The 71,099-nt window shown below is 39.8% G+C and overlaps 3 protein-coding genes and 12 non-coding genes across 15 annotated transcripts; 3 read left to right on the top strand and 12 right to left on the bottom strand.

Annotated features, from left to right (window-relative positions):
* Window positions 1-390: 390 nt before the first annotated feature.
* On the bottom strand, window positions 391-552 carry LOC141604246 (U1 spliceosomal RNA). The gene has a single exon (XR_012525960.1). It is a non-coding gene; the product is annotated as a U1 spliceosomal RNA (small nuclear RNA).
* Window positions 553-31,828: 31,276 nt separating this feature from the next.
* Window positions 31,829-31,990, top strand: LOC141604260 (U1 spliceosomal RNA). The gene has a single exon (XR_012525973.1). It is a non-coding gene; the product is annotated as a U1 spliceosomal RNA (small nuclear RNA).
* A 2,613-nt stretch (window positions 31,991-34,603) lies between these two features.
* On the top strand, window positions 34,604-34,766 carry LOC141604270 (U1 spliceosomal RNA). The gene has a single exon (XR_012525982.1). It is a non-coding gene; the product is annotated as a U1 spliceosomal RNA (small nuclear RNA).
* Window positions 34,767-35,131: 365 nt separating this feature from the next.
* LOC141604289 (U5 spliceosomal RNA) lies at window positions 35,132-35,248 on the bottom strand. Its single transcript, XR_012525995.1, has one exon. It is a non-coding gene; the product is annotated as a U5 spliceosomal RNA (small nuclear RNA).
* A 1,286-nt stretch (window positions 35,249-36,534) lies between these two features.
* Window positions 36,535-36,695, bottom strand: LOC141604251 (U1 spliceosomal RNA). The gene has a single exon (XR_012525964.1). It is a non-coding gene; the product is annotated as a U1 spliceosomal RNA (small nuclear RNA).
* Window positions 36,696-39,498: 2,803 nt separating this feature from the next.
* Window positions 39,499-39,660, top strand: LOC141604255 (U1 spliceosomal RNA). Its single transcript, XR_012525968.1, has one exon. It is a non-coding gene; the product is annotated as a U1 spliceosomal RNA (small nuclear RNA).
* A 538-nt stretch (window positions 39,661-40,198) lies between these two features.
* LOC141604281 (U5 spliceosomal RNA) lies at window positions 40,199-40,316 on the bottom strand. The gene has a single exon (XR_012525987.1). It is a non-coding gene; the product is annotated as a U5 spliceosomal RNA (small nuclear RNA).
* Window positions 40,317-41,497: 1,181 nt separating this feature from the next.
* On the bottom strand, window positions 41,498-41,658 carry LOC141604256 (U1 spliceosomal RNA). The gene has a single exon (XR_012525969.1). It is a non-coding gene; the product is annotated as a U1 spliceosomal RNA (small nuclear RNA).
* A 3,103-nt stretch (window positions 41,659-44,761) lies between these two features.
* On the bottom strand, window positions 44,762-44,864 carry LOC141604290 (U6 spliceosomal RNA). The gene has a single exon (XR_012525996.1). It is a non-coding gene; the product is annotated as a U6 spliceosomal RNA (small nuclear RNA).
* LOC141599559 (uncharacterized) lies at window positions 44,762-49,572 on the bottom strand. The gene is made up of 9 exons (XM_074419601.1): window positions 49,434-49,572; window positions 49,164-49,269; window positions 49,006-49,049; window positions 48,818-48,903; window positions 47,604-47,755; window positions 46,495-47,518; window positions 46,026-46,105; window positions 45,884-45,939; window positions 44,762-45,734 (listed from the first exon to the last, which is right to left on the bottom strand). The coding sequence occupies exons 1-5, from the start codon at window positions 49,552-49,554 to the stop codon at window positions 47,720-47,722; spliced, it is 393 nt and encodes a 130-aa protein (XP_074275702.1). The 5' UTR covers window positions 49,555-49,572; the 3' UTR covers window positions 44,762-45,734; window positions 45,884-45,939; window positions 46,026-46,105; window positions 46,495-47,518; window positions 47,604-47,719.
* Window positions 46,713-46,815, bottom strand: LOC141604299 (U6 spliceosomal RNA). The gene has a single exon (XR_012526005.1). It is a non-coding gene; the product is annotated as a U6 spliceosomal RNA (small nuclear RNA).
* LOC141604297 (U6 spliceosomal RNA) lies at window positions 48,128-48,230 on the bottom strand. The gene has a single exon (XR_012526003.1). It is a non-coding gene; the product is annotated as a U6 spliceosomal RNA (small nuclear RNA).
* On the bottom strand, window positions 48,259-48,361 carry LOC141604295 (U6 spliceosomal RNA). Its single transcript, XR_012526001.1, has one exon. It is a non-coding gene; the product is annotated as a U6 spliceosomal RNA (small nuclear RNA).
* Window positions 49,573-49,847: 275 nt separating the features above from the next.
* LOC141600853 (uncharacterized) lies at window positions 49,848-52,566 on the bottom strand. The gene is made up of 3 exons (XM_074421110.1): window positions 52,540-52,566; window positions 52,118-52,363; window positions 49,848-51,626 (listed from the first exon to the last, which is right to left on the bottom strand). The coding sequence occupies exons 1-3, from the start codon at window positions 52,564-52,566 to the stop codon at window positions 49,848-49,850; spliced, it is 2,052 nt and encodes a 683-aa protein (XP_074277211.1).
* Window positions 52,567-52,980: 414 nt separating this feature from the next.
* LOC141602586 (uncharacterized) lies at window positions 52,981-56,435 on the bottom strand. Its single transcript, XM_074422792.1, has 2 exons — window positions 56,099-56,435; window positions 52,981-55,566 (listed from the first exon to the last, which is right to left on the bottom strand). Exons 1-2 carry the CDS (start codon window positions 56,120-56,122, stop codon window positions 53,050-53,052), a joined length of 2,541 nt encoding a protein of 846 aa, XP_074278893.1. The 5' UTR covers window positions 56,123-56,435; the 3' UTR covers window positions 52,981-53,049.
* Between the last annotated feature and the right edge of the window lie 14,664 nt (window positions 56,436-71,099).

Raw genomic sequence — 71,099 nt, 5'->3', positions numbered from 1 at the left:
AATCAATAGGGGCAAAAGTGGAAATTTTGTGTTAAATTTGGGCGATATGTAGTAAAACTTGGGTGATATAAAGCAGTACCCTTATTATAATGGCTTAAGTATAAGGAGTACGGTCTTCCGAGAGGACACAATAATTTTTCCCCAACAAATATTACCTTCTGAATGTCTTGATGATATGGTGACATTGACGTGCAAGATTATAAAACCTGTAAGTCCAATTCAATGTTAACGAAAACGATATGGTAATACGGTTTAACTACACGAATTTTCATGTATACGATACAATTTCTTTGAAGCCCTATTCGGTCTGGTTGGGTAAGAACAAAATCAAATATACAATTTCGATGCGGTTTAAAAAGAAAACACACAAAAAATATAACTTCTTATTGTGCGGGGGCTGCGCGAACGCATTCCCCCACTAGAACAAATTATGATGTAGACTCTCCCACATCGGGGAGATCTTAAGCATGCGCTTCTCCGTAGTGCAATGGATATCACAATCCTAGGTTATGAGTCTTCTTGATCACACATTAACCCCATCCAGGTAAGTAGTTTGTTAATTGTTGGTGGCTCATTACTTATACCTACATCTACTTCATACTAGTTTAATTTTGTGATGTGGGATTCTCTCATAACTTGTGTATTAGGAATGAATGTTGGTCAAGGAATGATGGCAAATATGCTTTGCTCTAGGAGTCTATGTCTCTGTTGTTAGAATAACCTACTGATACCATGAATAAAATTCCAAGTGCAAATTAATTCGTAAGATATGAAATCATTTGTGATTTAACCAATGGTTAAAATGTTAAATGGAACGCACTTATTGAAATATGTGTGTGGGAGCGCCTAATATGAGAATTTGTGTTAATATAAGAGCATCTTGATTCTTTACGTCCTGACATTTGCTCATTATTACAATGCAGATGTGCCAGAAGGAGCAGTTATCATTGGAGAGCACACTTCATTGAATAATTTATTTAGTTGCCTTGCCAACAGTTGTACGAACATCAAAAGCTGATTAATGAAATAATGGTCCTTGTTTTTATCTCCTGATTTCCTTTAGTAAATGCAGATTTTTTTGCCTTTAGACCCTGTTCTTTCTGACTTTTTAGAGTTGGAATGAACTAAGTCAATCAATAGAGCTAAGCTTTAATCGAATCGAAATGAGTGAGTTTAAATCGAATCAATGAAGTTTGAGCCAATCGAATCAATAAATAGAGTGAATTAAAGTAAGCTGATTGGAGCTGATAATAATAATAATAACAACAACAACAACAACAACAACAACAACAACAACAACAACAACAACAACAACAACAACAACAACAACAACAACAACAACAACAATAACAATAATAATAATTGTAATAATAATAATAATAATAATAATAATAATAATAATAATAATAATAATAATAATAATAATATTTGTAATGGTAATGGTAATGGTAATAACAATAATAATAATAATAATAATAATAATTGTAATAATAATAATAATAATAATAATAATAATAATATTTGTAATGGTAATGGTAATGGTAATAACAATAATAATAATAATAATAATAATAATTGTAATTGTAATAATAATAATAATAATAATAATAATAATAAAAAATTATTATTATTATTATTATTATTATTATTATTATTATTATTATTATTATTATTATTATTATTACTACTACTTAGTATTGTTATTATTATTGTTGTTGTTGTTGTTGTTATAATTGTTGTTATTATTATTCTTATAGTTTTTATTGTTGTTATTGTTGTTATTGTTATAATAATAATAATAATAATAATAATAATAATAATAATAATAATAATAATAATAATAATAATAATAATAATAATAATAATAATAATAATAATAATTTACAAGCAACTATATATGTAAATTCAGTGCTCTTTGGAATATATAATTTCTGGGGGGCTTGTGTCATATTGCCTAAAGGTGTTGCTAAGAGGATTGCCCAACTATGTAAGAATCTTATGCGGGGTATTGAAAATGATGGCAGGAAGCTCCTCGACCAAAAATGGTCTGCTTTATGTCGCTCTAAAGATGAAGGCGGCTTTGATATCAAGGAAATCTTAAGCTGGAACAAAGTCCAGGCTGTTAAATGGTTGTGGAAGATTGAAACGCAACCTCACTCATTATGGGTTCAATGGGTTCATCTAATACCTCATAATTTGATAAGTATTTATAATAATAATTTATGTAATTCGAATAATTAATTAAAAACATTTATATTAATAATTGAAAATAAGATGGTAAGTTGGTAACTAATAATAAAAAAAATGGACGAGTCGGGAAGACGAGTTGGGCCGAGTATTTATGTATAATAATAATAATAATAATAATAATAATAATAATAATAATAATAATAATAATAATAATAATAATAATAATAATAATAATAATAATAATAATAATAATAGTAATAACAATAACAATAACAATAACAATGATAATAACAATAACAATAACAATAACAATAACAATAACAATAACAATAACAATAACAATAACAATAATAATAATAATAATAATAATAATAATAATAATAATAATAATAATAATAATAATAATATATAATATAGTTTCCTGATACCTTTCTATGTGACCTACCCAACTACTATAAATAGGAGACATAAGCCTATTATATTGACCTTATTCTTCATAAAAATCTGAATAATTCATAAGGGAGGCGATATAGAAGAAAAAAGAAGGGGAATTAGATTTAATTATCGTCTCAAGTTAAGACCGTCTTATAAAATAATGTATTGATTTTGTAATCGTTATAACTCGTAAACTAGACCACCGTATGACTAACTAAGACCGTGACCATGACCGTGGACCAGCAGGGTGTGACCGGACCCACTATTGACCAGCGGGAAGGGGGCTGTTATTAGGGTTTTTCGTTGGTGGTTGGTTGTGTTTGTATCATGGGTTATATGGGTTTTTTACCCTTGTTTCGAGTGACCCAAACCTGACCGAGACTAGGGTTGGCATCTGGGTGAAGGGTCGACTGTCTTGGGTGGTTGTGGGTCATCAAGGGTGGCGGTTGGTATGGTAGTTGGCCGAAAAACGCGAAACAGGTGTAGATACCTCATTTTTGCACCTCTCGCAAACCACCCGGTGATGATTGGGCCGCATGTTTGGTACGCGGAACGATTTGTGACAATTCGTAAGATTATCGTCAAGTGATTGCTCAAATATTAATGTCTACCTCTTAGTTGTCATCTACGTGCCGATACGGTCGTTTTGACAGTAATTAGAGTACATTCGGAGTCCGGGCCTAAAATCGTCTTCATTTTCTGATAACCGTTAAATCCCGAGTCAGAATGTTCTGGAATGTTCTGGATATTTCTATTCCATATTTCATAAATTTTATCTTTTGGTAAACAATTTCCCGTAATATTCACATAAGATATTAAGGAAAACCGAATTATTTCCGTCCTACCATAACTCAAACACGGAAATCTTTCTTCCGCAGGAGGAAACCCCTTTGGAACAGACGCAAAAAGTGCTGCGCCTCTTCCAAGAGACGCGATTCTTCTGCGCGCCTCTTCCCAGTGCCCTTTTCTCGCGTATTTCTCGTATCTTTTTCATATCTTTCCGAGATTCACTTCCAAAGAGTCTCCGAAACCCTAATTCCTCCACGTGATTAGTATAAATAGGAGCCTTCGCTCCTCATATTTCTCACGCGAGTGTCCGCCCTTCTCTTCTCCCTTTGCATTCTAGACTTCGTTCTTACTTTTTGGCGTCTACGTGCTTGAACTTTCGACCACGTAAGCTCGGATCCTTCTGAGTACCAGCCTCGTTTGCATGACCGACCAATTTGACCAACTACACATCAATCAACTTAATTAACTTAATCGTTTTCCTCTTACGAGGGCACTTTCTTTGCATTCGCGTCGAGCATCACTAATCGATATCTTAGTCCTTCTCGTTTCGTCAACATGTAAGTCTGAGGGTGTAATCTCTCTTTTATTTATTGTATTTTAATTATTGTATCATCAAATGTAAGGTTTATGTCGAAAATACCATTAAAACCGATTTCTAAAACCATGCTTTAAAACCTCTTTTTACGGATTTTCAGTAGATAACCGTCGAGAAAGGACGCAGCAACTGCTGCGCCTCTTCGAAGGAGCGCAGTACCTGCTGCGCCTCTTCGTGAGGCTGCCGCAGTTCCTGCTTCCTTTCTTCTTCGTCCGTCCACTGTAATTCGTCGTGTCTATATGTTTTCGTTTGTTTGTTAATTCTTCATCATGATAGCATATAATTCACATGTATATTATAATCATCATCATTAATATGTTTTAATCATCACAAATCCGACTTAAATCCCAAATAATCCAATATTTGCGGATTTTCGCCATTAAATTCAATTCCGGGTTATAGAGATTCAATTCATCAATATTGAGTTTCTGGAATTCGTCTTTGATATAGTTCTCATCTGTCTTTCGTCGTATTCATCGCATATTCGTCATTAATCCGTCATATCTAACTTAATCAATTGATTTAATTTGTTTAGTTTGTTAATATTTTTCACTCCTGTAATTAATCCATCTTATATTAATTCGTTTAATTCCGTCTTATTCATGTTTTATCGTTTTTATGACCCAATCATATGTTAAATAACCTACTAATCACTTTCATCCGAGTAAATAATTTTAATCAATCTTTAAATTCACCAATGAATACTAACAACGCGCAATTCCGGCTTCACAGCCAGAATTCAGGTCAGGAACAGACGCAACATCTGTTGCGCCTATTCCAAAAGACGCATCTCTGCTGCGCCTGTTCCGGGTTGAATTCTGTCCCTGAACTCCGTTTTTGCCTTGACCTAGTTTATTTAGTCTACGTATAATTGATTATTATCCGTATTATCACCTTCTGTTTTGTTCGTCGATTTATTCTTTTATTCTTTTTCTCAAATTATCCATTTTAAAGGTATTTTCGACATAAATCGCCTATTCCTTTGTAATTAATGTAATTTTCATTATTGTAATTCATAATTATTGTATTTCTTTTATTGTTTGTATGTTCTCACATGTAATCAACATTAAATCCTACTTCGGCCCAATTGTTTGCTAATTACGTGTCAACCGACTTAGTTAATTCTTCACATGCTAGGATTAAAACTTGGATGTTGCATTGCATGCATACAACCGACGATATATCAAGTACGAATAACTTCCCTAATCATTAGTAGAGGCCGCTATCGAGGCGGGCGGGATTAGGTGTTCGATCAAAAAAGCTTCCTAATACGTACCCTCACCCCTTACTCCAGATATCTGTGAACACCCGTGTTCATTGGCATCCACGAGAGTCATTCTAGACATAGAATGCTAAGGGTAACGATTGCTTAGTGTTCATGTCTCTACTTTGTGTCTTGACATGACACGAGGTATTCGAACGGTTCCAATTTCCCATAAAAATTGGTGGCGACTCCATACAAAAATGCAAACGCTTGTTTCTCTTTTCCTCCCAAGCGCCCCCGTGGGCCCCCGCTATCCACAACAGGGGAAGTTGCTGGTGTTGGCATGTAATCGTCTGCAGTTGATGGTCGTGGCTCGTGTAGTTGGGTCGAGAGGTTGAGGTGACCACCCCTAGAACCACCGTGAGTCAGTGGTGATGAAGGTGGTGGCCAGATGTGGTGTGGTGTCGTAATGAGGTGGTGTCAGGTTGTTGTTTGTAAAGGGTTGAGGGGTTTTGTAACACCCCCTTATTTCCCGGACAAGGAAATTCAGAGATGTTACCATCTCGGTTTTCCGAGGCGGTAATTAAAGTTACAATCAAGAAACCTTTAATATAAATAAAGTATTTAGTGGATTACGTAACCATAATAGATTAAATGAAATAAAAGATAAAACTCCTGACTACTATACTCTTCTAATGAAATGACATTCGGCTCCAAGTCCAAGGCTCGTCCCGTCTTCCACGTGACATCAATACAACCTGTAATTAACCTGCTCCCCATATGATCGGAAATATCATATGGATCGAAACGGGCCACCCGATAAATAGGTGACAATTACACAAACACAAAACACGTTAGTTTCAATAATTACACATACGACACAACATGATAGGTAAATATGCAATATGTCAATAATATGAATGAGGTACTATCAACAACCACCACGGTACCGGGAGACATACCGACAACCACACTGGTACCGGGACACGCCCAGACATACCAACAACCACAAATAGGTACCGGGACACGCCCAGACGTACCGGGTCCGAAAACCAACCGGATCCCCAGCCAGACGTCGTGTCTCAACCACACGAGTCCCTCCTTAACTCAAGCCATTAATGTGCACATCCCTCTTGGAGTGGGAAGCTCCAAGAGGTGACTCAAGACCGTCTTACGTCTCCTCAATAACCAAGTAACACCACCAATGATCTCCTACACAACACAACAATGACCATACATGGAAAATACAACACAACACCAATTATATGACTCATCATGAACTCAATCCCAACATATCAGGGATAAAACTTCCTCAAATACCGCCATGTTATCCCAATTTACTCATACATAAAATTGATGATGCAAGACACACAAATATGCACATAAAGTATTGAAACCGAGTAGGATAAACCTACCTTTTAGCATTCTTCACAAGCAACTCGAATCCCACACGATTCCGTCTCGCAAGACCGTCTTAATCCTATACAAATCATGTAATACTATCATAAATACATCCTACACTATTATAAACTACAAAATCCCTTAGTACTACTACTCACTAATTACCCATATTACATATACTAATTACTAATTAATTACCCAACACAAAACCCCCAAAAGTTAATGGTTTAAACTAATTAAAGAAGGGTAGATCTTTTTTTTTTTGGTAACATGTGAGCTTTTATATATTAATGAAAACATCCAAACGATATTACAATCAGCACCTATTTCAATTCTCTGGTAAAGCTAAGTACACAAATTACATTGAATGGACAATAGACTAATCCAAGCACAATCAGTTGGCTGCATAACAGAAGGTACATTACGTACAATTCTATAATGCAGCTGCTTCTTAAGAGTTGTTACCAGATGCTCAGGCCTGCTAAGTTGTAATTCCAGCCTGCATTTGTTTCGCTCAGTCCACAGCATGTAGTACACAGCCATCCTTACCATTCTACAAGTCTTCCTCTGCAGCTTCGAATAATGAGTAAGAAGACCATTAAGACGAAGACAGAGCCACTGCTCAATACAAGCAATAACCTGAGTACTATAAACACAGTCACCAAAGAGATGCTCATGACTTTCCACCCCAACTTCACAAATAACACATCTATCAGACATGCATAATCCCAGCTGGTAAAGTTTAGCCCGAGTGTGTAAAGCCTTCTTCTGAATCAACCAGCCAATGAATGAGTGTTTTGGCAAAATCCAAGTATCCCAAACGTCTTTATACCAATGGACAGGGGGGTGTGATCCCTGCAACCATTGGTACCCAGCACCTACTGAATAACCACCAGGGGTAGCTATCCAGGAGCTGTTCTGATAACCACCTTCCAGTAAATCTTTCACACGACAAATATTCCTCCAGTTCCAATTGGAATCAGGAGGAGGTAAATAAGTGTCCTATTGTGCTCCCTTCAAATACACATGATCAATCAGAAGAAGGATAGATCTTAACTTACAAATGTTTAGGGAGGAAGAAAAAGGATGACAAATCCATGAAAGTAAGCTTGAATCCCATGTAAGAGTGTTTATGAGGGTTTTAGAGAGAAAGGAGAGCATTTAGAGTGAGAAGGAAGAATTTAGAATGAATGAGGATAAGGGGATAAGATTTCCTTATCCCGTGTTCTGATTCAGTGCCACTAGATCGAGTGACGAGTCCACTCGGTTGAGTGTCACTCACTCGGTCGAGTGTCGGTTGAGTGTTACTCACTCGATCGAGTGCAACGCAGTTCTTAGCAATGACCAGTTTTCGTAAAACAATCATATTTCACTCGTTTCTTGGTCATTTTGGGCATGTGACCTACCGTTGGAATCGTAAGAGAACAAGCTATCACCTTAAATTGGAATCACATCAATACCATGTCTATATCTCAAGTTATGAAAGTTTTAAGACGACCCTTCTATAGGTGGACATTATAACAACTCCACTAAGTCTAGTATAGGTTATACTCGGTCCACTTTATAGTTATAATTCACTCCCGTGTGGCCTCTCGTCTAGCACAAGGTCTTATCACGCATCTCAAAGTTCCTTTGCGGGTCCCAAAATATCCAGGTATTAAACGTTTTGACAAGTCTGTCCGTACATGGTGGGATTTAGGGCGAGGGTGTTTGTCGTGGTGGCTAGAGTTGATGGAGGGCGGGGTTGGTGTCTGGTGGGGCCTACATTGGTGTTGGGTGGCTGACCACGGTGGGGCGGGCTGTTGTGGGTCGTGGTAGTATGGTGTTTGTCGGGTTTTGGAGGGTTGGCTGGACACGGGTTCAACCCGTGTTTGGTAAGAGTGTTGTGGGTTTTGTGTTGACGGGTTTGGTGACGGGTTTAATGGGTTGTCTGGGTTTGGTTTTAGTTTGATACGGGTTTATAAATATTAATTTGCGTAATAATATAATTAACATAGTTAATGAATAGTTAGTTTAATTATTTTGTGATTAGTTCAAGTAGTAATTATAATTATAATTGCTAGGTGACGGTTTTATTGAATAGTGGTACTAGTTGATTAGCTCGGATTACATAATTGGATATTGCTTGCCAAGTAGGGATTAATGCTACTCAACTCTCGTATATGATCTGTGTATGTTATTGTATGATATGGAGGGTGATATATTGAGGTGAATTGTTTACATATTGATATTGTTGTAATTGTTGGAAGGGGAAAAATTATATTATGATATGCTAGCTGCTATTATTATTATTATTATTATTATTATTATTATTATTATTATTATTATTGTTATTATTATTATTATTATTATTGTTATTATTATTATTATTATTGTTATTGTTATTGTTATTGTTATTGTTATTGTTATTGTTATTGTTATTGTTATTGTTATTGTTATTGTTATTGTTATTGTTATTGTTATTGTTATTGTTATTGTTATTGTTATTGTTATTGTTATTGTTATTGTTATTGTTATTGTTATTGTTATTGTTATTGTTATCGTTATTGTTATTGTTATTGTTATTGTTATTGTTATTGTTATTGTTATTGTTATTGTTCTTGTTATTGTTATTGTTGTTGTTCTTATTATTGTTGTTGTTCTTATTATTGTTGTTGTTATTGGTATTGTTATTGTTATTGGTATTGTTATTGTTATTGTTGTTGTTGTTGTTGTTGTTGTTGTTGTTGTTGTTGTTGTTGTTGTTGTTGTTGTTGTTGTTGTTGTTGTTGTTGTTGTTGTTGTTGTTGTTGTTGTTGTTGTTGTTGTTGTTGTTGTTGTTGTTGTTGTTGTTGTTGTTGTTGTTGTTGTTGTTGTTGTTGTTGTTGTTGTTGTTGTTGTTGTTGTTGTTGTTGTTGTTGTTGTTGTTGTTGTTGTTATTATTATTGTTATTATTGTTATTATTATTATTATTATTGATGGGGCATATTCTGCACCCGCTGACCGAGTCAACATATTGAGCAAGGTCAAAGCCAAAAGACAACAAGTTAAAGGAAAAGCGACCTAACCGACGAAGCCTGTCGGCCTGTCGCTTGGGTCTCGGCTCGGCAGCTAGCCGGCCGAGAAGCATATCCGCGTACTCACATCCAGTCCCCTCGGCATGGAGTCAACCAGGCCTGCCGGCCTGTCATGGGTCCCTTGGCCGAGGGTAAGACAGTCTTTCCACCTGCTATGCCACTTAGCCACTACGTGACAAAAGGTGAAAGTCTATAAATACTCCACATCTCTCATTGAGAAACTGACTGAAAATCTGGTATAAACTCCCTTATCTCTCTACAATATACTTTGCCAAGTTAACATACAACTTATCTCTCTAAATTTACTGACTTGAGCGTCGGAGTGAGTACGTTCGGCCCCAAGCCGAGCCCTCAGTTTGTTCATCTTGACAGGAAAGAGTGAAAGGAAGAGACAAGCAACGACATCATACCACAAGCTCAAGTGGTCACAATCCTGCTCCGGAATTACACCCGGAACAATTGGCGCCGTCTGTGGGGAGAGATACTAAAAGCTAGTCACCTACATCAAAAAAAAAAAAAAAACCATTCAGCGAGCTAAGAAGATGTCAAAGCAACAAGAAACTGTGATTGAAGGAACTGCATTCTTCCAGGATGACACGTTCCGTAATTCTGAGATCGAGCAGTCCCCCACCGGCCGAGTCACTGAGCCGGTGATGTTCAGGATGCCGAAAGAGCCAGAAACACCGCTGCCTACCGACCAAGTCACCGTCATGGGACATATGGTCGATGCGGCCAAATTAAAGCTATTCCTGGACCTGATGGGTAGTACGCCGATTACCCCTGTCACGACGACGGTAACGGCAGCGCATCCACAAGTGACCAGGGCCCATAAAGTGACTCCGAACAACTTGTCCGGAGCGATACAAGGAGCTGGGCATTCTAGGACGCCAGCAGAGCCCGTGGTGCCAGTGGCAGACCTGAGTCCTTCCCCCACTCGCGGGAGGACAGCGTCGCCGCGGCAACAACGAGGCCAGCCCCGAAGGAATGAAAGAAGTCCGACTCACCAAAGTCGGACAAGAAGCCCTTCCCGCCAGAGGGAGAGAAGCCGGACTAAGGTTGCGAGGAGCCGATCGCCGCGTGTCATTCAACACGTGGTCGACACCCCTCGCACCTATGTCCTAGAGATCCCCGTGCCGACTAAGTCAAGCCGCCGCCCTTATCATACAAAGGGGATAGCGACCCAACCGACCATGCCGAGGCTTTCGAGTCGTACATGTCGGTATGGGAGCAGCCTGATGAGGTGTGGTGCCGAGTCTTCCCAACGACCCTGCATAGGATGGCTCAGAGTTGGTACAAGGGGCTACCTAATGGCTCGGTATACTGTTATGCCGACCTGAGAGACAATTTCATAGCCCAGTATGCTTGCAACAAGAAAAGGGCCGTGGAAACATCAGATCTCCTAACTATCCGACAGGGGGAGGACGAGTCCCTCCGAAGCTACGTGAAAAGATTCGACGCTAAGGTTCAGCAGATCCGTGAGCTGAACACCGAACTGGCGGCCTTCGCGCTGATGAAAGGCCTCCCGAAAGGCGACTTCAAAAACGAGCTGATCAAGTGCGAAGACCTCAACCTAGACTCCGCCAGAAAGATGGCCGACCGAGCCGTAAAGGTGGAAGACTATCACAAAACCTGGCTAGGCCATAGTGAAGCTGGGCACCCAGAGAGGAAGAGCCGCTGGGACAACATAGGTGAAGGTCGCCGTGACGGGAATAGGTCACGGCCTGAGATATTTAATAGGAAACAGCACTCGGCGGGCGCCGGGGGGAGTTCGGGACCATACAACCAGAAGCGGTACAGCAGTCTCACCCCCCTGGTCGCCTCTCCAGCCGAGGTCTTTACCCCAAGCTAGAATGATGGACAGAAGTGGGCAAGGCCTCCAAGGCGAGAGGGGACGGTGACACAAGCCAGATTTGCGAGTACCACGGCCACACCGGCCATAAAACTGACAACTGTCGACGTCTAAGGAACGCCATCGAAGAGCTAATCCGAAAGGGGAGCCTCAGCAAGTATGTAGCTGGAGGCCCAGGAACGAGTGCCGACGGGGCGAATAAAAATCAGTATTCCAGCGGATGGGAGTGATCCAGGTTGTCATCGGGGGAAACGAGAACGGTGGGTCAGCTAATGGGCACAAACGGCACCTAAATGAGTTATACCAAGCCATCAACTTTGTGCCTAAAACAGCGATCCCCGCTTCCACCATCCCCGATATAACCATCGGAAAGAAGGACTACGAAGGAGTCGAGTCGCGCCCGCACAAATGACCCGCTCGTAGTCCACTTAGATATAGCCAACCACTTGGTCAAAAGGTGCCTGATTGACACAGCGCCTACACGAACATCATGTTCGGGAGTGCTTTCTTAATCTCGGTCCGAAGATTGAGACCCGAGCCCCGCACTAACCCGCTATACTGACTTCTCTCTGGGCTTACCGGTACCCATGGGGTCAATCGGGACGCTGTGATGTTCGCCAAGCGAATGCGGCCAAAAATGTTTTATCTGAGTTCGTGGTTATCGACGGTTCGTCCGCCTACAATGTTCTTATAGGCCGGGTCACTTTGAGCGAGGCCGATGCGATGATGTCCATCCGGCCCGACATTGATGTACGTCTCGACATCGGAAGCACAAAAGCTCGTCTCAAAGGACGAAAAAGATGAAATAGTCAATATCCAAGTATCTGCCAGGGGGTGCAACATGCAATCCCTCAAAGTGGCGAAGAAATCGGAGAAAGGAAAGAGCCCATCCTTGCAGCAGGAGGGCGCTCCGATGAATACTAATGTCGGCATGGTCGAAGGAGCCGAGACCGAGGAAGTGGAAATTGACCCAGAGCGCACCGTAATCGCTTCGGTGTCGACCGAGCCAAAATTCGAGCCGATCTCCTAGACCTGCGAGGAAGAACAAAGATGTCTTCGCTTACTCGCCGCCGAGATGCCAGGGCGTGAGCGGGAGGTGATCGTTCACAAGTGAACGTACTCTCCACCGCTCGGCCTGTCAAGCAGAAGATGAGGAACTCCTCGGCCGAGAAGGATGAGGCCATCAAAGCTGAAGTAGACAAATTATTAGCGGCGGGCTTTATCATGCCTTGTACTTACCCTGAGTGGCTAGCAAATGTTGTAATGGTGAGGAAGTCGTCAGGGGCGTGGAGGATGTGTTGATTTTACCAATCTTAATAAAGCGTGCCCTAAAGATTGCTATCCCTTGCCTCGAATAGATAGTTTAATTGACGCCACGGCAGGCTACACTATGCTAAGCCTGCTAGACGCCTTCTCAGGGTATCATCAGGTATTTATGGCCGAGGAAGATATGCCTAAATGCGCATTCATCACCATACACGGCACATTCATGTATAAAATGATGTCGTTCGGTTTAAAGAACACTGGCGCAACTTACACTAGGCTGGTGGACAAAGTGTTCCAAAATCAAAAAGGGCGAAACATCGAGGCTTACGTCGACGATGCTATTGTAAAAAGCAAGTCTGACAGCGAGCACTTAGCCGATTTGAGCGAGACATTTTGTTCACTAAGGAAATATAAAATGAAGCTTAACCCAAAGAAGTGTAACTTCGGTGTCCGGGCCGGCAAGTTCCTCGGCGTGCTTGTCAGCGCCAGGGGAATTGATGCCAATCCAGAGAAAGTCAAAGCAATACTAGACCTACCGGAGCCGCGAAATCGAAAAGAGGTTATGACGCTGACCGGAAGGATGGCGGCTCTCGCCCGCTTCATCTCTCGGTCGGCCGATAAGAGCACTCCGTTATTTAAAGTGCTGAAGGGGAATAAAGACTTTAGCTGGGGGGAGGAACAGAGCACGACTTTCAGGCAACTGAAAGCCCACCTTCTGACACTACCGACCCTGTCCAGCCGACGCCGGGGAGACGTTATATCTATACTTAGCGATTACCTCGGCCACGGTCAGTGCCGTAATCGTCAGGGAAGAAAATAAGCAGCAATACCCAATTTACTTTATCAGTGATACACTACTGGCCGCCGAAAGAAATTACCCACTAATCGAAAAGGCAGCCCTCGCCGTCGTCGTTGCCGTAAGGAAGCTAAAACCCTACTTCGACGCACATCCCGTGACGGTCTTAACCGACCAGCCATTGGAGAAAGCATTAGAAAAATTCGAAAAATCCGGCAGACTTATCAAATGGGCAGTGGAGCTCTCCGGCTTTGGCATTCAATACAAGCCGAGGCCTTCAATAAAGGGGCAAGCGCTTGCGGACTTCCTGGCCGAGTGCACATACCAAGAAGAATCACATCCCGGCGTGTGGGAAGTGTATACCGACGGGTCCTCCACGGCGAACAGCTCAGGAGCCGGCATCCTTATCATAAGCCCTAACGGAGACGAGTTTGAGTACGCCTTGAAGTTTACCTTCTCGGCCTCAAATAACGAATCCGAATATGAGGCGGTGATAACTGGAGTCGAGTTAGCTAGAGCTGCCGGGGCGGAGCATATTGTGTTGAAGACAGACTCACTCTTAGTGAATAATCAAATCCGAGGAGAGTATGAGACTCGAGACGATGGGATGGTAAGGTACCTGGAGAGGGTAAAAGCTGACACCTCAAAATTGAAATCTTTCCAAATACAAAGTGCATCCCAGTGTCGAGAACAACCGAGCCGAGGCTCTCTCAAAACTTGCCAGTTCAAGCATCAAAAATGTCGATCGAACTGCTTTCGTGGATATCGAAATGCTAAAAGCATCACCGAGACCGTCGGCATGGTGGGCGACATCGAAGCCGAGACGACGTGGATGACTCCGATAATGAAATACAAGGCGACAAAAGAGTTGTCGGAGGACCGCATCTGTCTCGAAGATAAGAAGGATCGCTGCAAGGTACTTAGTGTTCGAAGGAGAATTGTACAGAAGGTCCGTAATAAGACCACTCTTGAAATGTGTCGGCCCGGCCGACGCGAGCTTATACTTGACAGAGATTCACGAAGGCATCTGCGGACATCACATGGGGGCGAGAACGCTAGCCCACAAAGCTCTCCGAGCCGGCTACTTCGGCCTACCATGCTTTGAAAGATTCCGGGGCAAAAACCAAGAAGTGCAAGAATTGTCGATGCATGCTCCGGTAATACATGCACCTTCCCGAGACCTGCAACCAGTACTTAGTCCCCTACCATTTGCACAGTGGGGGATGGATTTATTAGGACCATTTCCGACGGCCTCCGGAGGAAGGAAGTACCTGATTGTCGCCGTTGACTACTTCACCAAATGGGTCGAGGCTGTCGCGGTACCTGCCAAGACCACGGCGGTCGTAAGAAAGGTGATTTGGGAGAACATCATAACTCGTTTTGGGTTGCCCCAAGTCATTGTATTTGACCACGGCCGAGAGTTTTGGAGCGACATGGTTATGAATTGGTTGGAAGAGCTTGGTATCAAATTTGCATACTCCTCCGTCTGCCACCCTCAGAGCAACGGGCAGGCGGAGGCAGCTAATAAAACAATACTGAACGGGTTGAAGAAGAAGGTTGAAGATCTAAAGGGAAGATGGGCTGATGAACTACCCGATATCCTGTGGTCACTTCGAACCACGGAGAAAGAAGCAACATGGTACAGTCAATTCCACCTAGTCTATGGGTCTGAGGCCGTCCTGCCAATTGAAGCAGCGGTGCCGACATTCAGAACGCAAACCTTTAACCCAGCCGAAAATGAAGAAGGTCTGAGAGCCTCCCTAGACCTGGTCGAATAAAGTCGAGATACGGCACGGCTCAACTTGGCAGTGTATCAAAACCGAATGAGAAGAGCATATAACCGTAGGGTCCACAAAAGGGACTTAAGAGTAGGAGATCTAGTCCTGAGAAAGTCGGCCGCAACAAACAAAGGAAACATCCATGGTAAGATGACGGCCAACTGGGAAGGACCCTACAGGGTGGTTGAAGTAATGAGGCCGGAGACATACCGGCTGACAGACATGGAGGGTGTGCCTCTAATGAGCCACTGGAACACAGACAACCTTAGGAAATATTTCATATAGCGGCGGAGGTGTCCGAGACCGTTGTGGACACCCCAACGCGTGATTATATCTAATGAAGAGTGATCCAATTTTTCCGTCGAAATGCTTGTCCCCTCCGTAGTCGTACCAAAGTAGACGCCACGGCCAAAGCCGGGCAGTCACTACAAATGCAGTTGATACTCGCGAAAGTGACCAACATGCTTAAGAACGTATAAGTACAGTTGAGAAACGCAAATTTGACTGCCTCGGCCAATCCGGGAGTGGCAGAGAAGCGATCAATATGTCTATAGATACGAATGCAATCGAGCCGTAACCTCGATTGCCTCGGCCAAAGCCAGGAGTGACGGGGAAACGACCGATATGCTAACATGTTTACAACGGCGCTTGGGAAGCGCAAATCGACCGCCTCGGCCAAAGCCGGGAGTGGAGGAGGAAGCGACCGACATGCCAACATGTTGCAGAGTAAATTGGGAAACGTGAATCTTGCTACCTCGGCCTGTTCAGGTGCAGCAAAGGACACGACCAATATGCTAAAAACGTTTAAGTACAGTTGAGATACGCAATCTAATTTCCTCGGCCAAGCCGAAGGTAAAAACGAAAAAGCGCTCAATATGTTTAAAAACGTAAAAAGACAACTAAATGGAGGATGAGATCAAAGCCTCGGCCAAGCCGAAGGCAGATAAACAAACTTCATTAAAAATGTTTACAAGTGAGGCAAAACAAAGTCGACGGCCGTCCCCATAGGGATAGCCTAAGCACAACCTACCAAAGTTTAACAAAAAAAGAAGGAACAACAAAATATTACAACATTAAGACATGAAGCGCCAAAAGGATGGCAGGGAGGAAATGCTCAATAGTTGGCCCCCGAACAGCTGAAGCTGTCCGAAGGGCCGGGTGAATCTGGTGACGACTGCCCGTCTCCCTATGCTTGTTGCTGCTCGCCACCGGCAGCGATAGCAGCATCATCACCAACGGGGGCGACCCAGAGGACGACTTGGCGGCTTCACTTGCCTTTGCCCTCTCGGCCTCCTCTCTAGCCTCCTTCACCTTAGCATCATGGGCCGCCTTGGCGCAGCTTCCCGAGCGGCCTTCGCCGCCTTCGCCTCGGTTGCGGCCTTGGCCTCCCGCAATGCCCGCCTTCTCATCCGTAAGCTTTGTCAAAATCTTGCCACGGAAAGGTGCCTTCAGGAAGGAGCTCCTTAATCGCATCCCTTGTATAATCTTCAGCTTGGTCCCGGTACCGGGCACACATTTCAGGGATGATAACGGTTTTCAGCATCTCAATATCCTTCTCCCTCTGAGCAAGGATAGCCTTTGTGCCCTTGTGCTCCTTCGCCTCAGCCAAATGCAGGGCCTTCCATCTTTCCCTCTGCTCAACCATGGCCTTGTAACCACCCTCAAGCTTGTTCCTCTCCTCCCGCAGCCTTAGCGGCATCGCCCAACGACTCAACCTTGGCTCTCTCGGCCAGACCACCTTCTCGGCGTCCTCCTTAAGCTTTCGCTCGAGAGAAGTCCTTCATGGTGGCCAGGAAGTCCTTCTTCGTCTTCTCGGCCTCCGCCTTAGAAGCGGCAAGCTCAAGCCTAAGCCGTTCGAGCGCAGGGCGATTGAGCCACGAGCTTTTCTTGCTCGAGAAGATGAGTGCCGAATCAACTTCACCCACTTCACCACCCTTTTAGCCAACCTTATGTCGTCCGCCCGAGCCGAACGAAGGAAACCTTCTCGGACGAGGAGTCGGCGGCGACATTTTTTTCGCCCGTCCTGCACAGTCGCTTCTCCAATTGCCGTTCGGTGAGAACAACAACATGGCGATGGTCGATCTATAAAAACCTGCATAAAGCGTCCATGTCAACATTCATCGACATATCGAAAGCCTGTCATCGAATGCATAAAGAACTCGCTAAATCCGAGCCATGGGTTAGATCCGTATCAGATCCTGGCCTTCTTGGATTGAGGGCCTGACCCCCTCCTCTTTCCCCGCCTCTCGTAACAGCAGCAGCAGTTGTTTCTTTCCTCTTATTTGAAGGAGGAGGACCCTCCAGAACGGTGACGTCCTCGTCAACATTGACGACCACCTTATCCTTTTGGACTGCGGGGATTGGAGATCGAGTTGGAGTTGACGTCGTAGCCGCCGCAGACGTTGTTTTTGGTCTCCGGCGCGGCACGTTACCGCCAATCGCCGCTTGGGTCGCCCCCACATCCATTGCCTTCAACGCCTGCTCCATGAGTTCGTGCGGGGCCTGCCTGCGATCACGCGACGCGGCTTTAGGGTGCAGTTCAACGACTCTCCTATCCTGGTCAAGTCCAAACTTGCGTAGGATGGAGACAGACAGATCCCGGCCAAATCGATCTGCAAGAAACAAAGCAGGAGTTAAGCAAAAGAAGTAAACCGAGGCTCAAATATAGAAGCATAAAAAGCAAAGGTGGGCCTCATACCGACCCCACTCACCCTGGCTGAGGGCCGGTACGAGGCCGACGTGACAAAGCGGCTCGTCTTGAAGGACGATCTGCGTCGGAGGCATTCATCCCTTCGGCGTGCCATCCCTCTCAGCCTCGAACATGCTCATTGCCCGCACTTCGTCGTCCTTAAGATAGACCTTCTTGGCGTCCATCTTAATCTTATTACGGGAGACATATCTTTCATGCTCCCCCGACTCTCACACCGCAAATTGACGCGCGCCGGAAGGACCGGGCGGTGGATAGTCCTCCGGAACCTCGACATATACCCACCGCCCCTTCCGGTCTTTGCGGGATGTCGGCTTGAGATGGTCACGTAACCCGGCTCGGTCGCACGCACGCTACCACCCCGTGCCGCCTTGGGTAGACAAAAGATGGTGGAGCCGGCAGAAAAGGTTCACCGTTGGGGCCTCCCCCTTAAAGAGACAAAACCATACGAAGCCAATAATCGTCCTAATGGCCAACGGATGCAGTTGTGCCACGGCGACATTCATGGCTTTGATTATGGCCGCGACGTGTTCATTAAGAGGAAATCGGAGCCCATACTCCAGATGTCTAATATACACGCCGATACAACCTTCGGGAGGGTAACAGACTGCCTGATCACCCACAGGGACAATAATTCTATACCCCTGCCGAAGTTGTAGTGATCTTCAAAAAGTTCAGGCCCGGAGACAGAAGCGAACTTGTTCGTCCAAACGCGATCAGGTTTGATCGAGCAGGCTTCGCCGTGCCACAAGTAATGCGGCCTCTCTGAGTCAGATTGGGTCTTTTCATCATCATCATCATCGAAATCCTCGAGAAATTTCTCGTCGATTTCAGGAGAAGGCGACTTGCGACCCCCGAACCCTATTGGGGTGACAACCAGTGGCTCTTGTTCATCGGGACGCGACGGTTCGCCCCCCGGAGTTGAGGTACTAGGCAGAGCATCAGCAGCAGACATGGTGGCAACAATTAATTAACAAATAAAAGTTGGGGAAGAATTTGTTTGTTTACCTTGAAAGAAAGTGTTACGCCGAGTAACGCTTCGAAAATTAGAGAGAGAAAACGCTTCGAAAACTAGAGAGAGGAATTTTTTTTAAGAAAAAGAAGTTTGCAGGTCAAAATGAGGGGCATACTGCTCTATTTATAGAGCAAAGCCCATTCAGTGGTCCAATCAGAGCAAAACCCATGAAGCGTCCACCAATCAGCACCAGGCCACGTGTCAAGCATGCAGCCACGGAATGTCAATCGACATACAGTGACCAATCTTCTTCGACACGCTCCTTGGTATCTACTTGCCAACGGCCAGCTGATCAACCAAGCTTGGCAAAGACGGCGGGGGCAATCAAAAGCACACGGCACTCTCAACCTTGGTCTCGGCCAGCGCCATTTTCTTTTCCACATTCGATGTCCATTACACAACCATGTGGAGGGGGGATATGGTACGGCCTGAATAGAACCAAGCCGAGGAAGAAGGTCGACATGCGCAGAATACGCTCAACACGCATCGAAGGTCCATACCACGGCATAGACTACGCTGGAGGCAAATTGATGGGGCATATTCTGCACCCGCTGACCGAGTCAACATATTGAGCAAGGTCAAAGCCAAAAGACAACAAGTCAAAGGAAAAGCGACCTAACCGACGAAGCCTGTCGGCCTGTCGCTTGGGTCTCGGCAGCTAGCCGGCCGAGAAGCATATCTGCGTACTCACATCCAGTCCCCTCGGCATGGAGTCAACCAGGCCTGCCGGCCTGTCATGGGTCCCTCGGCCGAGGGTAAGACAGTCTTTCCACCTGCTATGCCACTTGGCTACTTGGCCACTACGTGACAAAAGGTGAAAGTCTATAAATACTCCACATCTCTCATTGAGAAACTGACTGAAAATCTGGTATAAACTCCCTTATCTCTCTACAATATACTTTGCCAAGTTAACATACAACTTATCTCTCTAAGTTTACTGACTTGAGCGTCGGAGTGAGTACGTTTGGCCCCAAGCCGAGCCCTCAGTTTGTTCATCTTGACAGGAAAGAGTGAAAGGAAGAGACAAGCAACGACATCATACCACAAGCTCAAGTGGTCACAATCCTGCTCCGGAATTACACCCGGAACAATTATTATTATTATTATTATTATTATTATTATTATTATTATTATTATTATTGTTATTATTATTGTTATTGTGGATGTGAAATTATGACAAGCTGAGATTAATTATTATTGTTAATTATGAATGTGGAATTGCGATGGGAGGTGTTGTGGTCAGAGGTACGTTGTTAAAGGAGTTGTACTCTGAGATAAACTGTAATATGTACGTTGTTGGGGGAGGGGTACTATTGTAAAGGAAAGACGGTGCGTTGTTAAGGGAGATGTACCATGGTGGTATGAGCACGTTGTTAAAGAAGGTGTTCCATGTCATGAGACGGAGCACGTTGTTAAGGGAGTGGTGCCATGTGTATGGAATTTAATTATCTATTGTTAATTCATGTTGTTAGTATTTATTCCTACTCAACCTCGTGGTTGACAGTGTATTCGTGAACACCTGTGATCAACCGAACTGGGGAGCAGACTTGACAGAATGACAGGTATTTAAGATTAGCTGACTTCAGAGCTTATGGGGACACGTGAGGATTCGACCAGTCTACCTAGAAGTCTAGATAATATAGTTTTATTATTCACTTTATTTATTTTCGCTGCGAGTTGTAATTTATTTTATATTAAGTTGATTTAGTTTAGTTAATTTGTAATAAACATGTAATCGCTAAATTTTATCTAAAGTACTTTGGTTTGTTGTACTTTGTTATTCACTCCCTTCGGCGAGATGGTAACGCTCTCATCTACTTGGGAAACCTAGCTATAGGCTCCTGAATAAATTGGGGTGTTACAGTTCAGACTTACCTCTTGAAGGGTGTTAGTATTTGGGGTGCATTGAAAAATTCTGCCACTTCTTGGTACTGGAATAACATCCCGAGTGTTCGGAATGATCTCATTTCCATATTGGGTATAGGAGAGGCGACTAACCAGTTGGCTGCCATAACTTCCGCCTTTGATGTTGGGGTGTTTTATTCCGTTTTCAGAACTTCCCACCAGAAGGTTTTTTGGAGGTTTACTCTTTATAATCCTGTGGTTTATCCCAAGCATGGCTACATTGGACATCTTGCTGCTCAAATGAGGTTGCCCACTGTTGACAGGTATATTCAACGAGGTTCTTTATGGGTTAATCGATGTGTGCTTTGTGAAGCTGATGAAGAAACGCATCTCCATTTATTTTTTGGTTGTCCCTAGTCAACTCGTGTATGGACATTCAAGCCTATTTCAGTTTTGCTACTTATGTTCTTGAATTACCCTCTATTTTGGAATGATTTTATTCTCACAATAGAGGGAGAAGCTGTATTAAAAAAATGTAAGAGATGCGCTCTTCTTTGTACCCTCTACTATATTTGGCATGAGCGTAATAATCGTGTCTTTAAAGGCCTATCTCGGCAGAAAGATGCTATAATTTCACAAGTGGTTGCTCACGTGAATCTTAGACTAAGTTTAACGAGGGTTAGAAACAAGGTCTAGGTCCAAGGTCCAAAGTAAAACAACTATAAAAAAATCAACCCCAACCAAACTTTGTAGATATGTGGGTGTGCAGAAGACCTCTGCAAAGTGAAGTAAACCTTGCCACATGTCCATCATTAATTGGCTCAAAGGTTGGCAAAATCAGAAAAAACAATCCTCACGTACAAAAAAACTCATCTCCCTTCTTACGCTGACACTTGGCTTGTTCTTATTGGTCTTTATTTTATATCCGTTAGAAACTTTGCAACGGCTATATTTTAAAAAATACTTTATAAAAAAAAAAATTACCAACAGTCATATTTTTTCATGATCTATAAATAGAGACCAATTTTGATATATTTTACCCACTTTAATTTTCTACCTTCTCTTATTACTCCATTTTATCTCCAAAAAAGAAAAAAAAAACTTTTAGCACTCAAAAATTTATACATATATATAAAATAGTTCCTCACATAAAATATGGATAAAAGTTTTCAAAATTTGTTAGATTCGCAAGATAATCCCACTTCACAACGATATTCGCAAGATAATTATTACCAAAATAATCAAAATGTTTCAAATTTTCAACAATTACCATCCCAAAATTATTCAAATTTACCTAGTTATATTAACTTTTCAAATTCTCCGAGCTCCCAAATGCATTCCAATATGCATTATAATTCTCAAAACATTCCACGTTCTCATATTTTTCAAAATGTTAATAATACCGTAGATCTAAATTGGTCTCCGAACTCATCTAAAATTCGTGTAGAGCATACACAACCTTCTCCTTCTCAAGCTCCAAAAAAAAAACAAATACAAAAGGGTCAAGTAAAACATGGCGAGAGAAGGAAGATGAAGCTCTAATGTCGGCATGGGTTTTTAGTAGAACCAATGCCATTACCGGCAAAAACCAAAGTTCATTCACAAGATGGGGAAAAGTAGTGGAGATGTATGAGCAATCTCGTTCTGAAAATCCTAATGAAATTGGTGTTCGAACCGAAGATGCTTTGAAATGTCGTTTCAAAAAACTAAATGAAATGGCAAATAAGTGGATTTCTTGTTACAAGGCAATGCTCAGTAGGCCAAAAAGGAGTGGGACAAATGACGAAGACCTGGAGAACGATGCTCAAAAGCTTTTTGAAGCTGACAATGGGAATGTAAGGTATGCTGACTTAAAGGTTTTTAAAAATATTATGTGTAAACATTCGAAGTGGAGTATCGAAAATATTAACGAGCAACAAGTAGATATAACCTCCAATGGGGAATTAACTCCAATTAGCAGTGGTAGTTCGAAAAGGTCTAGGATGAATGAATCCGACACCCCTCCGAGTGTTAATGTTAGTGAAGCATTTGAACATCGTCCAGAGGGTAGAGATGCAGCAAAAAAGAAACGTAAAGGTAAAGCGGTAGCATCCAATTCCTTGTTTAATGAAGATTTTACCTCAAAACTTGATGACATGCAAATTTCAAGAGACAGAGGTAATGAAGTTATGCAGAAGAAAATTGAGATGGAGTTGGAAATGGAGAAAGTTCGACACGAGATCGTGAAGAAAAAAGAGGAAGGTCGCGACAAAAGGACTAACAAGATGTTGTTGAATACGTTACTAGGAAGAAATAACTTACGCCCGGACGAACAAGAGTTCAAACAGATTCTTATAAAAAGATTATATAATCTTTAAGTTTAAATACAAGTTGTAATGTGTTCGTTTTTAAGTGTTAATGTATTAGTTTTCATTTATATGGGTCATGTTAATCTAGTATTTTTATGGATCGTGTTAATCTAGTAGTTTTTATATGTAATATAGTTTTAATGTATTAGACTTTATTTTTAATTAATGAAGTTTAAATGGATTACTGTATTACTCGAAATGAATTGAGCACTTCAAAATTGAGTATTGTATTGTCAAATCTCATTGAACATCAACAATAATGCATTGTGTTTTCATATCACTCATGCACAACATTTAATTCTGTATATCAACAATTCCTTGTATTGTCAAATCTCTCTGCACAACATTGTTAGGTCTACTCATCTTTTTGCACTAGAAAGATTACAGTGACTCGTCTATATCAAATATCAGATGCATTTGTATCCACACAACTACTCTATAAATAAGTGTTCCTAACTTTGTCAAGAAGTTCACACCCACCCCATCTTCCTCTACCTCATATTACTTCAAATTATGTCTTCAGACGAAAGTTCAAATGATTCAAGTTCTAGCTCAGATAATTCACTTTTAATCCCAATGAGTGAAAGATTAAATGATTTTACTCAATGGCATGAACAAAATATGGAGCAAGATCGCTTGTTACATCAAGCTCTCGTTTCTCATCTAATTCAATCCTCACAATCTTCAAATCCAACTCCTAGAGCTCGCAGACAATATATAGAAAGAAATCGTGAGGAGGGTCATGCACGTGTATTCAGTGACTATTTTGCTGATGATCCGGTATATCCTCCTCACATGTTCTGTCGTAGGTTTCGCATGCATAAACATGTGTTTCTTCGTTTGGTTAACTCTCTTAATGAAAGAGTCCCGTTCTTTCAAGAAGGCAATGACGGAACCGGTAGAGGCAGTCATACAACATTGCAAAGGTGCACTGCTGCAATAAGAGTGTTAGCTTATGGAGCATCCGGTGACTCAATTGACGAATACTTGCGAATGAGTAATGCCTCTATACGAGAATCTTTGGTAGAATTTGTTGATGGGGTAATAAATATTTTTGGTAATGAGTACCTGCGAAGACCTAATCAACAAGACATGACAAGATTACTTTACGTAGGGGAGCAACGCGGTTTTCCAGGCATGATGGGTAGTATTGATTGCATGCATTGGGAGTGGAAGAACTGCCCAACAGCTTGGGCGGGACAATATGCTGGAAGAAATAAGAAGGCAACAATAATTTTGGAAGCTGTTGCATCGTACGATTTATGGATATGGCATGCTTTTTTTGGAACTCCGGGTTCTTCCAATGATATTAATGTGCTTCAACGATCCCCGGTTTTTGATGATATTCTAGAAGGTCGAGCACCGCAGGTAAATTTCAGTGTGAATGGTAATGAATATAACATGGGATATTATCTTACTGATGGTATATACCCTCAATGGGCTACATTTGTTAAATCGATTAATGCTCCGCAACTTCAAAAGCATAAGTTATTTGCTCAATGTCGAGAAGCCGTTAGAAAAGACGTGGAGCGTGCATTTGGAGTCTTACAAGCTCGATTTGCATATATAAAACGACCATGTCTTGTTTGGGATCCAACTTTGATGAGAAGAATTTTAATGGCTTGTATCATCATGCATAATATGATAGTGGAGGATGAACGAGACACTTATGCAAACTATTTTGACACCACCGAATTTGAAGAAGATCTTCAAGCAACAACAAATAGAACCACTAGAACGACCATTGGGCCTTCTCAATATTCGACCCGGCCATCAAGCCTAACTACCTATATGCAAAGGCGAGTATAAATCCGTGATAGAGAGACTCACAACGGTCTAAAAAATGATCTAGTTGAGCATATTTGGCAAAAATTTGGTAATCGTAACTAGTGAGATGAATTTGAATCGATTTTATCGTTTCTTTTATATGTAATTTGATATTTTAATGTTATTTTAAGTAATCGTGTTAATTAAGTTTAAATGTAATTTCGAGTTTTAGTGCTCTTTATGTAATCGTATTAATTAAGTTGAGTAAATTCGTTTTTTTTTAAGTAATCGTGTTAATTAAGTTTTAAATGTAATATCGTTTTTTTTTTCAATTTTTTATAAAAAAATTAAGGGTTTTAAAAAATAATTAAAAAAAAAAAAGTAAATTCGTAAACAGTACTATTTTTCATTGACGTAAATATAACCGACTTTGTAAAATAAAAATTGATTGCTAAATAAAATGATTTTTTATTTAGGGAGGAAAAATAATAAAGAATATGTTAAACCATGGTGAAAGAAAGGTGTTGATAAAGGTAGAAAAGTTAGAGTGGGTTTGATAAAGTAGGTTGTAAATAAAGAATAATATATGTATCGGTAAACCTTGGTGAAGTAGACCCATTGATAAATATGGCGCGCGGATCCTCTCCAGTATGTTAAAGGAACTGGATGGTCCAGTACCACTTTAGATGTGTGCCACGTATCAATGAAAAAAATAAGCGGTGCAGATTAGTTTCTAGAACAGTAAAGGCTATTATTAAAAATGATTAATAAATTAGAAGAGGTTGCCCCACAAACAATAACTAACACACTGTTGAATTAATCCCTTTCATTAACTCCGTCTTCTCCGCCAAAAACAAACACATTTTCTCTTATCAGTTCATGATCTTTACTTACAAAAACAAAAATCTGCATATCCCCTATGATCTCCATCAACAAAACTTCAATAAATTCATGCAACTAGAATCCGAGATCAATTGCCCAGGAGTAGTTGGAGGATGATCAATTGCCGAAATCCGAGAAGGTATGTCATCGCTCCATGTATTTTTATACCAAAATACTCCCATTAGTTCCATATAGATTGTCTTTATAGATCAAAAAATATTGAAGTTCTCTTGATTTGTATTCTCTTGGAACCTAAATTGCCTGAAAGGTTAGCACTAGAGTTATATAAGATCTAATTGACACTAGAAAAAAAAAATCAATGATTAATATATCATACTTGATTTTCTTGAGATCCCATGAGAGTATTGGATGAATAAATCTCTGAATTATTAGTAAATGAATCCTGCATGATTATAATTTTAGTTTGTATGGAATTAAATAACACTTATTTGTTGATAATAATATTGCTTACGGTTAACAATTATGTGAAGCTGAGATTTTCAATTGCTTGAAACACACAGTAGCCACTGGGTGATATAATTGGTTGTGATATTACTTCTTGCAATGTTGAGATACTTTCTGTTGGCTTAGTCTGGGTATTTTCCTTCAGTTGAGATAAGGAATGAAGTGTATTAGCTATTTATAAAATCAAGCTAAACACATTTTTTTGTTATAAAACAGGTAAATAAATTATACGGAGTATATATTTGTAAACAAATATAAGTAATACCGTGGTGGCTGAAGAATTTTTGCGCCTTTGTTTGAGTTTTGCGTTAGCCTTTCGATTGCTTTTCTCTAACCAAGTCTTTGGTCGACTTCTTTTTTTGTAAGGGCACTCCTTTTTCTTTATACCCTTTGCGCTACTATAATCAATCGTATCTAAAGCTTTTCCAGGGTCTTCATTCGTCATTGATATTGATACATGACATGTCTTTGTAACTTCTTCACCCACACACTGTCTTTTAGCTAGCATTTGTTCAACAATTTTCATAGACTCTTCACAAACCTTGGACATGAAAGTGTAGGTTTCATGGGATTCACATGCTCGGTTTACCAAACTTCCAATACGAGGGCATAGCTCTCTGTAACGGCTGGTAAAATGAGCTGTCATATCTACTTCTTTAGGTTTTTCATTCCCATCATGTCTGAGTCCACGTCTTGCGTCTCTTGTCCATCTCTTAAGTATATAATGATCCGGGATCAATTTGATATTCATGATGTCTAACACTTTTAAAGCATGACTACAAAGAATTCCATGAGTCTCGAACTTGCGACAATCACAATAAACAGTCTGCTTCAAAGCATTGCTTACCACTATTCGATCCTTAGTCTTGTTGATATTTGCAACTGTGTAGATATGCATTAATTGGTCTTCTTTGTGATCTTGTATGTAAGCACCTAAGAATTCTTCATAATCTTCTTGAAACTCTTCAAATATTTTTGGCGTGTAAAGATTACCCGCTTGTATTAACATTGGGGCTTTTTTTCATTTTCAATCTTGGAAGCTTATGAATGAAATCATGTTCTGCTTTTGATTCGTTATAACGCTTGGCATTGACAACCCTTTCAAAATGAGTGAAAAACTCAACCAAGTTTAAATCTGACTTTAGATGACTCTTCAAATGCGAATTCAGACTTTCGCTTAGTTGGGTTAATCGCATACCTGCTGTAAATGCTCTGATAACATAAGCCCATGCCCACTTTTCCTTCACTTCAAAAATAGTGTCTAGCCAAGATTTAGTGGGTACACCATATTGCACAAGTAAAGCATCCCAAGCACGTAAAAATTCATCCTCCTTCTCATAGACATCAATACATGCCTCAAAATCTTGAGAAAATTCTGGATTCTTATGGTACAGATGATTCACATGCCTTAATGCATTCTCTCGTATATGCCAAGTGCATAATCCATGAAAAGTTTGTGGCATAACCGAGGGAATAACACTCGCCATAGTCAGCAGACTTGATCCGTGAGAATGGTTTTTGGCATTTTTCCGCCCATTGCTTTTATAAATGTTTCAAACAACCATTCAAAAGATGGAATCGTTTCATCATACATAAGTGTTGCCCCAAAGATTACAGTTTCCCTGTGATTATTGTATCCAACAAACACTCCTAGTGGGCGATAGTCTTTATTAGTTCTGTGAGTCGTGTCAAACACAGTTACATCACCAAAATATCTGTAATCATTTATCATCTCCGAGTCACCCAAAACATATTAGTTATCCGTTCGTCCACGTCCATCTCGAAACTCATAAAAGAATGAGGGATCATTTACGGCTTGTCGTTTGAAGTACGACAACAAAGCAGATACTTCTCCGAACCGAAATGTGTGCTTTCTTTTTGTTCGAAGATAATTCTTTTGATCAATTTTGATGAAACCTAGATTATCTCGACCACCGGCTTTTCTAGCCATGAACTCATTAAAATCTCTAATTGTTATTCCACATTCATTTGCTGCCTCAATTTCAACTGCTTGTAATTCTGTTATTTGTCGCTGTGAGCGAATCATGTGAACGTAACTTGCCGGCTGGAGAGGATGGTTATGTTCAGCAACAAAATCAAACACTTTGTACTTGCCCACTTCCCGATCAAGAGAAATAGACATATGTGCTTGGCATCCTGTTCTTGTTTCAGCCCTACCATCTTTCGTTAAGTAGTCTCTTTTATCGACACCCCGTTCACCTTCTTTGTGACAAGAAAACCTTCTTGAAGTCAAAATTCCATCTTTTTTGCTTAAATTTCGATACTCTCTACGAATACCGAAGCCTATTTTCCTTGCACATTCATTGTAAAAGTCATATGCATTTTTTTCACTCTTGAACTGCATGGCTATTATTGGAGTATCGTCGGTATGAACTTCTTCGCCATAAGTCAGCGATTGATCATGGATTGTATTTATCCAATTCGATATATCTGGGACTGGTGTAGTGTCCATTTGGACCTAATAAACTAACAAAATATAAGTTGTCATAAGAAGTATGTGAGAGTATCTCTTCTAAGTAACAACATTGTACTTTTCATTTAGAAAAAATAAAATGATGAGATTTTGTTTTACGACAATATGCAGGTTCATGAAGCATGTAAAACTATCTGTATCTCAGATAAGACGCTCGCATACAAACAAGAAGGTGAAACAACAAGAATTGAGACCGGGATGATGAAGAGAAAAAGATTAAGAATGTACCTTAAAGAGCTTGATAAATTGTCGTCTTGTGTAAATGAGCAAATTATTTGTATTGAACTTTCTAGTAGAAAATGAGTAAATTATTTGTATTGAACTTTGTTTTATTGAAAATAAGGTAAATTATTGATAGCTTTACTCCTAATATTGTTAGTATTCCCGCCAAAAACTAACAAGTGGGGTTAACTTTAATCACTTTTCTTGTATTTGCAAGGAGTAAATCTCAGCCTCTCGTTTACAAGCTAACAGGTGGCAACATTATAGCAAGGTACTGGAGGATCCAATTCCCTCAAGGAACTGGAGAGAATCTGCACACATAAAGCGATAAATATGGTCTTAGAATGTTTTATTGTACTTTGGGTCTTAACGAGTCTGCTATAGTTTGTTATTTGTAAGGAGTAAAGTAGTTGTTGAGGGGGCTTTTCCGGCTTCATTGTAGAAGTAGTTGAGGGATCTTGTAATTTCTCTATTTAAATCAATAAGAGATCCTCTTGCTTTTCTACAAATAATAATAATAATAATAATAATAATAATAATAATAATAATAATAATAATAATAATAATAGTAATAGTAATAACAATAACAATAAGAGTAAATTATAAATTACTCCCTTTTAAGTTTCGCTTTTCTAAACTTACTCCCTTATAAGTTTTTTTTTTAAAATTACTCCCTTAAGTTGACCTCCGACCAAAAATTGCTATCAAACTAGTTCTCAGGTAAAAAAAATAAGTAAATAGACAAAATTGCCCTTCGAAAAAATTACCCTTCATCCTCTTCCTCATTTCTATATCCACCTTGCTGCCACCGACCACCACATCACCACACAAGCTCCACCACTGTAACCCCAACAACCTCCCTCCCACTACCTGATGTACGATAATGCCCCCACCGCACGCGCCACCATCCTCATTTTAATTTGCCGACAATAAGCAGCATCTCGCTCCCTTCCCCACCTAACACACCGACGACTAACCCAACCACCGGCCCCATCATATGTCGGCATAAATTCAAAAGTTAGATCTACAAAAAAACGACGCACAATTTCAAAAAGCTAATATCTCCGACTACATCGGCAAAATTAAAGCCCAAAACTGGTTGCATTGACTCCGTGGCTGAGTCGTCGGCGACGTCGCTCACCGGATGTGGCTGTTATCGACAAAAAAAAATGCAAATGGGTCGGGCGAGAACGGGGAGATAAGCGCGCATGGTGGAGTTTTCATGAGGAAGGAGATAAGCGGGGTCTGGGTGTTGGAGAGGAAGGAGGGGGCGGTGGCTGGTGGGGCAATTGAGCGAGATAAGTAGGAAGATGGGTGATTTTAACATAGTGAAGGAAGTTCAGGGGCATTTTCGTCATAAATTTAGAGAAATGGAGGGAAAATTCAAAAAGAGACGAAAATACTCACCGGAGTTGAAAAATGGTAGCAACTTTTGGCCTGAGGTCAACTTAAGGGAGTAATTTTTAAAACAAAACTTATAAGGGAGTAATTTTGGAAAAGTGCAACTTAAAAGGGAGTAATTTATAATTTACTCTAACAATAACAATAACAATAATAATAATAACAATAATAAAATTTGCGCCTTTTTATAAAAATAAAATAATAATAATAATAATAATAATAATAACAATAATAATAATAAATAATATTAATAATATTAATAAAAAACTATTAAGTTTAAGATGAGTAGAATTGAAATGGGCTGAATTTGGTAGAGCTGAGCTGAGCTGAGCTGAATTGAATAAAGTTGAGCTGAACTGAATTGAATTAAGATAAGCTGAACTGAATTGAATAGAGTTGAGCTGAACTGAAATGAGCTGAAAATAAGTCAGAAAAAACAAGGCGTATTTGCAATGGCATTTCTTACATTTTTGAGGTTGACAATTGATTGAGTATTGAGTACTAAAGCGGGAAGCCCCCTTCAAAGAAATTGTTTTTCTATGTTTCCCAAGCTTTTGGGTATATGAATGCTTCATATGGTAACGAGTTTGAATTTCGATGAAGTATTACTATTCAATATCTTTATTAATTAACTTAGCGGATATCTTTATTTTTCCATTAGCATGAAGAGGAAAATGGTAGGAAAAAAAAAACCACTTCGTCCAAGAGAAATTTATTTTTTCTTTCAACTAAAATGTGAAATGTTCCCACACTTTCGGACACGGATAATAAGCATTGAAAGAAAGTTGTGCGTTAAAATCTTTAAGCCTGTGTCTGGTACATTAGGATTGTTGATTTATTGTTCGCCTTCTATTAATATAATGTATACAAGTAACATAACTACACAACTACACAAATGATTTTTTTTTTCCTTTTCTGGGAATCTACTGCTCTTAAAAGAAAGCTTTTTTTATTTATTTTTTTCACTGAAACAGATTTTCATTTTCATTTAATCTAATTCCGAGCTAAAAGAAGCCCAAGTCATTCTTTAGCTCGCAAGCAACGAGTACTTGCACAAATGAAAGAACTATGGACAACACTCAGGCAAACATTTATCCAATTTTATTATCTTTTTTTGTTGGAAACATTTACCTAATTTGTTGAAAGAATAGAAAAGTAGTTAAATCACTTGTATCAGCTAATCTAAAGACACACATACTCAGCTGTAGAACCGCAAAATGCAGCCCCTCTTGTATAGCTCAATGTTAGATATCCCACATTGAAGGAGTATAAGAGATGACTCGTTACGACAGATATAAAAACAAAAGAAAACAACCCTAATAGGTACATACCTGGACGAGGTCAATGGGCGATCAAGAAGGTCCATGGCCTAGGCATGTGGTCCTCATTGCACCTTGAAGATGCACAAGCCTAAGATCTCCCTAGTGTGGGGGATTCTACGTCATTATTTGTTATAATGGGAGCCTGCGTTCGCGCGGCACCTACCAAACTTCCAACTTAAGGTTAAAATTCATCTAACAGGAATGAGAAGAGTAAGCAACGGCAGGGGGAGAAGAAAGCGGGGCAGTTCCAAGGTATGTGCTCGGCCAAGGAGTATGCCCGCAAATGAATCTTAGTCCACGGCATGCACGCGTCATAAGCAAGGAGTCTTGTATGGCAGCTTGCATTCCACGTCAGCCCAGGACTATGCAGCATCTCACCCGCTTCGGGATCTACGCCAACGCACTCTTTTCGCCACGCATTCCCACACGCTCAGCCCAAGGACAAAACCAAGCAGAAGTTCTACCAAATAAAGCAGTGGGAAGACCCAGAAGTCAGTCCTGTTCTGGATCCTGTTTCTCCGGATCCTGCGCTTGTTTCCGGTGTGGGTGTCCACAATTTTTGCAGCGATGGGGGATCACGGTATGAAGAAAACAGTAAGTTTGTTGGCGAAGACCGTAACCATGGGCATCCGCTACTGACGTTACAATTGAAACTACACTCAACTCTGTAGGCTGCAAGAAATGATTCGGGATAAATTTGTCTCATTGTAGACGGGTATGTCTGTCTAAAGATGTAGACGGGTCAAATATGTCACCATTTTTATAATAAGACAATCCTCCACCATCCTACTTATTGTTGGTCTTATAATGAAATTGATGATATATTTAACCCGTCTAAGACTTTAAACGGATAGTGTCGTCTAAAGTGAGATTTTGTGTACCTTCAGAATGTCTTGATGATGTGGTAAGGGTGGTGACATTGACATGCAAGATTATAAAAACTGTAAGTCCAATTCCATTGTATACGAAAATGATACGGTTTTAAATTTTAATTACACAAATTTCAATGTATACGATGCAATTTTTTTAAAGCCGTATTAAGTCCAATTGGGTAAAAACAAAATCAAGTATTCTCTCCGTTTCTGTCAATTATTGTTCTTTGGTTTTGACACAAACCTATTATAAGATGACAACTGGACCAAATTCAGTGAAAGATCTGATTGCTCTCAAATGCAATCTTAAAATATAAAGGACAACAATTGACTGTGACACCCTAATATGGAATAAGACAACAAATGACCGGGACGGAGAATGTATACGGTTTCCAATGTGGTATTTAAAAAAAAAATCACACAAAAAATATCTCATATAAACTAAATAATTAAAGTATAATCACTTTGATTTTCCCATTTTGCTTTTTCTTAATGCATTTGTATTATGAACCTTGGAAATATTTGTTATTTAAACATGTATTATGTTATTAGTTTTAAGTTTATGATTTTTCAGTGTCGATGCTTAGTCTCCCTAATCACATATAGTATAGATAGTTTCATGGTTGTTATATACGATACGGTTTGTAAAAACGTATAGGGTATACGAGTTTACTCACTACGTGATGCGGTGTATTAGGATCGTGGATTTATGTCCCGCCCACAAAATCATTTTTATTGGGAACTATACTTCTGCTTATAAAAGAATTCATTTTTTTTGTTTCCATTGAGAACATTTTCATCCAAACTACTCCGAGCTCAAAGAAGCCCAAGTCACTCGCGAGAGACCCACGTAAGTGTTGCCTAGCCCATCAATTTTTTTTTTTTTTTTTTTTTTGAAATAACTAGCCCATCAAATTAAAGTAACTCCTAGAGCATCCGCAAACGTGGGAAACCTACCTTCCCAAATGCCCTATCTCTCATCAAATGGGGATCCTCACTATTGCACATACCTCCCCGTAACTTGAGGTTCCACTGTTTTTAGGGGAGGTCCTCAAAGAAAAAGTAAGGGTAATTTGTATACTTTTGGGAAGGTTCCCAAATTTTTAGATGTAAATTAATATTGTTGGGGAGCCTCATTGTTGCATAGATAAAGATTTAAATTGGGGAGGGTAGAGGAAAAAGTTAGTGGAAAATGAGGTAGACGAATAAGAGAAAGAGAGATAAAGGTGCTGTTTGGCCAAGCTTAAAAAATGCTTTTGCAATTGAAAAAGTAGTAGCTTGGCCAAACATGGTAAATTAAAGGGTTTTAAAAGTACTTTTGAAAAGTAAAAAACTGATTATTCACCCCAAAAAAGAGAAGTAGATAATTACTACTTCTACTTCTACTTTTCACATAAAGAACCAAATAAGCAAACAAAAGTTGTATTAAAGTAGTTAGGCCAAACATATAAATTTTGTGAGAAACCACTTTTACAAAAGTATGGCCAAACAACTAAAACTTTTCCGAAAACTAACTTATGAATAAACTCCTTTTGAAAAGGAAAAACCATTTTCCATAATCAAGGCCAAACAGCACCAAAATATGGGGCACATCATCTTTGCGGATGCTCTTAGCTCTTAATCAATGAGTATACCTACACTGATACACTACTATGAGCAACAGTCAAGCAAACATCTATACAATTTAATTATCTTTTTTGGAGGAAATATTTTTCTAATTTGATTAATTTGTTGAAAGAATAGAATAGTAGTTAATTCATTTCAATCACCTAATCTAACGACATCTATATCCTAGCCCTAGAACTGTAGAACTCAGCGGCTCTTGTGTTGTTCAATGTTAGATATCCTCATATCCCACATCGGACGAGAACAATAGATAACTAAGTACAGAAGGTATAAAACCAAAACAAAACGTCCAGGGTCAATGGTCTATCAAGAAGGTCCATGGCCTAGTCATGCGGTCCTCATTGCACTTTGAAGATGCACATGCCTAAGATCTCCACAAATGTGGTAGAGTCTACGTCATTATTTGTTACAGTGGGGGGCCTGTGTTCGCGCGGCCCCTATCCAATTTAGGCGTAAAATTGTTGGCTATATTAACTACGAAGTACATATCATAGTCATGCGAGAAGCATTAGTGTATGTGTATAAAGTAAATATATACAATTCATTAAACAGAGGAAGCATTGGTGTATGTGTAAATTTGGTTATAATAAAGTCAATGGGCCGTTTTAGGGTTGGGTTCGCTTCCTACTCTTGATCAAGGTCGATATCTCGTTTAAAAGTGATTGAAACACAATCTAACTAACATGACTTAGTTTGTTAACCAGATATACATAGTAATTTTATATTGACCTCTCAACTTTTCAACACAAATGTCGAGTCTTGTAGTTGAATAATTTCCTAGTTCCTGTAAAGGAACAATGAAGATCTAGTATCTAGTATGGAAATCCACCAAATATAAACGTATGCTACATATAAGCAACGAGCATACTGTATTTTTTAGTAAAAGGCGAAACAATAGTTTGCTTTGTGCTCACTCCATAGCTGCGTAACTTGTATTGAGCGGCATGTATCTTGTGTTTTTTGATGGTCGCTTTGTATTGAGCGTAAAGTCGTAACTTATTCTATGGTTGTGGGATGGCAGTGGATCCAGGACCCTACCCATATCCGCTGGATCAGACCCTGATGGAGCGAATATGGATCTCATTTTTATGGATCCAATGGATATCTGTCGGATATGGATCTAGAAAAATTTACGTGGATATGGATAAGAATCTGGTCGCTAAGATCCAGACTCTACCCAGATCCATATTTTTTATTTTATTTTCAGATGTTTAGATATATAAGAATCATTAACGTTTATAGAAGTCATGATTTCTTATCTTTTATTCAATTCACTTATGCCAGTTTTCTTATTTCATAGTCATTCACGAATTTAAAACCGAATTTAAATATTCGAGAAACAAGAAATATCTTTTTCATCGTAAAAATAATAATCTACGCGGTAATTTGTTACTTTATAATGATAAATATCGACATATTTTATATCCATAATTCTATTAAACATTCTAATGCGTTTTATGTAATTTTATTATTTTAATACTGAAAATACATTTAAAAGATGAGGAAATTAACGAATTTTTTTGAAAAAGATCGGATTCATTTAAGACCCGCATCCTACGGATCTGGATATGAGTCTGAAAATTTTGGACCCTGTGGATATGGGTCGGATATGGATTCTATAGGACCCTACTGTGGCATGTATCTTGTGTTTTTTTCCTCAAGCGGGTTATCATCTTCACTAAACTTTAGTTAAATCAAATGTCAAGTCACTTGTAGAGTATTATTTTTTTGTGAAAAATACTCGATAATATATTGATACCTCCTAATTTCATTAGAAGATAAATTTGATACATTATTTCAATTTTCCTAGTTGCAATAATATGGGTCTACGCACTTTGTAGATCGGGACATAAAAGATTGTAAGCAGCACCCGATGTTGTAAAAATATTTACGAGTAAAATTTTGTTGCTAGTTCCTGAACGATTGTATTTTTTATCATTAAGCAATAAGCAGTGAAAACACATCACCATTTGAATTAAGAAAATTACGGAGCAAGAGCGCGCTCTTGGCAACCAGTGAATGTCCTATTGTAGACAATCAGCACAATCATACCTCATACCATAATCATTAATCACATCTACCTAAGCAGAATCGCATCGACCAGAGGGTAATTGGGAGAAGGTGAAGCTGGAAGAGAAGGTGAGAAGGAAAAGCTAGATAACAATAATTTAATAAATCGAAAAAGGAAAATTTATAACTTCCTCTTAGGCAGGGGCTGCACGAACGCATTCCCCCACAAGAACAAATTATGATGTAGACTCTCCCACAACGGGGAGATCTTAAGCATGCGCCTCTCCGTAGTGCAATGGAGATCACAGGCCTAGGTTATGAGTCTTCTTGATCACCCATTAACCCCATCCAGGTAAGTAGTTTGCTAATTGTTCGTGGCTCATTACTTATACCTGCCTCTGCTTCATACTAGTTTAATTTTTTGATGTGGGATTCGGTCATAACTTGTGTATTAGGAATGAATAAGGAATGATACCAAACATGCTCATCTCTATGAGTCTGTGTCTCTATTGCTAGAATAACCTAGTGATACCATGAATAAAATTCCAAGTGCAAATTAATTCGGAAGATATGAAATCATTTGTGATTAACTAATGGTTAAAATGTTAAATAGAGCGCACTTATTGAAATGCGTGTGTGGGAGCGTCTCCTATGAGAATTTGTGTTAATGTAATAGCATCTTGATTCTTTACGTTCTGACATTTGCTCATTACAATGCAGATGTGTCAGAAGGAGCAGTTATCATTGGGAAGCACACTTCACTGAATAATCTATTTAGGGGTCGTTTGGTTCAAAGTTAGGAATGGATTGTGACTCCATATAGGTATGAAGTTAGAACTAGACCTGGCAAAATGGGTCAGACCCGAATGACCCGACCCGAAAAGGCTGACCCGAGACCCGAAAATGACCCGAACTTGCTTGACCCGAATATGACCCGAAACCCAAATTGACCCAACCCGACCCGAACATTGTCTGACCCAATGTTGACCCGATCCGAGGTGACCCAATCCAAAAAAACCCGACTCATAACTGACTTGATCCCAAATGGCTTGAAGTGACCCGAAACGACTAGTACTAACTCATATTAATACTATATATATCAAAATAAAGTTTCATTGGTTACAATAATTCTTAATAAATAGTTAAATTTGCAAAATAGTATTTCTTAATCAAAATAGTATTAACTTAAGTGCTTAGCCATTAACTCAAAAGCAACCTGACCCAAAATGACCTATACCCGAAAATGACCCGACCCGAAATGACCCGACAACAGGTCACCCGAAATTGACCCGAAACCCGAAAGTGACCCGACCCGACCCTACCTTACCCTACCCGACCCGAAATATGTGACAGACCTGAAATGACCCGATCCAAACTGACCCGACCCGTATCCGACCCGAGTGACCCGTTTTGCCAGGTCTAGTTAGAACCCCATACTTATTCATATGTATTTGGTTCGGCTCAAAAATAGATATATTAGTAGTAACAAGGTGGAATGGAGTCTAACTCCATTCCAAAAACCTCTAACTCTATTTTTTCTTTGGCTTCGTTGTCTACAGTCTAAAACATCAGTTCAAGTTTTACATGTTCCCTAATTGCGAATACAACTCTATTTTTGTGTTGGCACCCACACACTCAAGAGCATTCTTCCAAAGTAGAGTAGATCAAATCTCTCGCCGATTTTAAGAAAAAAAGTGCCTTGAAAGAAAGTCGATGAGGTTTTGGGTTGTGGACTGCCTACCCCGCCAATCTTTAATCTTAGTCAAGTTGTCTTGCGAGCACTTGTACAAACATCAAAAGCTGGTTAATGAAATTTTTGTCTTTGTTTTTATCTACGGACTTCCTTTGTAAATGCAATTTTTTGTCCTCTTCTAATTCACAAAGGCATTTCTTACATTTTTGAAGTATGACAATCGATTCTTGAGTACCAAGGTGGTGAGGCCCCTTCAAAGAAATTGTTTTAATTTCTGTCTCCCGAGCTTTTTATAAAGGGGGATTAAGAATGGTTAGTATGGTAACGAGTTTGAATTAGACCAAATATATCACTATTCAAAATCTTTATCAACTAACTTAGCTGATATTTCTCCATTTTTCCGTAAGCAAACACTATTTGTCTAAGAGAGATTTATTTTTCCACTGAACCATAATGTGAAAAGTCCCCTCTCATATTTTTGGCTTTTAATAAGGAGTATGATGATATGAGGATGATGATATTGACACGAGTGAAATCTTTTGGCCACAGAGAATAAGCATTGAAAAAAAGTTCTGCGTTGAAATTTTATAGCTTGTGACACGGTACATTAGGATTGTGGATTTATGTCACGTTATATTAATATATGATATACGGAGTACATGCAAAACTACACAAACTGATTTTTATTGGGAACTCTACTTCTGCTCATAGTTTTTTGCCTTGAGAACATTTTAATTTTAATCCGAACTAATCCGAGCTAAAGAAAGCCCAAGTCACTCTTAAGCATTGAGTATACCTACACTAATGAAAGAACTCTGAACAACAGTCAAGCAAACATTTATACAATTTTATTTTCTTTTTTTTTATTTATTGGGAAACATTTAATTTGTTGAAAGAATAGAATGGTTCGTAGTAGTTTTCTGCTAGGGTAGCTGAAGCTAAAACTGCCCTTTGGGATTGTCAGCAGAAATTGCAATCTCGTCCTCTTTTTCAAGCTCCTTATTAATAAAGAAAGACTGCTTTTGGAATCCTATGACACTCTTAAAACTGCTGAAATGAGCATTTATAAGCAAAAAGCTAAAGTTGAAAACATCAGATATATGGAGATTGTTCTTCAAAAATTTTCTTCTCTAAAATCCAAGAAAGGAAGCAACAACAGATTATAGGAAGGATTGTTACGTTGATAGACATGGGACTAAAAGAATTGAGCTAGCTAGGTGGGCCGAGGGTTTTGTTGACTATTATACTCATCTATTGGGATCCTCTAAGCAAGTATCTCCCTTAGATGTTGCCATTATTCAGCAAAGCTCTGATCAGCTAATCTGAAGATCTATGGGCTATACCCAACTAAAGAACTGCAAAATGCAGCGCTTGGGTTGTGTTGCTCAACGTTACATATCCCACATTGGAGGAGTACAAGAGATAACTCGGTACGTCAGGTATAAAACCAAAACAGAACAACATTGTTAGGTACTTACCTGGACTGGGTCAATGGGCGATCAAGAAGGTCCATTGCCTAGGCATGTGGTCCTCATTGCACTTTGAAGATGCATACCCCTAAGATCTCCCCAATGTGGGAGAGTCTACGTCATTATTTGTTATAGTTGGGGCCTGCGTTCGCGCGGCCCCTACCCAATTTAAGTTTAATCGTCTTTAGACTTATCTGGGTTTTCGAAATTAATTGTCACTTGTATTAAAAAATCAAGATTAGATAGTTAAATACTTGAAATTTTTGTTTTATGCCAAATAAATGTTTTATTCATTCTAAATTTTATTGTTGATAATTTGATATAAAACAAGATTAGATAGTTAAACTGCAGTAGGAAATTCAAGGTGCTTATAGACAAGTAAAATAGTCAATGGGTTGTGTTAGGGTTGATCATCACACGCTATAGGGTTGGTTTCCAATTCCGATCGAAAAGTGATTGACTTAGTTTGTCAACCAGATTGCCCAGATAATACATAGTAATTTATATATTATGAAACAAATTGTTGAGTTTGCCTCACTACGCAAGGGGAACGAGGAGTGTTGTATTTGCATAACGTCCGAGTTCCTATACAGTAAAGGAAGAATGAACATTTGGTATGTATTTTTAAGGGATTCTCCAAATATAAAACATATGCTTACATGTTACAACATAAATGCTAAAATCTACAATTGTACTGATGGACTCCCTTAGTAAAGGAAATCCTACAAAAATTAACGTATGCTACTTATAAGAAGCGAGCACACGGTATTCTTTAGTAAAAGGCGAAAGAATAGTTCGCTTTGTGCTCACTACATAGCTGCGTAACTTTCAATGAGCTGGAAGTCGGAATTTATTCCATGGTCGTAGCCTGTATCTCGCGCTTTTTCCCCATGTGGGTTTCATCTTCACTAAATTATGTTAAAATCAAATGTCAGTTCAGTTGTAGAACTCGATAATATATAGTATTTGATTTTTTTTTTTTAAAACTCTCGATAATATATTGACATTTCCTAATTCAATAGAGGATAAAATATTTGATACATTATTTCAATTTTCCTAGCTGCAATAATATGGGTCTACTCACTTTGTAGAACGGGGCGTGAAAGATTGTGAGCACCACCAGATGTAAAAACAATAACAATCACTGCAACTGTTGTAGCCAAACTCTCTCACGCATCTGAATTGTACCCGCCAGTATTCAATCTGTTGAAACGATGCATTACATTAACCAAAATCTGCTGCACCAGTCATTCAGGCCTCCTCACCATCATCTTAATTCTTGCTTCATTGCGGGTTGTCCGAATAGAGAACATAAGGGCAACATGACAAGCCCCCATAATCCTCCTCTGCATCTTAGTAAGTCTCCTGCTGTTAGTATACCATTGTACCAACTCAGACATGTTAAAGCTAACGCTAAGCTTTGCCTGAAGCAATCTGCAGCAGATCCTCAGGTGCACTGCAACATAGATCACAAGTTCCATCAACCAACAAATCCCATTCTGATCATCAATTGTACTTTTTTATCATTAAGCAATAAGCACTTAAAACACATCGCCATTTGAAATCAAAAAAATTACGGAGCAAGAGCGCGGTCCTGGCAACCAGTGAATGTCCTATTGTAGACAATCAGTACAATCATACGGTAATCACATCTACGACAAGTACAAAAGACATTATCCTTTGTTTAATTGGCTTCAACTTCGACAGAATTTAAGTTTAAATAGAATTAAAATTGACATAATATATTGCATACTTGTTGCTTTATTGTAGTGGAAAGAAATTCGAGTCAAATAAAACTTAAAACTAAAGATCAAACCGAGCAATAATAACTCCAACCAAATTTGTCCGCCTAAGCGGAACCACATCGACCAGATCTGGTCAGTGACAAAAATAATTGTTGGCCCGATTAATAACTAGAGAATTGTTATCTACCTTATCGACCAGATAGCAATCCTCCTCTAATAAGTCGAAAAAGGAAAACTTAAAAATTTCTTATTGGGCAGGGGCTGCGCGAACACATTCCCCCACTAGAACAAATTATGATGTAGACTGTCCCACAGCGGGGAGATCTTCAGCATGCGCCTCTCCGTAGTGCAATGGAGATCACAGGCCTAGGTTATGAGTCTTCTTGATCACCCATTAACCCCATCCAGGTAAGTAGTTTGCTAATTGTTCATGGCTCATTACTTATACCTACCTCTGCTTCATACTAGTTTAATTTTTTGATGTGGAATTCGGTCATAACTTGTATTAGGAATGAATATTGGTCAAGGAATGATACCAAACATGCTCTGCTTTACGAGTCTCCGTCTCTATTGCTAAAATAACCTATTGATACTATGAATAAATTTCCAATTGTAAATTAAATCGAAAGATATGAAAATCATTGTTTTAGCTATGAAATTATCAAAACTTGCGATTTTTTTTAGGTTACACACTTTTTTGAAAGTGTTTTCTATTTTTTCTTTTTTTTTTTAATATATTTTTGGGATATTCTCTCGTGTACCCGTCAACTTTTTCATTTTCTAAGATGTACCTTAAGTTTATAGCACACAATAACTTCGAGATGTACACATCACCATGCAATATAGGTCAATTATCGTAGTCGTTAAATAATTAAAATTTGAATTTCCTTGGATAATGGTCATCTTTATTTCATAAGTCCACCATATGTTTTGAGTCCCTAAGTCTTATCCCTTACCATTAGATCCTCCAATATGGATGGTTGAGATTGAAGACAACAAACACACTTAACACTAATGAGTTTTCTATACACTAAGAGCATCTCCAATGGTTACCTAAAAGGACTTGCTTGCAAATAAAAAAGATTTCAAGCTACTTGCTTAACCATTGAAGCACTCTACATAAACTAGCTTAAATTGAGTTAGTAGCTCCATGGGGCTAGTAGCTCAAATGGTCCTACAAGAAGAATGTAACCAATAGAAAATAGAGCTACTAGTAAATTAGCTTGAAATTGGAGCAAATTGTAGCTTGAAATTGTTGTGGCTTAAAAAGTTGATGTGGCAAATGTAAGCTAGTAGCAACTAGCTTACCATTGTTGATGCTCTAATTAATCTCATTTTCTCTCTCTAGCTTTAATTATACATTTACTAATTTATTATTATACACTTAACAAAAAAAAGGTCTTCTTATACTTCAAAGTTTATACAAATTTTACGAGTGTAATTCTAACAAAAAAAAGTGTAATTTTAACAAAAAGAAAGCGGTTTTGACGGATATTATTTTGAAATTTCAAAATTTGAAGCAAGTTTACGACAAATTTGAAATTTTGAAGCAATTTTACGTCACTTTTTGAGAAATATTTTTTTTTTTTCAAATTTTAACACAACGTAAATTGAGTGATTTATAACTTAGAAGTGTAACTTTAGTCTTTTAGAAGTGTAACTTTAGTCAACTAAAGTGTAATTTTAGTCCATTAAATTATAATTTTAGTCCAAAAGTGTAACTTTAGTCCATTAAATTGTAATTTTAGTCCAGAAGTGTAACTTTAGTCAACTAAAGTGTAATTTTAGTACATTAAATTGTAATTTTAGTCCATTGAGAGTATATCTCTAGTCCATATTCAATGTGTAACTTTAATCTATTGAGAGTGTAACTTTAGTCTTTTGATAGTGTAACTTTAATCCATCGAGAGTATCAAATTTAGTCCTTGAGAGGGTACCCTTAATAGAGATAAGTGTAACTTAAACAGAAAAAGTGTAATTTTAATAGAAAAAAGTGTAATTTTAATAGAGAAAAATGTAATTTTAACAGAAAAAATTGTAATTTTAATAGATAAAAGTGTAATTTTAATGGAGAAAAGTGTAACTTTAATAATAAAGAAAAATGTAACTTTAACAGAAAAAAGTGTAATTTTAATAGGAAAAAAGTGTAATTTTAATAGAGAAAAATGTAACTTGAAAAAATGTAACTTTAATAGAAAAAAGTGTAATTTTAATGGAGAAAAATGTAACTTTAATACCACCACCAACAACTATAAGAAACCGAAAAAAATAAATGTGACTAAAATAATATAAGATCTAAAATTTAAAAAATAATGAAAAAAATAGATATATTAGATTAGTAGTTAATTAGGATGTTGTGATTAATTAGGGTGAGTAGAGAGATAGAATGTTAATTAGACTAATAACCACAATTTTTAGCTTCCAATCTAAGCCCTCCATCTCCCTCGTCCAATGGTTCTAAGGAAGACTTATGAACTCAAGGGAAGGAGGAGGACTTACATGATCCTAATACTGAATATGGTGAAGTTTCATCGTGAAAAATTGAAAAAAAAAAAAAAAAAAAAATTGTTGCAAAAAAAATTCGGAGATAGATCAGTAACACAATCCAGCATGTCGTAAACTAATGCTGTTTTTGCTGTTCTAGATTACTACGGCTTTACCCGCTTGTGGGGAACCCTTCTACATGATCTTAAGATGGTGACACTAGCCTAGACATTAACATATTATTCAATCATCTTAGAAATCAAAAATCTTTGTGAAGATCCTGGAGTTTTCACCACCATTTCAAATTAGACCAATTGTCTATTATGTGAAAGACAGTATGTATGTAGGTGGAATTAGGTTCACTCAATTCTCTTAAATTTAACATAATGCCTAATTAAGGATAAAAAAAATGGACATCCTAAGTCATAGTAAACATCGTATTTCTAAGTAACTGGTTGGGTAGGAACGGTAGCAACTAAGAACAACACAATTTTTAGAAAGCACGCAATAGTTCAGAAGATTCTTTACGGAGACATGCAATTCTTTATATAAGAACACATTAACTCAACTTCAATGCTAACTTGTGAAGGCATTTTTAACAACGGGACGTGATCAATACATTAGTAAATATAATTTGTCAAGACAACTTTTGATATGCGACACTTAAACGTGCCTAGAGGATGCCTCTCTCCTATCATAAGCATCTTCATTAACCATGGTTTAGTAATATGCATCCGCTACATGTACATGTGATAAGCCAAATTGAAATTAGCATCTTTGATTTATTTGTCGCAACACAACAATCCTTAGACTTGTCACTCATTCCCGCCAAAATGCCTAAAATTCTACCTTCATAAACGCTAGTAACTTATTACACACTTTAACATAGAACAAGTCATGGAGAGAAAGCCAAAACAACTATCAGAAAATATCTTGTCCAAAAAAAAAAACTATCAGAAAATGCTTGCAACTTATTCCGATACAAAATGCCCTTACAGCTTTACCATCGAAAAACTCGGAAGGAAAAATTGTCAAAAAAATTTGGACCATTTCTCGATTTATGCGTGTCATCCTTGCGCAGGGGCCATGCTAATCTTCTCTGTATCGTTCCAATTTTATCAAATGTCCCCGAAGGGACAACCAACTTGTGAAGTATAAGATTATAAATACAACAATTGTAGGTACAAGCATCGATGTGGGAGCAACTTTAAGCTTTTGTTAGGCCAGTATCTGAGCAGAATTTGCAAACTAATCATACTTTGTTTCACATCAAGCAACTGGATCAGGAAAAACACACTTACTCGAAGTTAACCAGCTAGAAGAAATGGGCTCTTGCAGATTTTCTTCAAAAGCCAACTACGATGTATAATTGCTAATCTAATAGTAATCGAATTGTAGTGAAACACATGCGTTCCTACTAACAAAGAGATGTCTTTGATCTCGTTACTACAAAAAAGTAAGAAAAGAAACTTCACATATTCTTATTTGAGATGTCTCATTACTACAAGACGGGCCTATAAATGAGCAAGTTATTCCTTAATTGTCGTGCTTTAGTGGGTTAATTGGTGGATTCTTTTTATGTTCATTGGTTCGATCTCACACTAACTAATATGAGACCATCTAAAAAGACTTGATGAGAGTAAGATTACCTTCCCTCTCCGAAACAAAATAGCTCCATCCTGCGTTTTAAACCCGTCGAGATTTCTGGCGCTTGAAGTATTTGCATGATTAGCTCTTTGACCTAGATATATAGAGGCAAAATGAACGTTCTCTCGGGAAGCCGGAAGCCACTGGCTGTAAAGTTAACCATTAACATAAAACCAGATCATTTACTGACTAACATACAATAGTGAGAAAGCACAAATAAAGGGAGAATAATTAAAAAACGTTCTAATTGCAGCGTTACCCATGGGGGGTATTAGGATGTTTCCCTGTCTTGTCAATAGAGCGGCCACCTCTAAGAGAACCGTTTTGATTGAGCTGAGTTTCACATAGTACTCGCATATACCTGTAATATGTCAGATCCAACAGAGTGAAGAAGGGTCCCACAGGTATCAATATCGGCATTGATACCTGGGAATCAGTGACGAGATTCTTAAACAAAATACTTTTAATAGTCTGCAGCAACAGAAGAAAAGAAAATGCTTGAGAATTCACCATTTCCCCCCTAGTTTTGAAGTTCAAACTGTTTTTGGTGCAGGAACGTCCTCATCCTATCCATCATGTTTTAGTCTTTATTACACATTGCTTGAGCAAAATTGTAACCTTAAATAAGACTGCTAGTTGTCGCAATAGTTACCTTAACTTGATAAGTGAACGCCTTTCTGGCCTCATTTAGTTTCTTCTCCATAACTTCTGAATGAATAACACGCTTCCCGCCTTTGATTAAAAGATGAAGACAAAAGATTCCTTACATATGCTCATCTACTAAACAAAGTACACACGCAACTAATGCAGCTCCACAAATTATGAAGACATTTTTAACAACGGGATGCAACCAATACATTAGTAAATACTCCCTCTGTCCCGGTCATTTGTTGTCTTTTTCCATTTTTGGGTGTCTTAGTCATTTGTTGTCCTTTCTATTTTACGAATGAACTTGATGAGTAATTTGATCATTCACACTAGATTTATTCCACTTGTTATTTAGTAATTGGTCCCCTCCTCTTTCCTTTGTCTTTGTGCCAAAACCAAAGGACAACAATTGACCGGGACGGAGGGAGTATAATTTGTCAAGAAAACTATTGATATGCAACACTTAAACGTACCTAGAGGATGCCTCTCTCCTATCATAGGCATCTTCATTAACATGGATTTGTAATACGCATCCGCTACATGTAAATGTGATAAGGCAAATCAAAATTAGCATATTTGAATCTTTGATTTAGTTGTCGCAACACGACATTCCAAGAAACTTGTAACTTATTCCAGCCGAAAATGCCTTACTCAAAGCTTCACCATCGAAAAAATCCTAAAAAATGTCAAAAAAAATTTGGACCATTTCTCGATTTATGCGTGTCATCCTTGCGCAGGGGCCATGCTAATCTTCTCTGTATCGTTCCAATTTTATCAGATGTCCCCAAAGGGATAACCATCTTGCCGAAAATAAATATATAAACAATAATAAAGTTCCTAAACTCTTTGATGTGGGAGTTGTTTTGACATGTTAGTACTCCCACATGTTTCAATTGACAATGAGCTTCCTAGTGTTAGAAAGCTCAACTGATCTACCCCTTTTACCTAATCGTATTTTGGTTCACAAGTCCCTACTAACAAAGAGAAGCCTTTGAGCTCATCCATTGCTACGAAAAGGCAAGGGTAAGAACTTGACAAATTCTCAGACGAGGTGTATCATGATAAGATTATTATAAGACCGACCCATATAATGAAAATTTTATTGCAATTGTTAAATGGGTTAGTGGGGTAAATGGTGCCTTTTATTAAACTTTACCTGTGTAATACAAAATAGCTCATGGCTTTTAAACAGGTTAGACTTGCACTTGAAATATGGCATGATTGGCTTTTTAACACTGCCTCAAGGTGAAACTTCACATATGTAAGGCTTTTAAACAAGCTAGAGAATTCACTATTTTTCCAAGTTTCGTTGTTCAAATTGTTTTGTGGGGAAATATTTTTAGTCTGTTTTACACATTGCTTGACTAAAAAAATAAACTTTAAATTAGACTGCTAGTTGTTGCATGTTATACGAGTATTAACCTTAAATTCATAATTTAACGTCTTTCTGACCTCGTTTAGCTTCTTCTCCGTAACTTCCGAATGAAGCACACTTTCCTTGAATCAAAACATGAAGAATTAAGGTACCCTACATGCTTAACTATAAACAAAGGATGTCTAGAAGCGATGAAGTTCCACATACCATGCTTCCGGCTGCTTGTTGCTTCAAGAAACCCATCTAGAGCAATTTTGTTAACAAGTTTTTCACAGCAGTTTGGTTAGCTTTCTCAACAAGTTTAGTGTGAAGTTTGACATTGGTCACGTATTCCACTGGATGAGCATGAGGTACAGTGCCTGCATAAATAGTTAGTAATGACTGATGGTGTAATATCTTTACCCTTTGAGAACTTCTAGTAGTTTAGGATTGTTTGAAAACAGAGACAATTCAACTGTCAAAAAGAATACTTGAATATGCATCCTCTACCTCTAGTTGTAACAAGATAAATTTAAAAGTAGAATTCATTAATTCATCACCCGTCTCAAAGCAACTTGAGAGACACTTGGGAACCTATTTCAATTATATAACGGCACGCCTTAAAAGTTAGAAGCTTATTCAGGCCAGAATGAAGTTTCAATTATATAATGCCTTCGAAATTGAAGTTTCACCATTGAACAACCAACATATGTGAAGTTTCACCTTGAAATATTCAGGGGAAAATTTGCAAAAAAAATTTGGACCATTTCTCGATTTATGCGTGTCATCCTTGCGCAGGGGCCATGCTAATCTTCTCTGTATCGTTCCAATTTTATCAGATGTCCCCGAAGGGACAGCAAATATTCAGGGGAAAATTTGCAAAAAAAATTTGGACCATTTCTCGATTTATGCGTGTCATCCTTGCGCAGGGGCCATGCTAATCTTCTCTGTATCGTTCCAATTTTATCAGATGTCCCCGAAGGGACAGCAAATAGGTGCAGTACAAGATTATAAACATGACAATTGTAGGCAAACGTATCGATGTGGGAGTTACTTTAAGTTTTTCTTAGGGCAGTATCTGGGCAGAATTTAGAAACTATTCTTATTTTTGGTTCACATCAAGAAACTGGATCATGAAAAACACAAAGTATAATTGCTAATCTAATAATCGAATTGTGGGAAACACATGCGTTCCTAGTACCAAAGAGATGTCTTTGATCTCATTACTACAAAAAAGCAAGAAAAGAAACTTCACATATTTTCATTTGAGATGTCTCATGAAACCATTACTATGAGACGGGCCTATAAGTGAGCAAGTTATTCCTTAATTGTCGTGCCTTAGTGGGTTAATTGGTGGATTGTTTTTATGTTCATTTATTCGATCTCACACTAACTAATATGAGACCATCTAAAAAGACTTGAAGAGAGTAAGATTGCCTTACCTCTCCGAAACAATATAGCTCCATCCTGCGTTTTAAACCCGTGAGATTTCTGGCGCTTGAAGTATTTGCATGATTAGCTCTTTGACCTAGATAGAGGCAAAATGAACGTTCTTAATACTTAACATGCTCGCTTTCCTAGACAGTCTGCTGCAAACTACATCATCAACCACATCAGTGTCGTTAATTACCACAGGCATGTACCATGCTCTCTCGGGAAGCCGGAAGCCACTGGCTGAAAAGTAAATCATTAACATAAAACCAGATCATTTACTGACTAACATACAATAGTGAGAAAGCACAAATAAAGGGAGATTAATTAAAAAAAAGTTCTAGATCGCAGCTGTACTCGTGGGAGGTATTAGGATGTTCATGTTCCCCTGTCTTGTCAATAGAGCGGCCACCTCTAAGAGAACCGTTTTGATTGAGCTGAGTTTCACATAGTACTCGCATACCTGTAATATGTCAGATCCAACAAAGTGAAAAAGGGTCCCACAGGTCGAAATATCGGCCTTGATACACGGGAATCAATGACGAGATTCTTAAAACAAAATACTTCCATGCTTATCTACTAAACAAAGTAGACACGCAACTAATGCAGCTCCACAAATCCACATACCACATCGGCTGTTTGATGCTTGTAGAAATCCATCTGAAGCCATTTTGTTGATTAGTTTTCTCGTATTAGCTTGGTTAGTTTTCCCTTCCAAGTTTGATTTTAAGTGTGGCATTGCTCGCATATTCCGTTTATACAACGGAACTGATTAAGATTAAAAAACTTAATTAGACCACAAACATTACCCAGGCCATTCATAATCAAAAAAACTCTATCGAATTGTAACCCCTTAAAAAATCATGGTTCAAGAGATCATTCAACCGCTAACAATAGACGAAGTATCACAGCTTTCCACAATCCTTAAGGCCAGTGGCGGTTCTTGGATTGCGGAAAAGGGGGTGCAAAAAATTAAAATTCCATGATTACTTCATAATTATAAAATAAGTATCCAAAATACAAATACTTCAAATTACACCTTTACTCTAAGGGGCGGGGAGGTAATAAACCGCTGCGAGTTTTCTTGCCTTGAAAACGATCTATTATGTCATCATTATCAACTCGAGAAAAAAAATCTCTTTCAATGAATGTTACCAAGCTATCATTCAATAGTTGATCGCCCATGCTATTTCTGAGCTTGTTCTTCACGTAAGTCATAGCAGAGAAAACTCGTTCTACGCTCGCAGTAGCCACCGGAAGAATCAATACTAGTCGTAGAAGTAGATAAACTAGTTGATAATAAGAATGCTTATTTGTTGAAACAAGCGTTATAGAAAGTTGACCAATGTCTTGTAAACTTGCAAATCTTGCATCACTCCGCATATCATCAATAAAATGATCAAGTTGAAATCCAAGTCTCTTTCTATCAGTAGAAGAGAAATTGTCCGGATAAAACTCGGCAAGTCTAAGTAACTTTTTCTTATCAAAAGCCGCAAAAGAATTGATGGGGTTAAAAGAAGACATACAAATAAGTAACTCCATGTTTACCTTATCAAATCGATCATTTAATTCTTGGAGTTGTTTATCAATGATGCTGACAAATATATCGTACCGAAATCGGTGAATATTTGTAACTTTTTCAAAGTAACGTCTTGATCTCCCTGGAGGAACATAACTATCATCCATTTGAGGAACCTCAACATTATTCTTGGCACAAAAAGAAGTCACACCTTCCAAAAAATGTTCCCAGCCTTCTTCTCTGGTCTTTAGCAATCTGTCTTTAGTCAAACGAACAAATGTCATGGCATTAACAATATCTTGATCTCTTCTTTGCAAAGCTTGACACAATTCATTTGTGTACCCGAATATGACAATCATCAACCGCGCCATAAAAACAAATTGAAATGACTCAAAAGAAGCCATCATAGTTTGAGCTTTTAACCGATCATCACGATGACCAGTTTTTCCAACTATAAGAAGTACTTCAAAGATGGAAGGGTACAACGACATCATGTTTAAGATTGTTCTATAGTAAGAACCCCAACGAGTATCACCCGGCCTAGGTAAACCAAGCTCTTGATTCAAGCCTTGCCCGCTTTTCTTTTCATTTAATTCCAAACTTTCTAGAATCTTTTTAGCTTGAATATCTCGAAGCATTTCTTTACGCTTACAAGAAACTCCCATAAGATTCAACAAAAAACCAACTTGTTCAAAAAACCATGTGCAATCAACATTCTCTTTGGCAACGGCAACAAGAGTCAATTGAAGTTGATGAGCGAAGCAATGAACATAATAAGCAGATGGAGTGTCGTTCATAATCAAAGTTTTGAGACCATTAATTTCACCCCTCATGTTACTAGCTCCATCATAACCTTGACCACGAATTCTAGACATGCTTAATTTGTTATCCTCGATCATCTCTTTTATTGCAACTCTAAGTGATAAAGAACAAGTATCCTTCATTTTCACCACACCAAGAAAGCTTTCAACTACTCGCCCGTTTATCAACAAAACGTATACAAATGGCCACCGCTCCTTATAAGACACATCACTCGATTCATCGGCTAAAATTGCAAAATAGTCATCACCAAGCTCGTCAAGAATGAGCTTAGTAGTTTCCTTAGCACAAGCATGAATAAGATCTATTTGAATTTCACGACAAATCAGTTTGGATTTTCGAGGAGCATTTTTTAATACAACCTTATTGACATTCTCATCCTTTTCCGCAAGCCATTGCAAAAGTTCACGAAAATTACCTTTATTAGTTGAAGTTTCAGATTCATTGTGCCCACGACATGCTAAACCTTGGCGCAATAGGAACTTCAAACAATCAAGTGAATGAGTCAAGCGAGCTTTGTAAAGAATACGAACTTCTTTGCTTGTCTTATTGAAATTTTCAATGATGGATGATTTTGGTGAATTGAAAAAATCATATTTTTCTTGAGCTTCTTTATGAGCACTACGAACACCATTGCCAATATGTTTTCGAAATCTTTCATGAGCTCGGTTCCAACCTTTAAACCCATCTCACACAAATTTATCGGTCCCTGGAATACTTGTTTTGTCCTTAAACAAGTAGCACACAAAACAAAAGGCTGCATCTTTTTCAATGCTATATTCAAGCCAATTATACTTCTCATACCAAGCTTCTTTAAAGTGACGCTTACAAGGCTTAAGCCGAGTTCCGAATTCAGTTCGAGGAAAGGAGTGATTACGTGGTTGAAACACCCCTTTGCTGATGAATCCCCTTCTTATCATATCTTGATCATTAGGAGGGTAGGACGATATGGGTATTCTTTTCCCAGGATCACAAGGAAGAAGATCGGATCATAGACAAATTCCTCATTGATAGGAACATTTGAACCATTTGCTCTTGTTTCATTTTGGGGTGTATCTTCTGATGGGACCACTTGCTCTTCTTGAGTAGTATATATTTCATCAATAATTCCACTTTGAGGTTCAGTTTGATGCGGAGAGGACGAGGAACTAGACTTGTCAGACTTCCCTCCAACAAAGAAGTCGGATATAAGTCCGGTTTTATACTTTCTCTTCTTCATCTAGCCATCAATAAAACCATAAACAACTAAGTAATTATAAAACAGTAAGCATGATTCACACTATTTTAATAGCTAAAATCGTAAAAGTGCATCAAACATCAATAATTCAATATAGTTATCAAAAGTGGCGACAAATTGCGGTATTGCGGTGATGTATTAATGTATTATGTATATACCGTATAGCCAAACGCCCAAACCGCCATTCTCGCCAAAGTGCATCAAACATTTCAATCCATCATCCATGAATCATGATCCCAATTTCCAAATTCTATCAGATTATTATCAAACTTTCAAACACCATTATACATTTTACATTTATACACAAAACTGAAAACCGTAATTCTAATTTACTTTTTCCGATGTTACCCAACTTAGATTACTTAGTTCATTCAACTAATAAAAGTAATAGATTAAACATGAAACATCTAGTATACTAACTAATAAAATAATTCTATTAAATTCGAATTGGGGATTTGCAATTTAGGGTTTCAGTTTTGATCATAGAGACATAGAGTAATTTAGATTAGGTCAATACCTTGTTTGAAGCAGGGAAGGACATGCCGCCTTTTAACAAGGCAGTGGCGGTTCTTGGATTGCGGAAAAGGGGGTGCAAAAAATTAAAATTCCATGATTACTTCATAATTATAAAATAAGTATCCAAAATACAAATACTTCAAATTACACCTTTACTCTAAGGGGCGGGGAGGTAATAAACCGCTGCGAGTTTTCTTGCCTTGAAAACGATCTATTATGTCATCATTATCAACTCGAGAAAAAAAATCTCTTTCAATGAATGTTACCAAGCTATCATTCAATAGTTGATCGCCCATGCTATTTCGAGCTTGTTCTTCACGTAAGTCATAGCGAGAAAAACTCGTTCTACGCTCGCAGAGCCACCTAAGAATCAATACTAGTCGTAGAAGTAGATAAACTAGTTGATAATAAGAATGCTTATTTGTTGAAACAAGTGTTATAGAAAGTTGACCAATGTCTTGTAAACTTGCAAATCTTGCATCACTCCGCATATCATCAATAAAATGATCAAGTTGAAATCCAAGTCTCTTTCTATCAGTAGAAGAGAAATTGTCCGGATAAAACTCGGCAAGTCTAAGTAACTTTTTCTTATCAAAAGCCGCAAAAGAATTGATGGGGTTAAAAGAAGACATACAAATAAGTAACTCCATGTTTACCTTATCAAATCGATCATTTAATTCTTGGAGTTGTTTATCAATGATGCTGACAAATATATCGTACCGAAATCGGTGAATATTTGTAACTTTTTCAAAGTAACGTCTTGATCTCCCTGGAGGAACATAACTATCATCCATTTGAGGAACCTCAACATTATTCTTGGCACAAAAAGAAGTCACACCTTCCAAAAAATGTTCCCAGCCTTCTTCTCTGGTCTTTAGCAATCTGTCTTTAGTCAAACGAACAAATGTCATGGCATTAACAATATCTTGATCTCTTCTTTGCAAAGCTTGACACAATTCATTTGTGTACCCGAATATGACAATCATCAACCGCGCCATAAAAACAAATTGAAATGACTCAAAAGAAGCCATCATAGTTTGAGCTTTTAACCGATCATCACGATGACCAGTTTTTCCAACTATAAGAAGTACTTCAAAGATGGAAGGGTACAACGACATCATGTTTAAGATTGTTCTATAGTAAGAACCCCAACGAGTATCACCCGGCCTAGGTAAACCAAGCTCTTGATTCAAGCCTTGCCCGCTTTTCTTTTCATTTAATTCCAAACTTTCTAGAATCTTTTTAGCTTGAATATCTCGAAGCATTTCTTTACGCTTACAAGAAACTCCCATAAGATTCAACAAAAAACCAACTTGTTCAAAAAACCATGTGCAATCAACATTCTCTTTGGCAACGGCAACAAGAGTCAATTGAAGTTGATGAGCGAAGCAATGAACATAATAAGCAGATGGAGTGTCGTTCATAATCAAAGTTTTGAGACCATTAATTTCACCCCTCATGTTACTAGCTCCATCATAACCTTGACCACGAATTCTAGACATGCTTAATTTGTTATCCTCGATCATCTCTTTTATTGCAACTCTAAGTGATAAAGAACAAGTATCCTTCATTTTCACCACACCAAGAAAGCTTTCAGCGACTCTGCCCGTTTTATCAACAAAACGTATACAAATGGCCAGCTGCTCCTTATAAGACACATCACTCGATTCATCGGCTAAAATTGCAAAATAGTCATCACCAAGCTCGTCAAGAATGAGCTTAGTAGTTTCCTTAGCACAAGCATGAATAAGATCTATTTGAATTTCACGACAAATCAGTTTGGATTTTCGAGGAGCATTTTTTAATACAACCTTATTGACATTCTCATCCTTTTCCGCAAGCCATTGCAAAAGTTCACGAAAATTACCTTTATTAGTTGAAGTTTCAGATTCATTGTGCCCACGACATGCTAAACCTTGGCGCAATAGGAACTTCAAACAATCAAGTGAATGAGTCAAGCGAGCTTTGTAAAGAATACGAACTTCTTTGCTTGTCTTATTGAAATTTTCAATGATGGATGATTTTGGTGAATTGAAAAAATCATATTTTTCTTGAGCTTCTTTATGAGCACTACGAACACCATTGCCAATATGTTTTCGAAATCTTTCATGAGCTCGGTTCCAACCTTTAAACCCATCTGTCACAAATTTATCAGTCCCTGGAATACTTGTTTTGTCCTTAAACAAGTAGCACACAAAACAAAAGGCTGCATCTTTTTCAATGCTATATTCAAGCCAATTATACTTCTCATACCAAGCTTCTTTAAAGTGACGCTTACAAGGCTTAAGCCGAGTTCCGAATTCAGTTCGAGGAAAGGAGTGATTACGTGGTTGAAACACCCCTTTGCTGATGAATCCCCTTCTTATCATATCTTGATCATTAGGAGGGTAGGACGATATGGGTATTCTTTTCCCAGGATCACAAGGAAGAAGATCAGCATCATAGACAAATTCCTCATTGATAGGAACATTTGAACCATTTGCTCTTGTTTCATTTTGGGGTGTATCTTCTGATGGGACCACTTGCTCTTCTTGAGTAGTATATATTTCATCAATAATTCCACTTTGAGGTTCAGTTTGATGCGGAGAGGACGAGGAACTAGACTTGTCAGACTTCCCTCCAACAAAGAAGTCGGATATAAGTCCGGTTTTATACTTTCTCTTCTTCATCTAGCCATCAATAAAACCATAAACAACTAAGTAATTATAAAACAGTAAGCATGATTCACACTATTTTAATAGCTAAAACTGTAAAAGTGCATCAAACATCAATAATTCAATATAGTTATCAAAAGTGGCGACAAATTGCAGTATTGCAGTGATGTATTAATGTATTATGTATATACTGTATAGCCAAACGCCCAAACTGCCATTCTGCCAAAGTGCATCAAACATTTCAATCCATCATCCATGAATCATGATCCCAATTTCCAAATTCTATCAGATTATTATCAAACTTTCAAACACCATTATACATTTTACATTTATACACAAAACTGAAAACCGTAATTCTAATTTCTCTTTCGATGTTACCCAACTTAGATTACTTAGTTCATTCAACTAATAAAAGTAATAGATTAAACATGAAACATCTAGTATACTAACTAATAAAATAATTCTATTAAATTCGAATTGGGGATTTGCAATTTAGGGTTTCAGTTTTGATCATAGAGACATAGAGTAATTTAGATTAGGTCAATACCTTGTTTGAAGCAGGGAAGGACATGCCGCCTTTTAACAAGGTGTCGTGCACTCGTGCCGTCGTGGGTGGCTGACGTTGTCAGTTGTCACGTTGATGGTCGACTCGACGGGTGGAGGAACCGAGGAACTGAGAAGCGTGAGGTTTGAGAATTGAGAAGTGAGGTTTTCCTTTCTTGGGAAGAGAAGAGGAAGCGTATACATCAAGCGTGTATACTCAGCCTGACGTTTTGTTTCATTTTTTTTTTTTTTTTTTTTTTTTTTTTTTTAAAGTACACGTTTTTTTTTTTTTGGAGGGGGATGCAAGTGCACCCCCTGCACCCCCTCCAAAAACGCCACTGTCTACAGAGCCCCCACTTTGACTGAGGCTTGGACAAGGCGAAAGTCAAAGTATAGCCATCAGGTCAATCGAAGACTACAACCTGACGATTATGGCGACGCGAGGCGGCTCAAGGGGTCTGAGCTAGGGACCTGTCGTCGGGAACATTTTAGACTTTGTCGACTATCGAGGAGGGTCGTTTAAAGTCCATTAGACTACGTAAGGAGGCTCGCCAGCCATAAGAAGAGACCAAACCTGAAACTCCTTGAAACTCCAGGGAAAACAAAACGCGAAATTGGGAGAAGACAGCAGGACACGTTCTGGAACTGCTGGGAGAAATCTGCTTGGGTCGGCTTCAAACAAACTTCAGAAGGGTTCGGGGTCAATGTTGATCTCCATGTCTCGAGAGGGAATGACTATCGGGCGTGAACTCTCGCTGGGGGAACATAATCGGGAACTGATCTCCATGTCTCGAGAGGGAATGTCTATCCGTGTACTCTCGCTGGGGGAACAGAATAAAGGTGTGTCAAAACACCTGTCAAAGAAGGAACGCTCGTTGTGACAAGCTAGGTCTTGGATAAAAATAAGGCGATAATTTGTTGTTGGCTTGGAATATGTGGATCTGGGCGAAGAATATACGTCAAACGGACCAAATATGTGATATGGCATCAAGGAAGAGGCGCACCAAAGATGGGCCCACAAAATAATGAACTCATAACGAATTTTTGAAAATTCGTATGAAGGGAGGCTGAGGAAGAAGCGTAGTAAGAGCTGCGTCCCTTGAAAGAGGCGCAACACTTGCTGCGTCTATTCCTGGATGTGTCAATCCTGCGTAAAAACCCGATGAAACAGAGGGTTTATCTCATTATTTTGAAACATAAATTCTTAATTTCTCTCTCAAATTCCAACCATTTCCGTCAAAATTTGATCCAAATACTTGCATTTGCCATGACTAATCGAGGTATGTGTACTAATCTTGCATTTATCTTCCGTGTTTGATCAAATGGGATTGACAAAATTAGGGTTTTCGACCCTAATTAGTCGAAAATTTGGGCTTTTCCCCCAAACGACTTTGCCTTGCAAAAAGACTTTGTGAATGGCCAATTGATAATATAAGGATCATAACCATGTATTTGTTTCGAATTTTCGTTGAGTTTTGAGCATTTGAGTGAAATTGAGACGGTTTCACAGCTAAACCGTAAATCGCTTCGAAAATAGCCTTAGGATTGCCCATTTGTGACGAAACTTGATATTTGGAATACTTATGTGATGGGTAAACTTCCTACCATCTCGGAATTTTGATTTGTGATCACGGCTTTTTCAGGACACTTTTTAGGGCATAATCGCCGTTATAACGAAATGCTATCGAAATTCCGACTCGAACCCATGACTAGGCTTCAATTTAGGCTTGACTTGACCCAAATTACCACAGGAGCGGACGGGTTTGTGGGAAAATTGCCAAAGATGGCGAGAAAAGAGCGATTTCAGAGCTCCGAAAACTCGAAAATCCCCTAATCAAGGCTTGTCGTCACTTGACGCGGCCTAAATTTACTTTAATTTTGCAGGTGACGAGGCTTCTACATCTTGGAGAGATCCCATGGACGTGGACACTGTTGTTGACCGTTCTCAGGTGCTTGAGGAGGCATTGGAGGAGGCCTTCACCGCTGCGGTGATGGCTGCTGGGGACGAGGTTCTGGAGAAGGAGGCTGTTGAGGAGGAGGAGGCCCCGAGACGGGCCAATGTTGGACGGGGTGGTCGCCAGCTGAGGGGAGCACCTGCATGGGCTGAGACCTGAGACAGTAGGCACCTGCTTTGGGCTGCGGAGGGTCACCTGTCCTATAAGACGGTGAAGAACTTGGTAAATCGAATTCATCACTCTTCATTCATCTTTTTTCATTTCTGTTTGTCATTCCTTTTCTTCTCCATCCGAGCTAAAGAGAGCTTTTTGTTTCAAATCAACATAGGAGGCCGGGAACATCAGATCGTTCTCGGGCTACACGACGGCGATGGGGTGCTACGAGAGGCTGTCGGCTGAGGAGCGGGCCATGATCGAGCGGGGAGCGTTCGGTGCCTTGGTGCAGGCTTGGAGGGATATTGCGAGGAGGAAGTTTCGGGCTAACCTCACTCTCGTCCGAGATTTCTTGGACCGGTTTTGGGACACGACCTCCACGTTTCACATGCCTTTTGGTGAGGTGGGGGTCACGTTAGAGGACTACGACATGATTTCTGGTCTGCCGTGTGGGATTGAGGTGGTGGAGTGGCCGGAGACAGCCATGAAGGTTGATTCGGCGGAGGCTAGGAGGCTGATCGGCAGGAACTTGGCGCCAAAGGCGGCTGCGGTACCTGGCTTGGTGCCTAGTTCTTATGTGCGAGACTACTTCGCGGGGAAGACCCCGGCGTCGGTGGTGATCGAGGGGAGGGAGACGGCTCCTCCTCCCTGCACTGCAGAGCAGAGAGTTCGTTTGCGGCTCTGGTGGTTCTTGTCTTCGATCTATCTCGGAGACAAGGGAGAGAGGCTTTCAACGAAGCTCCTTCCCTTTCTTGCTGACCTGAGCGATCTAAGCCGTTGGTACTGGGTCATTGCTGGTTTTGCGGTCCTCATCCGCTTCATGAGGGCCATGGTTCGTCCGGAGTTGATGGAGAAGGGGACTTCTCCTGCTGCTGTCGGCCCTGGACTGCTGTTGGAGGTATGAACCTTCATTTCATTTCATGAAAGATCATTTTGTTTTTTATCAAATCACGAAAGATCGTTATTGATTATCTCGATTTACAGGCGTGGATGTACTCCTACTTTCCGGGCATCGCGCCCAAGAGGACGGAGCCGGTGGAGAAGTCCTATCCCGTTGTGAGGGATTGGGTGATGTGTCGCACGAGGAGTCGGCGTTCCTTCCACGACGTCTGTCGGCGGGAGGTGAACGCTCTTCAGCTGGACGACGTGAGTATTCCACTTTACATTTGTTCGTCTTACTTTCTCTAACTTTTAGAACTGATCAAAGGAATGACCCTTTGTTTGCTTTTCTAGTGGGTGCCCAGGCCTTGGGAGGAGTACGCTGGTGCTCCTCCTTTCGTGGCTGAGGTCCTTCGACCTAGGAGCTCGAGTCGGCTGCTGCTGAGGACGTCGATGGGTCTTGTGTGGTACTTAGGTGAGCGCCTGGCTCGTCATTTCTCTCGGGACGTCTTGATGGTTCCCATCGACCCTCCTCGGACGATGTTTAGGGAGCCTTCTAAGGCTGAGAGGGAGGCTGACCTGGCTGGTGTCGGTGGCGACGCCCTCCTTCTTCCTGGCGAGGACTACTCGGCGTTCCTCTACGGGAGGTTGGCGTACTCGCCGGTTGTGGTAAGTGCTTTATCCTCTTTCATTTTTTATTGTTTGAGAATACGATGAATGATCATCGGTTAACGGAAATCATTTGACTTTGCAGGAGGTCGAGACGGTGGGCATCGATCCCCCAGAGTACCCCGAGACCCTTGAGTACACCGACACGACGGAGATGACGACGATCTCCGAGCTACGTGACTTTGACGTGGCGGTGAGAGATGCTGGCTTGGACGAGTGGCAGCATCTGATTCGGAGGGTGAGTCTTGTAACTCGTATAGTTTCGTGTAAGAACACATTTACTCGAGTTTGTCCAATCGCTAAGAATTTTTCTTTTGAAATGCAGGTTGCGCCATCCCGGTTCGTGGCTTTGTGGAGGCACTTGCTGGTGGCCAAGGACGTCAGGTATGAACCTTCCGTTTACTTCATTTTCGAATGTTTTAATCTTCCTTTATGTTTGAAATGATTGACATGAGCCAGTTTTGTTGTTTGCAGAGGGAGCGTGAGCTGGAGCGAGAGCTTGCCCAGTCCCGAGAGGAGACAGCTCACCTGCTGAGGGAGCTCGAGGTCCGCGACGCCGAGGTTGCTGCTCTCGAGGCGAGAGTTGCTGAGCTGGACGGCGACCTGCAGTAGCTTCCGTGTTGCTTCTTGTTTTTTTGGTTGTATTTTCGTACATTTATACATTTTAGGACCCGCCTGTGGACATTTGGATCTTGTTTTGGGGCTCGAGCCCCCAGTTTGGTGTACATGTCCACTTTTGGTTGTATATATGATGGCCTGAGTGCCTTTGCTGCTGGGTTGCTTTGTTTGTACCTGCAGGTTAGCTTTGTACAGGTTTGGTAGATGACGTTTTATGCCGTCATGCTGCCAAAATTTACACAGAAATCACATAGAACATGTATTTGTACATATAGCCTAAATTAGCGCAAAACAATGACTCAAAAATGCAAAAATTGGACCGGAAATGAAATGCAAAAAAATTGGTTGGAAATGACCGGACGGTAGGGAGGGTTACCCCCTAAAAAAAATAAAAAATAAAAACATATAAGTTTGAAATGTGATGTGGAAGGAGAGTGAAATGATTCCCCAAAAAATAAAATTAAAAAGAAATGCATAGGTGTGCTAAAATGACGAAAATGTCGATATCGTCTCGAAATGCGTGTCCGCGAAATTAGGAACACGAAATATGGCAACTTGTCGTATTTACCAAAATAATAACCCGTATGAATAGGAAATTATTCGTTGAGGAATTTAGGAAAGATCCAACGCGGAAAATCACAGAAAGAGTGCTAAGGAAGAGGCGCAGCAAGAGCTGCGTCCCTTCAAAGAGGCGCAACACCTGTTGCGCCTGTTCCCCGGTGCGTCCGTCCTGACGGATTTTAGGAAACAGATTTTAGTATAAATAGAGACGTCGAGGGAGGTTTTATTCACATAATTCTTCCGTCTTTCTTCGTCTTATTACACAAATCTCCAAAAATAGGCATACATCATGAATACTCTTGAAATTCGTCTAAAAAAATGGACAAATGAGTTCTCCAATGTGGAGAAACACGACATGGGTGCTTATAATTTTGGATCGCTTTTGAGCTTGAAGTTGATCAAGGTAGTCAAATCGTTCCTAGATGCTTGTCTTGACTATTGGGACCCGAATTATCATGTATTTGCCTTCCCTGGAGGCGACATTTGCCCATTTCCCGAGGAGATTGCTGCGATTGGTGGTTGGGACCCGGAACATTTGCCTGCTATTCCCTCCACTTCTCAAGGGTATAAGAACAAGTTTAGAGACTTGCTTGGATTGGCCAGAGTTGATGTTGACCGTCTTGTGACTTCTAAAGGAGTGCGAATGTTGGATTTCATCGATCGATTTATCAATAGGGCTGATCCCACTGTCTCTTATGTTGCGAGGCGAAGGGCATTCGGATTTTGCCTATTACATGTGTATGTCCTTCAAGTGCATGTTGATGAGGATATGAGAGGCGATCCTCGTCTCTTGAGCTTGATTGAGCAAATGGAGCTGCGCAAGAGCCCAGCTTGTCTGTGTTTAGGAGAGATCCTATTGGGCTTAGACAACAGGAAAGCCAATCGCGACCTACCTTATTTGGGAAATCCCATTATATTGCAGGTAAAAGAACTCTTTTCTCTTTTTTTCGTTTTTTTTTTGTTTCTTTTTTTTTCGTTTTTTTTTTGTTTTTTTTTTTGTTTTTTTAATACCTGCTTTTGGTAGGTCTGGCTTATGGAGCGTCTTCGATTAATCGAGCCCCCAGTTAATGTTCCTGCTTATCATGCTCGCTCAATTGCAATGAGGACCAGGCTTTACATGGTGAACTTCACTCGAGTTTGCAATTACTGGGAGAATAAATTGAAGAGTGAAGATGGCCCCTTAATCAGATGGATCGTACCATGGTGGCATCTCAAATCTGTCACTGGAGTATCTTCCTTGGACCCTACCCGTTCTGTTCGCATTCCCGGCTTGGAGTTTATGATATGCATCTTCCCGGAGAGGTTGATGAGGCAGGTTGGATTGAAGCAAAGGATCCCGAAGCTTGACACTGTCCCGCAGACTGCCGTGACGCTTACTACCGAGAGTCGAAGGGAATGGGCCATCAAATGGGCTCAGAGGAACATTTGGTTCTTGAATTCTTCCGTCAGTGCTCTATGGGTGTCAGATTCCTATCTGCGGAGGAGGAAAACTACTATTCCGGAGGAGCGAGAGATATTAAGGAAGCGTGAACCTGTTGACTACAAGGTTCGCGAGGTGGAAAATGAGAAGGAGAAGCATCTGACTGAGGGAGAGGAAGAAGTCGGGTTTCGAATTGTTCATCCTTCGAAGAAACCGAAGACTTCTCCTGCCGTCGAGATGGTGGTTGACAAAAATGGCAAAGTAAGACCACGAGAGAGACCATTGGTGATTAGGTCGGAAGTGGCGCAAGAGCGTCCGGCTCGAGGTCGGGACAAGAAGTATGATAGAAATGACAAAGACAAAGGGAAAATGGAGGAGTAGCCTAAGTCTTTATTATTATTTATTATTATTATTATTGTAATAAGAAGGTGGGGTTTTTAGAATCCTAGCCTATTTATTTTTATTATGTAACGTACTATTATTATTAATGAAATAAAAAAGGTTAATTGGTTATGAAACCGTCGTGATTTTCTTTTCATTATTCTTGTCGAATTTCAAATGCATTCGCAAATGTCCTTCTATTTACATTTAAAATAATTAAATGGGTTGTATCCCGTGAAGGATTGCTTACGTATTCATTAAAAAAATGAAATCAAACCCTTGCGCATAGTTCGAGTAAATGTAAAAGAATAATTGTTCTAAGCAAGAGCTTGTAATGAACTTTAGAAAATAAGCATGAGCTTTACTTACTCCTAAAATGCAATTTAGTTTATTTGATGATATGAGAATGACAAATTGTCAAAGTGCAAGAGCAAGATGACATTAGCTTGATTCAACTTGGCCAGGGGCGGTTTATTTCGTGCCACAAGAGCGACACGTGAGGTTACGCAAGGCGCGTTATTGCTCCTATTCTAGGCATAGTAACATTTTAATTGGTCAAGGTTTGTTGGGTTGGCAAATTCGTTCCCATCTAGGTCTGTGATCCTAACCGCACCCCCTGGAAGTATGGATTTGACTAGGAAAGGCCCGGCCCAATTGGGTTTGAATTTTCCTCGTGGATCGATAGGTAAAAGAGCCCTTATGGATTTGAGGACCAAGTCTCCTTCTTTAATGTTCCTTGGCTTAACCCTTTTGTTGAAGGCTCGTTTGATACGCGCCTGGTATGTTTGCACATTATGTAATGCACGTAACCTTCGTTCATCCAAGAGGATGAGTTCTTCATATCTATCCCTTTTCCACTCGGCTTCGGGTATTTGACTTTCGAGTAAAATACGCAAGGATGGTATTTCTAGCTCGACTGGTTGTACAGCCTCCATGCCGTAGGTTAAATAGAAAGGAGTAGCTCCAGTGGGCGTCCTAACGGATGTACGGTATCCCCATAAAGCAAAGGGTATCTTGCTTGGCCAATCTCTATAGTTGTCAATCATTTTCTTGAGAATCGTGACAACATTTTTGTTTGTTGCTTCTACCGTGCCATTGGTTTGTGGTCTATATGGCAAGGAGTGGTGATGCTTGATTTTGTACTTGGCTAGCAATTGTACAGTCTCAGCTTGGAAATGTGACCCATTGTCACTGATAATCTCATGTGGGCAACCATATCGACAGATAATGTTGGTTTGTATAAACTTTGCCACGTTCTTGGTCGTAAGACTGGTGTAGGAAGCCGCTTCTACCCACTTGGTGAAATAATCGATTGCTACTAGGATGAAACAGTGACCTCCTGTTCCGGCTGGGGTGATTTTACCGATGATGTCAATTCCCCAAGCAGAAAATTGTAGATACCCAGTATCTGCTGAGACTCCAACAAACACTCGATGATTATCGGACTACAACACGTTTTGGAATCGCGATGTTTGATCGACATTTTGTGTACAAGTTTACGTCGGAAAACTAAAACGATTTCGAAAATAAAATATCTCAAAACATTTCAAAAATACCTGGAATGTTTAATACACGACGATGGAGTCGCAACGACACTAACTAGAGTCAAAACCGACACCGGACCAAAAATCGACTCAAAAATTCAAATCCCGACTCCAACAACGAGTCAAACCGAGTCAACCACCAAAAACAAAACATTTCAAATCTTATACCTTAAGTTTTCCCAGATTCATGTTGGTCAAGTACCAAACATGTGACTACAAAACCTAGGATAGAACAAATCATGATTGCGTTTGTTGTGAAAGTGACAAGACAACTCGAAGAACCGCGACGTGGCTCGCGCCTCTTGGAGCAGTCCAAGTGGCCACGTCGCTCAAAACTCACACAACCACTCATTTCCCTATAAATACCCCTCAAATGCCCCCCATTTGAGACTTACGCGAGTGTCCGCCCCCTCTTTTCTCCCTTAAAATTCTCGACTCGACTTCTTAAGTCACAATCCGACGCTTATTTACGACCTACCGATCGTAAATACAAGCCTTACACATTGTTTGGTACCGTCATCGTGCATTAAATCACTTGACCGACCATTTCGACCACTACACCATCACTAATATTAAAAACACTCTTTTTACTTACCAAAACGGTTTTAAACCGAGTTTTTTCCGATCAAACGAGTTGTTACACTTACGTCGGTCACTCGCCATAACCAAACATGTAAGTATGAGGGTGTAAAAATCCTCTTTTATTATGTTTTCATTTGTTTCATGACTATAACATGCTAAAACGTGCATAACATGAACCAAAACATGGAATAAACGAGCCAAAACTGATTTTTGGCCTGGGACAGAAGCCCATTGGTTCGCCGGCTAGCCCGCGCCTAAATGGGATATCCAGGCCAGAGATCAGCCGTGTTTGTTCTCGTCATTTCCCTTTAATCCATTTTCATATTTGTAATCGGTTTTCACCATTTCAAATATTTTCAAACCTTTTTTATTTCATGTTATTTGTTTTAACCATAAAACATTTTTCACCCTTGGATTCCTCATACCATGACGGTTAAATCCGTGTTTCGGTGATAATATTTGGTTAATGACATTTAAAAGGTATTTTGAAACCTTTTATTTCATTTCTTTACATTTCCAAAATAAACATATTAGTCACCAACACAAAGTCATCCTTGGTTCTACATACCATGCCGGATTTTAACCCGGGTACGATGATGAGTATCGACTAATTACATTCAAATGGACTTAAAACAATTAGTCCATAATTATTTTCAAAACTATTCATGTCAAGTTTGTCAAATCGAACCCGACACCGAATATTATCAAAATAATGATGATTATTCGAGTCTAGTTCTTCAAATCAACAAATGCGGTCTAAACGACCCCTTCAAATCAAACCGGGTTCAAATACCCATTTTCAACACGTTTTATAACGTTTTCTAAAAAGTCAGAACACGGCACATAAACTGTGGGCTAACCCGCGCCTAAACAGGCCCTCCATTTCTCATTTTCAAAATCAGAGAGAGGCCCCTTACACCGTCGGCTGGCTCGCGCCTCATATAGTCGTCTGGTATAGGGTCTGTTCCCTTCCAACATTAGTCTAAGATGATCCCGACTCCGGTTAGCCCGGATACAGGACGGATCAGATGACTATTACTCGTTCAAAATCATGTTCGCAAAATACCAAGACAAATGGATCACGTTATGCACCCTAAAACCTAATACGGTAAATGGATGTTTAATTCCCGTCTTGCATGTAAATCAATCATTAATCCAACTCGACATCTTATACTTAATATTTGGATTAAATCAACCGACTTAGAAATTATTGGATGCGCATTCATGCATTTAAACCGTTTTATCAACTTTTGCATTCAACCAACCAAGATCAATCAGTAGAGGCCGCTAACGCGGGCGGGATTGAGTGTCTGATTAAACGCCTTCCCAATACGTACCTTCACCTCTTAATCAGAAACTTTTGATAGTGGACGACCTTATCCAGGGCGTACGAGAGTCATTCTAGAGATAGGATGCTAAAGAGGGACGATTTCCTTATCTTTAGTACCTATGTCAAACGCTGCTTTGTGCTTCGATTTGACTGAGGTATAAAGTGGATTTCGAACGGGTTCCAGGCATCCCACAAATGCTTGGTGGCGACTCTGAATATCTCTAATCGTTTAGAGACCCTTACCGAGACGAAACCGACCGATCTAAAACGATTCGATCGAAAGCATTTTTACGCCGCCGAGCGTGGCTTTCAAAAGACCGCTGCATGTCCACCAGATCGGCCTGGCGTGCATATGGCCCGTGACTAAGGACCGGTAGGTGGACCCCCAAATCCACGGACCGAGATGTAGCCCATGTCCACAAAAATAGCCAGGGAGATGTCATGGTGTAAAGCAATGAAGGAGGAACATGTTGCACATTCCCAAAGATTTGGTAATTATGGCAATGTCTTACATATTTGATGCAATCAGATTCCATCGTGGTCCAATAATACCCCAAACGTGTTATTTTATTTTCCATCATGGGTCCACTCATGTAAGGGCCGCATTCTACATCATGGACTTCTACCATCACTTTCCGTGCCTGTGAATGATCAAGACAACGTAGGATTACACCAAGAGGTGTTCTTTTGTATAACTCTCCTTGCATGAGGACGTATTGGGAAGCTAGCAAGCGGATAGCGCGTTGTCTCCTTTTGTCCATTTCTGGTGGATAGGTGCCATTGGGTTTGAAGTTTAGGATTGCTTGGAACCAAGGCTCCTCCGTAATTTCCTCTTCATCGGTGATTTGGTGCACATAAGCTGGCTCTGATCGTCGTTCGATGCATAAAGGCATTTCTACCATGCTATCCAGCATATTAATCAAAGATGCAAGTTTTGCAAGAGTATCTGCAAATTGATTTTCTTCTCGAGGTAGATGTAAGTAGGTTACTTGATCGAAGAATTGGGCTACTTGGTCTATTCTGGCTTGATAAGGTGTCAAGTTTTCGCTTCGGATTTTCCAAGATCCCGTAATTTGGTTGATGATCAGAGAGGAATCCCCATGTACTCGAAGATTCTTGATGCCTAAACTTACTGTCGCTTGTAATCCAATGAAGCAGGCTTCATATTCTGTAGCATTATTTGTCACCTCGAAGTCGAGTTTGACAGAGATTGGTGTATGCTCGCTTTCAGGAGAAATGAGCAACACTTCTATTCCAAATCCTCTTAAATTCGATGCCCCATTAAAATAGAGGTCCCAGGAGTCTACATCTGTCTGGAGTATATCCTCATCCGGAAACGACCAGGTGTCTATCATTTGTGTATCATTGATGGGATTTTCTGCGAAGAATTCGGCAACAGCGCGCCCTTTTATGACTTTTAGAGTCACATACTTGAGATCGAACTCTGAGAGCATTAAAGTCCATCTTGCTAAACGTCCATTGAGAACGGGTTTCTCGAAGACGTATTTAACAGGATCCATTTTAGAGAATATTTTGACGGAGTAGCTAAGCATGTAATGGCGTAGCTTCTTCGTTGCCCACACAAGAGCGAGGCATGTCTTCTCGAGCGGTGTGTATTTTCACTCGTACTCCAAGAACTTCTTACTAAGGTAGTAGATGGCTCTTTCTTCTTTTCCTACAGTTTGAGCTAGCATGGCGCCCATGGCCGTTTCAGTTACCGTGAGGCATAAATCAAGAGGTTGATTTCGTTGAGGTGGCATGAGCACTGGCGGTTTGGCTAGCATTTCCTTAATTTGATCGAAAGCCTTCTGACAGTCATCATCCCACATAGTGTGATCTGTTTTCTTTAACTTTTTGAATATAGGTTCGCAGATCATGGTGAGTTTCGATATGAATCGACTTATGTATTGTACCTTGCCTAGGAATCCCCTAACTTCCTTCTCTGTTTGAGGTTGCGGCATTTCGATTAGAGCTTTGATCTTGGAAGGGTCTATTTCTATACCTCGTTGGCTAACAACGTATCCCAGGAGTTTGCCAGATTTTACTCCGAATGCGCATTTGTGAGGATTGAGCCTCATGTTGTACTTCCGCAGCCTTGATAAGAATTTGCGAAGGTTCGCAATGTGTCCCTCTCTTTCCTTGGACTTGACAACCATGTCATCTACGTATACCTCAACTTCTTTATGCATCATGTCATGTAAGAGCGTAGTTGCGGTGCGTTGGTATGTAGCTCTGGCGTTGATTAACCCAAACGGCATAACCGTGTAGCAGTAGGTTTCCCATTGAGTGACAAAGGCGGTCTTATGCATGTCCTCTAAGGCCATCTTGATTTGGTTATATCCTGGGTATCCATCCATGAAGGATAGCAACGCGTGATCCGCCGTATTATCCATTAATATGTCGATATGTGGTAGAGGAAAGTCGTCCTTAGGACTTGCTTTGTTTAAGTCTCTAAAGTCAATACAAACACGGATTCTCCCATCCTTTTAGGGTACGGGTACTATGTTAGCTACCCAGTCTGAGTACTCGGAAACTTTGATGAACCCGGCTTTGAATTGTTTATCGACTTCTTCTTTGATCTTGAGAGCCCATTCTGTCCTCATTCGACGAAGCTTCTGTTTCACGGGTTTGAAACCTGGTTTGATTGGAATTCTATGCTCTGCAATGTCCCTGTCGATCCCTGGCATATCTTTGTAGGACCAAGCAAAAACGTCTTTGAACTCGTGCAGGAGGTCTATGAAATTGGCCCTTTCGGTGGGGCTCAAGGTTGTGCCTATCCTAAGTTCTTGGGGTTCTAGTTCAGTTCCCACGTTGATGGGTTCAGTATTTTCTATCACTGGTCCCCCTTCCCCCTCTTGTAGTATTTCTTTGGCTATGTAGGGAGGTATTTCGATTGAGTCAGGGTTTGGATCATTCTCATTATCATCGTAAACAGAATTGCATTCAAGATAACACGAAGAGTAAGCAGAACCTGATTTATTCATATTAAGATTTGAGAAAAGTTGAAACAAAGAAGCCATCTGATCTGTGGTCAGTGGCGGTAAAGGGACATCGGTTGGGACATTTCCCGAACTAGTGTTGCTATTTGACACTAAGCTAGGGGAAACGAGGGGAGTGGGAATGACGACAGGAGGAGACTCTCTAGGAACTTCTCTAGACTCTGACTCTGACTCCGACTCTGACTCTGACTCGAATTCATCGTCTTCTGGTTCTCCTTTGAACATCGCTCCTTCTCCAGTAGTGAGCTTGAAGAGTCTTCCTTGATTGTTTGTCCACTTGATCGATTTTCTCCATCCTTTCTGCTGATTGGTGTTAGTTTCTGTGATTAACGCGGTAGGGTTGAAGTGACCGTCTTGAAGTATCATGGTGATGATCTTATCCTGCGCGGCTCTAACAAATCGATCTTCTCCAAATAGTAGACTCACGGCTTGTTCGTCTAGGCAAGGTGCTTGACGAGTCTTGACGGTAGGAATCGTTTCTGAAGGAATGAAGTAGCAATCGTGAAAGATCTCGATTCCGGCTAGCTTCCTTTCGAGATAGTGCCAAGGCTCGGGAAATCCATGAAAGAGTTATTGACTTCCTTCCCTAACAAGTATCCATTTGGGGTAGGGAGATAGGGTCGCATTTGGATTCCCACATTCTTACGGTTTTGAAATTGAGCGAGCATCTCGAGAACTTCCTCTTTAATGGGTTTGTACCCTAGTCCAAGGGGTATTCTTTGTGAGTTACCCTCTTTGTAGGGTTCAAAGGTGTTTCTTCGAATAGGATTCAAAGGCATTCCCGGGAAGTATCCCTGGGTTTTGAGTATGTGGTTGACCACTAAGTTAGAGTAGGGATTGAATTATAATGGTGCCAACTCACTCTCTATGACATTTATGATATGGAAGCCCTCAAGTTCATGTACTGGATCTGTAAGGACTTGATTGCTTGACTTCTTTTCGATTATTGCCTTGATGGGCGACGAAGTGATCGTCACCACCTTACCATTTAGTGGGTTTTTGGTTTTCTGGTGGAGTGTGGATGTTACTGCTTTGGAAGCGTGAATCCAGAGTCTTCCCAGAAGTATGCTAAAGGATGCCTCAATGTTCACTATTTGGAAGTTGACCTTTCGCTCAATCGGCCCTGTGGCTATGGTTAGGTCAATAAGTCCTACCACCTTTCGTCGTGTACCATCATATAGCGTGAACAACTTGGTTGGTAGGGGTCCAATCCGATTCTTTCATGCCCAATTTGTATGCCGTTTTCAAGGGTATGACATTGACTGCGGAGCCATCATCTACCAAAGTCATTGGCACATTCTTCTTTAAGCAAATGACAGTGATATAAAGAGCCAAGTTATGACTAGCACCGAAAGGTGGCAAATCCTCATCCGAGAAAGTAATATAATTACTTAGCTTTGGTGATTCTTGGAAGACTAAGTTGAACACGTCGTCGGATGTGGAGTTATGTGCCACATTTAGTTTGGCCAAGGCTTGCAGTAAAGCTTGGCGATGTAGGAATGAGCTTGCCGCTAGTTGCCAGACTGAAAGATCAGCCTTTGTCTTCTGTAGTTGCTTTAGCAAATGGTCGGTGGAGCCCTCTTCATTGTCATTTGGTATGACCACATTGGTTGGACCGTTTGCTATGAGACCATTTTGGGAAGTGTTTTGGTATGGGCGTCCTGAACGAGTGAGATGGTCTACATCTTGATCTTCACAATTCTGGACTATTTCCTCACTGACTTTGACTAAGTAGTGTTCAGTGAGATATTCGTCTTCATCATCATCGGCCCATATTCCATTGACGGTAGCAAGTTCCTTCATTCTCATGATTTCAGCTTCTAATTGGATAATTTGGTCGACTAGTTCATCAACCATGGCTACTACTTATTGCATTGTAGTGTTTTGGGATAAGACTAGTGGTGCATGTTTTTT

The sequence above is a fragment of the Silene latifolia genome, chromosome 9 (assembly GCF_048544455.1).
Source record: "Silene latifolia isolate original U9 population chromosome 9, ASM4854445v1, whole genome shotgun sequence".
Classification (NCBI taxonomy): Eukaryota; Viridiplantae; Streptophyta; class Magnoliopsida; order Caryophyllales; family Caryophyllaceae; genus Silene; species Silene latifolia.
The sequence above is the reverse complement of the archived record's forward strand: the minus strand, read 5'-3'. Positions and strand labels throughout refer to the sequence as shown.

What these genes read in the sequence shown, in the direction of transcription:
- LOC141602586 (XM_074422792.1), bottom strand. Translation starts at nt 56,122, where the DNA reads ATGTCCTTCCCTGCTTCAAACAAG. An exon ending in CCTTCCCTGCTTCAAACAAG is followed by an intron (nt 55,567 to 56,098) that starts GTATTGACCTAA and finishes ATTGATGGCTAG; the next exon opens with ATGAAGAAGAGAAAGTATAA.
- LOC141600853 (XM_074421110.1), bottom strand. Translation starts at nt 52,566, where the DNA reads ATGGCGGTTTGGGCGTTTGGCTATACG. An exon ending in TTTGGGCGTTTGGCTATACG is followed by an intron (nt 52,364 to 52,539) that starts GTATATACATAA and finishes ATTGATGGCTAG; the next exon opens with ATGAAGAAGAGAAAGTATAA. An exon ending in ATGATCCGATCTTCTTCCTT is followed by an intron (nt 51,627 to 52,117) that starts GTGATCCTGGGA and finishes GATTGTTTGAAG; the next exon opens with TTCCTATTGCGCCAAGGTTT.
- LOC141599559 (XM_074419601.1), bottom strand. Translation starts at nt 49,554, where the DNA reads ATGCGAGCAATGCCACACTTAAAATCAAACTTGGAAGGGAAAACTAAC. An exon ending in AGCATCAAACAGCCGATGTG is followed by an intron (nt 49,270 to 49,433) that starts GTATGTGGATTT and finishes GACATATTACAG; the next exon opens with GTATGCGAGTACTATGTGAA. An exon ending in GAGCATGGTACATGCCTGTG is followed by an intron (nt 48,904 to 49,005) that starts GTAATTAACGAC and finishes GCCTCTATCTAG; the next exon opens with GTCAAAGAGCTAATCATGCA.